The sequence below is a fragment of the Silene latifolia genome, chromosome 6 (assembly GCF_048544455.1).
Source record: "Silene latifolia isolate original U9 population chromosome 6, ASM4854445v1, whole genome shotgun sequence".
Lineage (NCBI taxonomy): Eukaryota > Viridiplantae > Streptophyta > Magnoliopsida > Caryophyllales > Caryophyllaceae > Silene > Silene latifolia.
In genome coordinates, this window is record NC_133531.1 from 55,448,022 (window position 1) to 55,520,110 (window position 72,089).

General features: G+C 38.4%; 2 protein-coding genes across 2 annotated transcripts; both read left to right on the forward strand.

Annotated features, from left to right (window-relative positions):
* Nucleotides 1–26,941: 26,941 nt before the first annotated feature.
* LOC141588102 (uncharacterized) lies at nucleotides 26,942–28,108 on the forward strand. Its single transcript, XM_074409557.1, has 2 exons — nucleotides 26,942–27,698; nucleotides 27,945–28,108. Exons 1-2 carry the CDS (start codon nucleotides 26,942–26,944, stop codon nucleotides 28,106–28,108), a joined length of 921 nt encoding a protein of 306 aa, XP_074265658.1.
* LOC141588103 (uncharacterized) lies at nucleotides 28,105–30,161 on the forward strand. The gene is made up of 4 exons (XM_074409558.1): nucleotides 28,105–28,161; nucleotides 28,473–29,095; nucleotides 29,449–29,564; nucleotides 29,680–30,161. Exons 1-4 carry the CDS (start codon nucleotides 28,105–28,107, stop codon nucleotides 30,159–30,161), a joined length of 1,278 nt encoding a protein of 425 aa, XP_074265659.1.
* The last annotated feature ends 41,928 nt before the right edge of the window (nucleotides 30,162–72,089 follow it).

The window sequence follows — 72,089 nt, forward strand, 5'->3', positions numbered from 1 at the left end:
TAATTGAGAAGTTGAGTCAATCTAAAGTAATTGTATTTACTGGTTGTAAGAAGTCTACGAAATTGTCCGCGGTGGTAAAATTGTATAACTTTAAGGGGCAAATGGGTGGAGTGATAAGAGTTTTACGGATCTTCTAGCTTTGCTATATGACATGCTTCCTGACGGTAATGTTTTTCCGAGTCGGACATATGAGGCTAAAAAAATGATTAGAGAATTGGGCATGGAATATGAGACAATACATGCTTGTCCCAATGACTGCATATTGTACCGTAAAGATTATGAGAAATTATCATATTTTTCGCGCTGCTCTGTATGGCGTTATAAGATTAAGGAAGGGATGCCAGCTAAGGTGTTGTGGTATTTTCCAATATTACCAAGATTCATAAGGATTTATTTGAATGAAGAAGATGCAAGAATGTTTACTTGGCATAATAGTGGAAGGATTGAAGATGGAAAGTTAAGACACCCAGCGGATGGTCAATAGTGGAAAGAGTTTGACGCTAAATATCTTGACTTCGCAAAGAAGCAAGGAACTTGCATCTAGCGCTCTCCACAGATGGAATGAACCCTCATGGAACCATGAGTACCCAACACAGTACTTGGCCAGTTGTGTTGGCCATCTATAATTTGCCCCCATGGGTTTGCATGAAAATGAAGTATCTGATGTTGTCTTTGTTGATATCTGGCCCTCGACAACCTAGAAATGACATAGATGTGTATTTGGAACCACTTTTAGATGATCTGAAGATTCTATGGGAAAGAGGGATACCAGTGTTTGATGGTTATAAGAAGGAAAGTTTCTATCTGAGAGCTCTGTTATTGTGTACAATAACTGACTTTCCGGCGTACGGCGATCTTTCTGGACATAATGTACATTGGAAAGAGGTTTGTCCATTGTGTGTGTTGGGGTGGGGAGGGGGATGTTGAATCAGAATATTTGAAGCATTCTCGCAAGCATGTGTACAGGGGAAATCGTCGATGGTTATGCCCTGATCATCATTATCGTAAGCTTCACAAGGCGTTTAATGGGTGTCCTGAGCAACATGGGAGTCCTCAGATTTTGAATGGTCCTGAAGTGTATGAGAAAGTGAAAGATATTGAGATAACTGTTAGAAATCATATTTTGAATATCACATATTTTGGTTTAAAGTTTTAGTCATAAAAACCTAAAGATCTTATGCATGCAAAACTAGAAAAGAGTAAGGAAAAATCGATTCATACCACATGAATATTTTCGGCCATTTTGGGCACCAACAAGATCTCCTACTTGTTAGTTCTTGAGCTATAATAAATAATAGGATGATCCTCCAAAGACTTCAAGTGTAGAAGCCACTCCTCTTGATTGCACCTAAGATTATCCCTTATCCCCACTAAATAATATTAGCTAGATATTAGTTTAGTAGTTTACCTTAAAATTGATTACTAATACTCATATATTACACTAATAATATTAGTAATTTGATTTGAACAATTTGATTGAATCTTCTCATATTTTAGATGAAGATTAAAGAGAGAAGAGAGAAAAATGCATAACATTTGCATGTCTTTTGAATGGATATTCATCAAAGAATTAGTAGAGTACAAAACTACTCTAATGTAAGAGGGGAGCACGGTTTTGGGGGAGGTGATGGACCAATATATGGTCCTTCCCTTTATGCTTTTGTTCTTATCTAAACCTTAGGCATGTAAGGCTAGGCAAGTAGAGTCATTATGATGTTATTTTAGCTTATTAAAATAAATCACCCACCATCCTCTAGACCCTCTTAATTTCGGTCCATTATGTATAAAATGGACTACCATTTTATTTTGTCAATTTGTCATTTGTCACACAATATGTCATATGTAGTATGATACATGTTATTAATTAATTTAATGCATATTTATCTCATAAATATCATTTCATGAATTAATTAAATTGCATACAACAAATTGACTAGTGATACTTGATCACATAAATGAAATGGGTCACATAATTATAATTCACAACATCTTGTAATTATAATTAACCATTCATTCTTACCTCTATTGTTTCTCAAACAATAAATAATTTTAGTAACAAAGCATTTTATTACTAAAATAAATCTCATTTAATCCTATTACAATAAGATGATAATTCTCTCTCACAAATGAATTGTTCAATTTTAAGGAATTGATCAACTTGTATCGTCATACAATTAATCAACTTTACAGATAAGGGCATCATCCTTTAGGTGTGACCTTAAGGGATCAACTGACCACCACCGTCCCACGACAGTAACGTCAAACTCTAGCAAGCCAATCGTTACCGATTAATGTTGATCAGTTGACTATAAAATGTATCATCCCTTACGTATTCTTAAAATGAGATTTAAACATGTGATCAATATGATCGACAATTGTGATCGCATTATTGTCGGAGGACACATATTCCAACAATCTCCCACTTGTCCTCGACAAGTGTGCGTCACCAATTCTCTTGTCCTATTACTATCTCCCACTCAATGCAAGGTGTCTTTCAGGTCGTACTTGCAAGTGATCATATCGAGAGTGGTTTCCTCGATCTGGAGAATAACTGATTGACCGAAATTTATCTACCATAGATACCTTCCGAGCGTGGCCACGCATTTCCAGTTCATTACTCCTCGAGTGGCCCTGAGATATTGTTTTAACCCTGACAAAGGGGTGGACAATTCCTATCGCACTATTCCCTTCGACTAGCCACAGCCATCATAACGCAAAATATGCCCATTTGACCCCATTTACGAAGGTCGTAGTAACATAAATCAAAGTTAATCTGAAACTGTGCCATCTTAGACGAACAGTCTTTTGTCAAAAGAATCAACTCATTAGAATACTATAGTAGCTCTCGCCACGACCAGGCTATATAAATTTGTCAGAACTCTATAAGCGGTCACTGCCCGACAAAGTGTTCCTAACAGTCTGCCTATGTGATCGACTAGTCATCACACATGACTGTATGGCACTGAACTTGCCATCAATCGCATCACACTCTAGTCACTTCGAGACGTCACCTCATATAAGTGACTATGGGCGAATACTATGTTAATCCGAGTTCACTTTAACGGGGTTCAATTTTGTCTCTACAACCCGTTTGGATGTAACAAAGTATAAAAGGAGTTTTTAGATTTAAAAACTCGAACGACAAATGTGATTATCACATATGAATAGTCAATACCTGATTACTACTTCATAATTTTATAATCCATTTTCATCTTATATGTAGTTGTGTGGGATTTATCTGTATGCATCCCTTTATATTCAAGGATTACAACGAATTTTATGAAGATGATCACTAGTCATAAAATAAAATTACATAAACAAAAGTAAAGGATTAAGAAATAACCTTCGGTCCTAGCAAAAACGGCCTATGAACAATATCGCAATGATATTCTCCTATCAGTTGCACCCAAGATGATATGAGATATGCCCTTTGATTATGCTAGAATCTATCCAAATTTTCTGTAAAAATTTAGGTTATTTATGTTTTTTTGATGAGAGGAGAGATTAGGTTAAAAGAGAATTAGGTTAGAGAAAATGATCTCCCTTCCCCTCTTATTGAAACCGAAAAATGGGAGTGAATAAGGGAGATATTATTTTCCCTAAATTCGGCCCATATCACCGAAAGAAGGAGAGTTAATTTCTCTTTTTTTCGGTTATTCCAAAAATGTATAAAATGTGTAAATTGTCATCTAGTGAGGATTGAACCCATGACCTCTTGGTTTGAGTACCCTCACTATTACCACTATGACACATTCATCTTGTTGATATTAAATATAACCGATTACATTTAATTACGAATTAACAGATTAATTCGTCCAAGCTAACATTACATACATTTAATTAAATATAACTTATTATATTCAATTTACGAATTGACAGTTAATTCGTCTCAACTAATATTATTTAATCTTCATTAAATAATTGTTTCATCAACACATTGACTAACTGTTTAGTCATATAAGGCATCAATGTGATTATATTTCTATAACCACATCTCTCAAACACATCCTATAGGTGTGACCTTTAGGGACCAGTTGATCACCGCCATCTGTATGATAATAACGTCAAACTTTCTAGCAAGCCAACCGTTATTAGGTAATCGTTAATCAACTGATTAAAATACGAAGTATACCCTTGTGAACCTGTAAGATATTTACAAATGTTATCACACTAATTTGTGGAGGACACAAGCTCCAACAAACTCCCACTTGTCCTCACAAGTGTATGTGCGATAACCGATTCTCATATCCCAAAATTTCTCCCACTCAATGTAAAACAATTTGCAAATCCGTATTCACAAAGGTCGTATTTTACAAGCGATCATTATCAAGAGTGGTTTCCCCGACTAGAGAGTAACTTAACTGATAAACGAATCAACATTCGAGCATGGCCATGCATTTCAGTTACAACTCCTCGAGTGGCCCTGAGAAATAACTATACCTGATAAGGGTTGGATATTTTCCTCAACTCGAATCCTGCAGATGTAAGCACAGTATGAAATGACCCAGAAAAAATCTACTTAGCCTACAGTTACGGAAGACCGTGAGAAAGAAACCAAAGTCACCCAAAAACTGCCTTAATCTCAAGAGACAGTCAATAGTCAAAAGAATCGACTCTAGGAACACAATGGATGTTCTATCCACGACCTGGCACCGAATGTTTTTAAACATTTAGGACTCCATTACGTTGTCACAAAAATTTGTCCTACGAGGTATCGTTATAATCTCGCATTTGTGATCGATCAGTCAACAGTTTGACTTATGGCTCGTTGAACCCACCATCAATCGACTGCACAATATAATAGCCGGAGTTATCAGCTCACATTGGCGATTACGGACCAAAAACAAATATAATGTAATTCAGTTCACTTTGTGGCGTTCAATGTTGTCAGTACAATCCACATGAAAAACAAAATATTATAATAAAACGATGAAGTTATAAATAGTATATGAAAAAGATAATGTATCAAATCCACAATCAAGTACTACAACTCAGGAACACGTTTAATTCCCATGGAAATAACGTGCCCTACATGCTTATCATAATTCAATGGTTTAGTGAGAGGATCCGCGATATTATCATCCGTCGCAATCTTGTCAATCACTATCTCTTCTTGCTCTACGTAATCACGGATCAGGTGAGCTTTCCGATGTATATGTCTAGATTTGTTGCTAGACTTAGGCTCCTTAGCCTGGAAGATGGCACCTCTATTGTCACAATAGATGGTGATCGGGTCATTCGAACTAGGAACTACCGAAAGTCCTTGTAAGATTTGACGCATCCATATCGCTTCCTTTGCGCCTCCGAGCGGCATAGTACTCGGATTCGTAGTAGAATCTGCTACAACACTCTGTTTGGAACTCTTCCAGCTGACCGCAGCACCATTAAGAGTGAAGACGAACCCGGACTGAGATTTTGAGTTATCTCGATCCGTTTGGAAGCTAGCATCTGCGTAACCGATTGCGCATAGCTTAGTATCGCCTCCATAAGTCAATACCCAATCCTTAGTCCTCCGTAGGTACTTGAGGATGTTTTTGACAGCTATCCAGTGTGTTTCACCTGGAGTATTTTGGTACCGACTCGTCATACTCAATGCATATGCCACGTCTGGACGTGTGCATCTCATGGCATACATGATCGATCCTATTGCAGATGCATAAGGAACACGACTCATGCGCTCAATCCCTTTAGGCGTCGTGGGTGACTGAGACTTGCTCAACTGCATCCCAATCGTCATTGGAAGGTTCCCCTTCTTGGAGTTGGTCATGCTGAACTTCTTAAGAATATTATCCAAATAAGACTCCTGACTAAGTGATAACGTCCGTCGTGATCTATCTCGGTAGATACTTATTCTCAAAATGCGCTGTGCCTCACCCATATCTTTCATCTGGAAATGGTTCTTCAACCATTCTTTAACCGAAGATAAGAGAGGAATGTCATTCCCAATCAGGAGTATGTCATCGACATACAATATCAAGAATACAATCTTGCTCCCACTCGACTTGATATATAAGCATGGTTCTTCGACCGATCGAGTAAAACTATACTCTTTTATCACCTGGTCGAAACGATGATTCCAACTCCGAGAAGCTTGCTTAAGTCCATAAATGGAACGCTTAAGCTTGCATACTTTCTTAGGATGTTCAGGATCTATGAAACCTTCGGGTTGCACCATGTACAACTCTTCCTCCAAATAACCGTTTAAGAAGGCGGTTTTCACATCCATTTGCCAAATTTCATAATCATGAAAAGCGGCAATCGCTAAGATTATCCGAATGGAACGTACCATGACTACAGGTGCAAAAATCTCATCATAATGCAATCCGTGCACTTGAGTGAAACCTTTTTGTCACTAGTCGTGCCTTATAGGTATCTGGTTGCGCGTCTACAGAACGCTTTATTTTGTAAAGCCATTTGCACTGTAGAGGTTTTACCTTATTAGGTAAATCAACTAGATCCCACACGTCATTCTCATACATGGAGTCCATCTCGGATTGCATGGCTTCGAGCCATAGCTTTTAGTCGGAACAGGTCATAGCACCTTTATAGGTAGCGGGTTCATTACTCTCTAGGAGTAAAACGTCATTCTCCTCGACCATACCAATGTATCTGTCCGGAGGATGAGAGACTCTACCCGACCTCCTAGGTTCCTCAGGAATACTAACCGTATCATTAGTTGGAGGAACGACTTCCTCCATTTGTTCCTCGGTTGTTGGTTCTAGAATCTCCGACAGCTCGAAGGTTCTATTACTCGTCTTGTTCTCGAGAAATTCTTTCTCTAAGAACGTCTCACTAGCCGCAACAAAAACTCGATGTTCGGTAGGCGAATAGAAGTAATGACCAAATGTTCCTTTTAGATAACCTATAAAGTATGTCTTGACCGATCGCGGGCCGAGCTTATCCTCGTGTCTCCACTTAACATAAGCCTCGAAGCCCCAAACCCGAATAAAGGACACGTTAGGGACCGTTCCCTTCCACATTTCATATGGAGTCTTGTCGACAGCTTTAGTCGGACTTCGGTTAAGTATAAGAGCAGCTGGCAAAAGAGCAAAACCCCATAATGAATCAGGCACTACCGTGTGACTCATCATAGATCGAACCATATCAAGTAAGGTTCGATTTCTCCGTTCGGACACACCATTTAATTGAGGTGTTCCAGGTGGAGTTAACTGTAGAACGATTCCACAGTCTTTAAGGTGTTGATCAAACTCATTTGAAAGATATTCGCCACCCCGATCTGAACGGAGTGCTTTAACCTTTCTACCCAGTTGGTTCATGACCTGTTCGGTATTCCTGGAATTTCTTAAAGGACTCACTTTTATGCTTCATTAAGTAGACATATCCGTATCTACTCAAATCGTCCGTGAAAGTGATAAAATATCTATAGCCATCTCTAGCGGTAATTGACATAGGTCCACAAACATCAGTATGTATGAGTCCTAATAGGTCACTAGCGCGCATTCCAACACCTTTGAAGGAAATTCGAGTCATCTTGCCAATGAGACATGATTCACACGTGCCATATGTAGAAAAATCGAATGCGGGAATAGTCCCATTATCGACGAGTTTCTTCACGCGTTTCTCATTTATGTGTCCCATTCGACAATGCCATAGATAGGTTTGATCTTTGTCACCAACCTTTATTTTCTTATTATTCACGTGTAATACTTCCGTGGTTTAGTCTAAGATCTAAATTCCATTCATGGAAACTGCTTTGCCATAAATCATTTCATTGAAAGAGAAAATACAGCTATTATCCTTTATTGAAAATGCAAAACCGTCTTTAGCAAGTACGGAAACTGAAATAATGTTCTTAGACAAACTGGGTACATAGTAACAGTTATTTAAAAATAACTCAAAACCACTACGGAGTTGGATTACATATGTTCCCTTCAAGACAAGAAGAACTCGTGCTCCATTTCGACTCGCAGTCCACATCACCTTTTTCGAGAGGTATGATGTTCTTTAGGCCCGCAAATGATAAACACTGAGATGAGAACCACAACCAAGATTATCAAGTACCCAAGTTCCGAAACTTGCATGGTTAATCTCAATCATATGAATATAAGATGACATACCAACAGGAACGACGCGGCCTGCTTTGATGTCCTCACGGTAGACGGGACAGTTCCTCCTCCAATGTCCAGTCTTGTGACAATGGTGGCACTCAATGTCACCGCCCTTGCTCTTTGCCTTGCCCTGTGAGCCACTAGTCTCACCGGGCCCACTCTTACCGTTTCCTGGCTTTTTAAACTTTGGCTTACCTACAGCTAGGTCGCCATGAGCCTTGCCCTTACCTTTACCCTTGTTGGAAATCGTGAGAACATCCTGCTTCATGCTCCCACTCAATTTCATATCCTTCTCGGTCCGTACGAGAAGGGAGTGTAGCTCATGAGGACTCTTTTTCAAGTCATTCATGTAGTAGTTCGCCCTGAAAAGGGCAAAACCATCGTGAAGAGAATGAAGCATTCGGTCAATGACAATGCTCTCACTGATTTTACAATTCAGTGCCTCCAGCTTCTCGACATTCTCAATCATGTGAAGAATGTGTGGGCTAACCGGTTGGCCCTTCTGGAGTTTCGCATCAAAGAAGCGACAGGTATGCTCATATGTAACGATTCTCGGTGCTTTTGAGAACTCGTTAGTGAGCGTGGTGAAAATCTTGTTTGCACCTTAGGCAATGAAGCGTCTCTGCAAATTGGTTTCCATTGCAAAGATGAGTACGTTCTTTATCGCACCCGCTTCCATAACGAAGTCACTATAGGCGAGTGACTCGTTGACTCCTGCATTGGGGCCTGGGTTTACCGGTATTGGCTCGGTTAAGTACCTGAGCTTACCGTCAGCAATGGCAGCATTCCGTAGTGCTGCCTCCCAGTCCGCAAAGTTGGACCCGTCGTTTTTCAGACGTGTGAACTGATTCATTTGGTCCATGAATATTTTCAGCCAGGACTCGCGTCCAAGTGTGGCACTAGGCATTTGGATTGCGTTATTTCCAGACATTTTGTTGTAACAGTATTATCAAAATAAACGTGTTCTACACTGCGAGAAGAAGAATAAAAAATAAGCATGTGCATCGTTTTTATTTTAAGTCTAATGAACTAATGTCATAACGCGAAGACTCAAGCATTTATACAATTGACCTCCCTCAAGAATTATATAAATGATCCCAAGACTCAATTCTCTGTAAATTGATAAGCTAACCTTTTAGCTAATTCTACCGTTAGAATTCTTGGTCGATAAATTTCTGTAAATTCTATCTTTTAGTCCATCATAATCACGAGAAACTCTTCGGACTATAATGTTGAGATAAACTAAGTCAACACAACTACTTACCCAACGTAGAAGGGGTCATATTATGCCTACCGACGAAGAAGGGATTCATAGTTGTTTGCCCTTATAAAGACTAGTCTCAATTTCCGTTTTAGAGGAAGATCCCATCAACTTTATTTTAATTCATTTTAAGTGAACTAATATCTAGCATGCGAGAATGAATAAACTAAGGTGATGGCTTAATAAGTCTGTGACATCTGTATGTCCATGAAAACTAACATACAACCTATATGAGTCAATTTTCATGTATTTTAGTAGTAGGTGGTTTGGTTTTAGGCGGAATATGATGCATTAACTAGCATGTGAATGAAAAGCAATAGGAATGAAAACGTAAAAACAATAAAAGTCCTAGTGTGGCCTATCCTATCAAAATGAACATTAAATACAAGTTTGGAATCCATCCTTGGACCCGAGAAGCTTGTCTTGATGTTCCATCTTGATCCATGTAGCGGGAGTGAGCTCCAATCTCCATCTTTAGTCTTCTTTGAAAATTACAATAAATAAATTTACCTAATAAACCTATTTATTACATTCTAATTTCAAAACCCAAAACTAAAGGAAAAATAAAGGAGATTCGAGATCTCATAATTACATAAAAAATCATGTTTCCTTCATTACGAAAACATAATTTGACTAAGGCCACACTAAGCATTACAAATTACAACCGATTGCAAAAAAATACGTAAATAAATTCATTCAACGATTCATTCAACAAAAATAAAATGCATCAACTAAAAATAAATTAAACATACATGACACAATTCCTTAATTATGTTGATTAAATTATCCAAACCACCTATTTAAATTAAATTAAGTGACAATTCCTCAATTAATCACATTAATTTCAATCTTAATTCATATTAAACTTGTAATATGAATTTAATCCATCAATATTTTAAACTGCTTTAAAATAATTAGGTATCTTTAAATTGTGAACCGTTTCACAATAAATAATTGGTCAAAAACAAAAAAATTTTTTTTTTTATAAAAGTTCTCGGCATAACCAAGGAAAAACAAAACAAGCCTCCTTTTTTTTCTTCGGCAATATCAGCAAAAACAACAAAAACAGCCCGTTTCTTATTTTATACACGGTTTTATCTGTAAAAACCGAATTTTTTTTTTTTTTTTTTTTTTTTTAAATATGTCCCCTGTGAACAGTAACACGTGAACAGTAACAAGGAAAAAAAAAATTTCTTTTCTCGAATGCTTTTCAAATCGGCATAAACAAAAAACAGCCGCAAAAAAACTTTAATCGGTTTTTCAGGAAAAAACGAAAGAAAAAAAACAGATTTTTTTTTAACTGTTCATCCGTGAACAGTACAGTAACAGCAGAAAAAAAATTCACGGCTAAAAAAAAATTAAAACAGCCCCAAAATATTTTTATCAATTCGGCAAAACCGATTTCCATTTACATCTCGATTTAATAAATCGAAACATCTACAAATTATCATATTATTATCTTAACCGATTAAAAACAACAATATGAGAATCAAATGAAAAAAAACAACAAAAAAACGCAACACTCTGCAAAAAAAATTCCTCTCGGCACAAAATTTTTCAGCCGAACCATTAATATTTTTTTTTCGAAACCCTAATGTTGTTTACAAACGATTTTATGAAAATCATCAAAATTAAAATTCGTGGCCTTGGCTCTGATACCACTTGTGGGATATATCTGTATGCATCCCTTTATATTCAAGAATTATAACGAATTTTATGAAGATGATCACTAGTCATAAAATAAAATTACATAAACAAAAGTAAAGGATTAAGAAATAACCTTCGGTCCTAGCAAAAACGGCCTATGAACAATATCGCAATGATATTCTCCTATCAGTTGCACCCAAGATGATATGGGATATGCCCTTTGATTATGCTAGAATCGATCCAAATGACCTCTTGGTTTGAGTACCCTCACTATTACCACTATGACACATTCATCTTGTTGATATTAAATATAACCGATTACATTTAATTACGAATTAACAGATTAATTCGTCCAAGCTAACATTACATACATTTAATTAAATATAACTTATTATATTCAATTTACTTAATTGATTGATTAATTGTCTCAACTAATATTATTTAATCTTCATTAAATAATTGTCTCATCAACACATTGACTAACTGTTTAGTCATATAAGGCATCAATGTGATTATATTTCTATAACCACATCTCTCAAACACATCCTATAGGTGTGACCTTTAGGCACCAGTTGATTACCGCCATCTGTATGATAATAACGTCAAACTTTCTAGCAAGCCAACCGTTATTAGGTAATCGTTAATCAACTGATTAAAATACGAAGTATACCCTTGTGAACCTGTAAAGGATTTACAAATGTTATCACACTAATTTGTGGAGGATACAAGCTCCAACAAGTTGTTCATCTCAATGCAATTGAAATGACATATGACATGACTTATCATGTTAAGCCTATGAGAAGGCTTTGGTTAGTAGGTTTTATCAACTTCTTGTACCTAACTCAACCTTACTACATTCTCGTTTTCCTTTATAACGTATACATTTGCATTACAAAACTTTCTGAGTACGTGTCTAGATCCAATCTAGACATAAGCTCTCTAGCCTTAGAATAGCTCCCACTGTTTTCACAGTATGCGGGATCCTTTCTCTTGCACATCTCATGATTGCAAGTGTACTCAATTTCCGTTGTAAATATCTCTCATTGTTCTTTATTGCCTAGAACGATTCTAGCAAATCTATTTCTTAAATAACATAGCCACAATGGTATCTTAACCATCCTAATGTGTTTTGATTATGGTTTTGTCGGAAACCATGCACAATCTCAATTGTCAATTGTCATTTGTGTAACACCCTTACACAAAATTGCATCAAAAACACTTTGCTTTACATCCTTAATGCTTCTGCAAGCACTTAAGGGTAATCTTTATGGCTAACTTGGTAACTATTACTTCAATTCGATTTGAAACAATTCATCATACTCAAAGTATATGAAGTGTTATACATCATTTCCTATTTAATTGATCCGGCAGCGGAAGCAAATGGAATCAATCAAATATGTTCAACTTGATTGAACTAGTCATGAATCTTATCAACATAAGACTTCTTATTTGACGCTAATATCATGTGGATTTATCTACATAAATCTGGATATTAAAGATGTATTATATTTCTCCAAATCTTAAATCATTCCCAATGATCAATATGTCATCCACATTTTAGACTAATTAAAATTACCGTAACTCCCACTAAACTCCATGTTAAACACAACTTCTCGACTTATCGAGAAAAGTTTTATAACATGATCAAAACATTGATTCCAACTCATTGATGTCCTACTTAAGACAATCTCTTAAGTTGCACATTATCTTAGGATTGTAAGAATCTATAAAACTCATGACATGTATTGAATACATTCCTTCTAATTGAAGAAGTGGGTTTTAGATTCACTCTCTATATGTATATCATCATAATGAAACACAATCCCTAAGAAGATCCAAATAGACTTAAGCATTTCAACTAGTGCAAAACCCTTTGCAACCAATCAAGCCTATTATTTCGGATTTTCATGGCTCTAAGCCTTGTATTGTGTTGTGACTTAAACATTCTCATGTAAGTCATATGTTCATTACTTTCCAGAAGTAATCAACTTGAATCAAACAATTTCTTTGTAAGTTGCAAGATCTTTACTTTCTAAAAGTAACATGAATTCATCATCTTCAACAAGTGATGACTTTAACCTCCTAGGTTTTGAAGAAACGTCTTACACAAAACGTCTCATGTAGCCAAGAAAGACCAGTTTCTTGCGACATAACATTCGTCTCATGTAGCCAAGAAAGACCAGTTTCTTGCGACATAACATTCTTTGTGGCTCTTGATTAATTTCTCCCACTCTGTCTTCTAGAAATAAACTTGTATTTTAGAAAGACAGCTTCACGAGCCACAAACCCGTTGTACTCGTGATTATAATAAGAAAAAATGAGCATTTGTTTCTTTTGAAAACTTACAAACATGGTACCCTACCAATTCATATCTCATATGATTCGTTTTAGATTTAGTGGAAAAAATAATTTAGACAAAATGATAAAATCCCCAAAAGGATCAAGTAACTCAAAGTAACTTGATTGAAGTCCAAACCATATCGAATAGCGTTTGATTTCTTTATCCAACCACACATTATCTCATAATGCGTGCTAAGAGAGATTAATTTGTGATACTATATCATATTTCCTTTGGCTTATACCAAATTCTTCACTTTGATAATCCCATCACGACTAAATCGTGATTCCTGGAACTCTTTGAACTTCTTTAAAGATTTCTCTATTTACCTTATTAAGTTAACACATTAGCGTCAACTTAAATCGTTGGTAAAAGAAAATGATCAACCTATTTTGGATCAATGATTTACAACCTCGATCTCCTTTTCAACCAAAAGGCACGAGACATCTTGCTTTGAATACAAGATACGCATATACCATAAGATCTAATGGTTTCAAGAGTACTCGATAACTCTTTACGTTCATCATTCTAGAATCTAAGGTTTAATCTTGGGTTACCAATTTGAGTCTTGCATCATCTTCATGATATATCATTCTAGTTTGGTTTAGAATATAATCACCTTGATAATGGGCTAGCCATACATCAAATCATGGTGTATAGGGTCATAAAAGTGAAACCTCTTTTGTATCTTAACTAGTTTATATTCTTATTTGGAGTTTATTCACTTAATAGTCATAATTACGGTCAATAATAAACCCAAAACTAGATTGAGTACACAGTGACTCTATCTCTCGAAATTATGGTTGCTAGTCGTCATATTCTAATCATCCTATGTATCAAACACAATGATGAAAACCACCATTGGTTTCTAATATTGACGAAGTAGTACTAGCAAAACTTATGTTAATCGAATAAACATTTAAAGAAGAAGGTCTCATTAGATGTCCCACAACTAACTTGCTGATTCTTCAATAATTTGCGGTAGTTTCCATTCTAGTGTCCAACATTTAAGACAATGGAAACTTTATCGGTCGGGATTGATAGGTTTAGTACCGTTATTCTCAATAACTTTACTTTTATCATAACCTTGTATCAATTCCATTCTAATTTTACTTCTTTGAACCTCACCCTTTTCTTAACGGTTTAAGAGAATGCTCCCAGTCATTTTAATGAGTCTTTGCTTAGAGAAGCAAAATTGAATTTCATGAAGACTACTCTTCAATTCATTTGTTTAGTCTTAAAACTTTCATTGAAGTGGTTGCGGTATTTTGGTCAATTACGAATTCTGACAAATCTAATTACCAAAACAATTTATCGCTTCAAGGAACTTAATTTAATTAAGTATGTGAAAAACAATCCATTGTAAGTAGATGTGTTAGTCAAGAATCAAAAACCTGTTTGATAATGAATAACTTTTATCTATACTCTTCACATGAGATCCTTCCAATGGATAATTCGAGGTTTTTAGAAGAAAATTCAAATTTTGTCTTTAGTTACGATGTTTTAATGGAGTTTTGAATCGAAATGATATCGTAAAAAATTGTGGTGAAGAAATAGAATAATATGATAACGGAATAGTGGAAAAAACTTAACATTTTTCGTTTTATTAATACTTGTAAACAAGTAAAGCATTTACATAGTGACCTCTACCCAACTATGATAAATGATTCCAAGATCCAAATTCATATTAACTTGGGGCACGGTGTGCCGAAATACCCTTTATTAACATAACTCAGTGGATTAACTCTTTAATCGATTCTACTTTTAGAACTCTTGGTCGATAAAATTACATTAATATTTATCTCTAGCCCGAAACACATCCGGAAATCGTCGTGAATACTTTCGTTGAGTTAAACCCAAATTTCGAATAAATGTGTCCATGATCCAAACTCATATCAACTTAGGGCACGGTGTGCCGAAATACCCTTCATTAACATAAATTCGGTGGATAGACATTTATCACCCACTTCCCCTACGTAACAAGGTTTGTACCCCGGTGTGGCCGAGTGCACTCCCTCACGAAATAGGTTTTCATGGTTTCTACTTTTTGGTAAGGCTAAGTCTCAATTGTTTATTTTAGCGAGAGGTCATGTCAATTTATTATCTATCACGTTTTAAGTGAACTAAAGCGGTGAACTACGATAATTGTAATTGACACGGTCGATAAACACGATTTAATGATAATGCATGTTTTAGTTATGGCGATTTAGCGATGCATGCGACATATAAATAAAATGCAAAGCATAAATTAAATCCTAGTATGGCCTTCCTAGAATAGTAAATCTAATAAACTATTACAAATTCGGAAACCAACTCCTTTGGTCCCTTGAACTTCGGTCTTGGCACGCATTTCAAGGCAACACTTTCTTCAATGGATCGCCTTCTCGAGTGGCACCGTCTTCAAGGAACTCCGGAATAAATAAATTACATAATAAATTACATAATTTCCTATTATAAATTTGCAATTAAAATAAAATAAATCTATTAAATTACAAAACGGTGATACGAGATCACAATAAATTACAACCGAATCGATATTCCCATACATTTCGGGTAATACCAATTAAAACTAAGGCCATACTAAGTAAAATTACATAATTCAAAAATTACATAAAATAAAATTATGACAATCTGATGTGAACATTATTAGCGCACATTTAGTCCCCTAATTGAGCCTATTTTGCATACTATTATAACATTTTATGGCCATTTTATCCGTCAAAACCTTCCTATTTGCTTTTCTATCGCATTTCATATGTTTTGTAGAAAAGGAGAGAATAAGGCGGAAATTCCCGTCTTTCGTGCATATTTGGAAGCTTATTGATGATATTAGATGGACTAGTATGAAGAGGAGGCAAGAATGATGTCCAAGTATGTAGGAATAAAGAGTTTATAGAAGGCTCATAAGGGTTAAAAACAAGGATGACGAGAAGGAAGCCATTTATGAAGAAATTGCTCGGAAACTGAACCAAGGGTTGCTCCTTTGGCTCTGAAAATATGCTAGATGGAACGGCATCGAAAAATCAAGTGATCTAGGCTTTTGAATCACTCCAATAGGAGTCCGGATGAGGAAATAACGTCCGTTTTACAATCCGAGCTCAAGATACTGACTCAACCCGCTCGGGTCAAATTCAACCCGCTCGGGTTGAAGCCCAGGACGCCCATATTTCGCTCGGGACGAGCGGATTCCTCCCTTGCTACAATCCGAGCGTCTTGCCCTACAATCCGCTCGGATTCCCCTGCTACAATCCGCCCGGATTGTCCCCAATCCGCCCGTCTTCCGTTGGGGGAAAACAAGAAATTTGCTGGAAGAGAATCCGCCCCGGATTCCCTACAATCCGCTCGGATTCCCCTCGCCAATCCGAGCGTCTTGCCCAAGGATCCGCTCGGATTCCTCAGCCCAGATCCGACCGTCCCGACTCCCATCCGCACGGATTTCAGCACAGCACATTTTCATTCTTCAAGCAACGATAAGAGAAGCCCTTCTCTCGGAGAATCCCGGAGTCTCCTTGCCCAACTTAAAAAGTGTAATTACTAGTTTAGCCCTTAGTTAACCCTAATGCATCCTCCCTAATTTCCACTATAAATACCCCATTTGTAAATAATCAAAGGGGGGCTCTTTATGTTGTTTTAGAGTAGAAAATCCTTCTTTAGATTAGATTAGGAGTAGATTAGAATAGATTACCCTTTAATCTTTCCACAAATTACACATTAATCTCTCTTTAATTATTATTCAAGTTTATTATTCAAGTTTATTATTGGGTAATTGAAGATTATTGGGTTATTATTGGGAGATTGACAACCTTCCATCAATCATCAAGTTTCTTCTTTTATTCTTGCATTATTATTTGGAATCTCCATAGGTATAATCCTCTTAATCCTTGTTTTAATTATTGTTAATCTTTCTTACTTGTTCATCATCTTTTACCTTGTTAATATGATTGACAACCTTGTTAACATGCTAAATTTGATAATGAGTGAGTAGTTACTTAGCTAGGATTAGTGGGTAATTAGGGGAAACCAACATGGGATTGATTCATGCTTAATCTAATATGTTTTCATAATCAAATTGCTTGCTTGTTGTGATGTCAACTTTATGCACATGTTATGTTTGATGAAATGCTAAGCCTATGAATCCTTGCATTTTTACCATCTCTTATCTACTCAACTTGACTTGTAAGATATAAACCAACTCGAGTCTTGTTAGACCATGCATAGAAGTTGATTAGGAGGAAAGTAAGTCGACTTGTAGGTGTTGTACAATCTAATCGATTCGGCTCCGGGACCCAACTCTTCCTAAGAACCGTAAGATATAACCCAACTCGGTTTCTCCACAACATTAATTGCTTGCAACCTTGTAAACATGTTTGTATGATCAACACCATGAATCCCCTATGACCCCATGATATCCTAGCACTTTTAATCATTTGTTTACATCTTTCCCTTTATTGTTTGCTTTACTTTATTGTTCGCATTAGTCTAGACACAACTACAAACCCAAACAAATCGTGACACTAGCATAAATTGAGATAGATAGACTTAGAACCCAAAGCACACCGTCCCATGGATCGACCTCGACTTACCGCTAACTAGTAGTTTGTTGAGTATTATAAATGTGTTTGATTGGATGAGTGACGACATCGTCTCGGATCACAATCATAAATAAAATGCAGCATTATAATATGTATGAACATGCCCAATTTTATGCTAAATCGCCTTTAAGAAGCCAATATCGTATATTAATCGGTTTTTACGGATTTGCGTGATTCAACCTTTTAAAATAACAATAATTACATAAAATCATATTTATGCACAAGTTAATTACCCTAACCAACTTAGGACTCAAAATTAGTATAGACTAACATATTGACAATAATTAACTTATATTTCTTAAAATTGTTCATAAATGGACTCCAAATTACAATAAAATGCCATAAACTTCAAATAAACCATAAAAATTTCAAATAAATTCAAAATTTGAAATTTAAACTCATGAACATTCTGGAAAAATACCATGACACTCATAATGTTCAAAAACATAGGTTAACAATTTAGAAATTTATCGAGAAAAACTATGTTGCGGTTTATCGGATTTATCAAATAAAACCATAAAAATATGAGAAAAATTATTTTTATCAACTTTTCAATTTTATATCTGAAATAGGTGATAAAATGAAACATGTGACATGTTTCCTTAGTCATGAAGTATGTTTTAGCAATTTTTACTAATTAAAGTCACTATTTATGTTATTTTTCATCAAAAATTCATAAATCATGCATTAAGACTTCATTATAGCCAATTATTTTACACACATATTGTAAAATTTCATGTGATAACATACTAAATTTCTATGACTATATTCGAAATATAACTCATATTAACCTATTTTCCATTTAAATTCGATTTTATCTTGAAAAATCCATATTTAGAGCATAAGAACTCATAACATTATGAAAATTTACAGGTAATCTAAATATAATATATGTGAAAACATATCCAAAAACCACTGGAAAAATCGAAGTTTAGCTAATTTTCGTCCAAAAATGACATTTTTATCATAAAAATCACATTTTAATGCCAATAATTATAAAATGAACAATAAAAAATCCATAAATAAACCAAAATGTCCTAAAAATCACTTAGGACCAGAAACTTTCAACATGCAAAATTATTTCAGGATTTATCTTCATAAATCCTAAATAACAAGTTTTATATGTTAATTAAATTAACTCGGAAAAACTAACCCGATTTTGCATGCAACAACCATGATGCTCTGATACCACTTGTTAGAAATCATATTTTGAATATCACATATTTTGGTTTAAAGTTTTAGTCATAAAAACCTAAAGATCTTATGCATGCAAAACAAGAACAGAGTAAGGAAAAATCGCTTCATACCACATGAATATTTTCGGCCATTTTGGGCACCAACAAGATCTCCTACTTGTTAGTTCTTGAGCTATAATAAATAATGGGATGATCCTCCAAAGACTTCAAGTGTAGAAGCCACTCCTCTTGATTGCACCCAAGATTATCCCTTATCCCCACTAAATAATATTACCTAGATATTAGTTTAGTAGTTTACCTTAAAATTGATTACTAATACTCATATATTATACTAATAATATTAGTAATTTGATTTGAACAATTTGATTGAATCTTCTCATATTTTAGATGAAGATTAAAGAGAGAAGAGAGAAAAATGCATAACATTTGCATGTCTTTTGAATGGATATTCATCAAAGAATTAGTAGAGTACAAAACTACTCTAATGTAAGAGGGGAGCACGGTTTTGGGGGAGGTGATGGACCAATATATGGTCCTTACCTTTATGCTTTTGTTCTTATCTAAACCTTAGGCATGTAAGGCTAGGCAAGTAGAGTCATTATGATGTTATTTTAGCTTATTAAAATAAATCACCCACCATCCTCTAGACCCTCTTAATTTCGGTCCATTATGTATAAAATGGACTACCATTTTATTTTGTCAATTTGTCATTTGTCACACAATATGTCACATGTAGTATGATACATGTTATTAATTAATTTAATGCTTATTTATCTCATAAATATCATTTCATGAATTAATTAAATTACATACAACAAATTGACTAGGGATACTTGATCACATAAATAAAATGGGTCACATAATTATTATTCACAACATCTTGTAATTATAATTAACCATTCATTCTTACCTCTATTGTTTCTCAAACAATAAATAATTTTAGTAACAAAGCATTTTATTACTAAAATAAATCTCATTTAATCCCATTACAATAAAATGATAATTCTCTGTCACAAATGAATTGTTCAATTTTAAGGAATTGATCAACTTGTATCGTCATACAATTAATCAACTTTACAGATAAGGGCATCATCCTTTAGGTGTGACCTTAAGGGATCAACTGACCACCACCGTCCCACGACAAGTAACATCAAACTCTAGCAAGCCAATCGTTACCGATTAATGTTGATCATTGACTATAAAATGTATCATCCCTTACGTATTCTTAAAATGAGATTTAAACATGTGATCAATATGATCGACAATTGTGATCGCATTATTGTCGGAGGACACATATTCCAACAATAACGTATGGGAAGAAGGGACCTAAGTTGTCTACTCGTGGTTATAAAAAAACCATATTTTTTTACCAAACTTTCGTCCTGGCGTGACCTCTCGGTTAGACATTACTTAGATTTTATGCACATTGAAAAGAACGTTTCTGATAATATAATCTATACTCTGCGGAATGCTCCTGGTAGGACGAAAGACAACAAGGCAGCTAGGGATGATATTGTTGAGATGGGTATTAGGCTCGATCTGGCAGCTAAAACAAAAGGAAATCGGACTTTTTTGCCGCCTGCAGCTCATACTCTTTCAAAAAAGAAGAAAAAAGATTTTTGCCAATGCTTGCATGGTATTAAGGTGCCAGAGGGCTATTCGTCTAATATTAGAAGCCTTGTTTCGTTGCAGGACCTAAAACTTACTGGTTTAAACTCACGTGACTGTCATACATTGATGCAACAACTACTACCTGTGGCCGTTCGTTCCATTCTACCTCCAAAGGTTGGACATGCTATAATTATATTTTGCTATTTCTTCAAATCAATCAACAGTAAAGTCATTGATCCCGATGAAGCGGAAACTTTGCAGGACATCCTTGTCACCAGTCTTTGTCAGTTTGAAATGTATTTTCCTCCCTCATTTTTCACTATCATAGTTCATTTGACTATCCACCTAATCCGGGAGGTTTTGTATCTCGACCCAGTGTATTTGAGATATCAATACCCATTCAAATGATTGATGAAAGTTTATAAGGATTACACATCTAATAGGTATCGTCCAGAAGGGTGTATTGCTGAACGAGCAATTATCGATGAAGCTCTTTCATATTGTTACGCGTACCTCTCCTTGGATGAGTTAATTGGAGCTCCTATGAATCGTCATAGTAACTGGATGAATGGAAAAGGTGTAAGGGGTCGTGTTTCCAAGGATATGTCATCTGACTTGCGACATAGAGCTCATACATACGTTCTTTTAACGATGATCATGTCCAGCCTTACAGTATGGAACACCAGAGTTACCTTAAGGGAAAACACCCTTATAAGAACGAAAGGTGGTATGCAAATGAGCATTATAAGCAATTTAGTGACTGGTTTAAGGATAATATTTACGATGATGACAACCCAATTGATGATTGCAAAACTAGCCTACGACGTCTCGCTTTTGGTCCTGATGCTCGTGCAACTTTTTATAGCGGGTATGCGATCAATGAGTACTCTTTCTACACCCGCATTCAAGATGAGGCAAGCACAATGCAAAACAGTGGAGTTTGCGTAGATTCTAAGGCAATATACTTTGCTAGTTCAAAGGATAAAAATCTTATTTTGGGTACAATGCAATATTATGGAGTTATTCAAGAGATATTGGTTTTAGACTACATGGATTTTGAGATACCTCTATTTTGGTGCAAGTGGGTTGGCAACAACAATGATGTTAGAAAGGATGATTTAGGATTCACATTAGTAAATTTTGATAAGGTTGGAAACAAGGACGATCCTTTTATATTAGCGTCACAAGCAAAACAAGTGTTTTATGTTTCCGATCCTATGGATAAGAAGTGATCAGTTGTTCTATCTTGCCATCGCCGAATTCCAGATGATGAAGACGTCGAATTTGAAGGACTTGATCACAGTGCTATATCGCAATTTGGTAATGATGTTGAAAATGTTAAAATTCCAAACATATATACACGGGATGATCATGATAAAGGTATTTGGGTTAATGAAGAGACTAGCAGTGTTTGACATAGGTACTAAAGTCAAGGAATCGTCCCTCTTTAGCATCCTATCTCTAGAATGACTCTCGTACGCCCTGGATAAGGTCCTCCACTATCCAAAGTTTCTGAGTAAGAGGTGAAGGTACATATTGGGAAGCCCTTTAATCAGACACCCAATCCCGCCCGTGGTAGCGGCCTCTACTTATCGATCTTGGTTGGTTGAATGCAAAAGTTGATAAAACGGTTTAAATGCATGAATGCGCATCCAATAGTTTAAACCTAACATGTGAGAGCTTTCTAAGTTGGTTGATTTAATCCAAGTATCAAGTATAAGATGTCGAGTTGGATTTATGGTTGATTTGCATGCAAGACGGAAATTAAACATCCATTTACCGGATTCGGGATCATCCTAGACCAATGCTGGAAGGGGAACAGACCCTGCATTAGGCAGCCAGAACAGGCGCGAGCCTATTGGCGATGTAAGGGGGTCTCTTCTGGTTTGAAAATAGGAAAAGAAGTGGCCTGTTTAGGCGCTGGTCAGTCAACGGGATATGGCGTGTTATGACCATTGAAAAACGTTTATAAAACGTGTTGAAATATGGGTATTTGAAAATGGTTTGAAAATACTTGAAATGGTAAAAACCGATTACAAATATGAAAATGAAAATAGGGGAAAAGAAGAGACCAAACACGGATTGGACTTAAGGCTGGGCATGGTGCTTTAGGCGCGAGCCTATGTGCTACGTAAGTAGCCTCTGCCTCAACCAAAAAGTTCGGTTTTGGCTCATTCTTCCCATGTTTTGGACCATGTTATGCTGATTTAGCATGTTATAAAATGAAACAAGTAAAGACATGATAAAAAAGGATTTTTACACCCTCATACTTACATGCTTGGCTTATGGCGAGAAACCGACGTAAGTGTATCAACTCGTTTGGTCGGAAAAGACTCGGTTTTAACCGTTTTAGTAAGTAAAAAGAGTGTTTTGTTAAGTTTAGTGATGATATAGTGGTCGAAATGGTCGGTCAAGTGATTTAATGCACGATGACGGTACCAAACAATGTGTAAGGCTTGTGTTTACGATCGGTAGGTCGTAAACACGTGTCGGATTGTGACTTAGGAAGTCGAGTCTAGAATTTTAAGGGAGAAAAGAGGGGATGGACACTCGCGTAACCTTCAAATGGTTGCATTTATGGGGTATTTATAGGAAAATGAGTGGTTGTGGGTGTTTTGAGCGACGTGGCCACCTAAGCTGCTCAAAGAGGTCCGAGCCACGCCGCACGTCTTCGAGGTGTCTTGTCGCTTTCACACAAATGCAATCATGATTTGTTCTATCCTAGGATTTGTATGCACATGTTTTGTACTTGACCATGCATGATCCCGGGAAATCTTAACATGGAAGCATTTGAATGGTTTTTTTGTGTGTTTGACTCGGTTTGACTCGTTGTTGGAGTCGGGATTTGAATTTTTGAGTCGGTTTTTGGTCCGGTGTCGGTTTTGACTCTAGTTAGTGTCATTGCGACCCCGTCGTCATGCATTAAATACTCCAGGTACTTTTGAAAAGTTTTGTAATGTTTTATTTTCGAAATTGTTTTAAGTTTTCCGACGTAAAGTTGTACACAAACTGTCGATCAAACGCCGCGGTTCCAAAGCATGTTGTAGTCCGATAATCATCGGGTGTTTGTTGGAGTCTCATCAGATACTGGGTATCTACAGCCGCGTATTAGTGAACTGCGTAAAATACGGAACACCATGCTAATAAACAGAATAAAGGTATGTAAATACAATAATAAATGTTTTAGCTGAAATTAAGTTACTACTTGATATGTATTAGCCGAAACACTTGTACCAACTATGCTCATCATATATGCAGTTAGCTTACGTTATCCCCGAAATGTATGAAAAGTACCTAAAAAAAAGACAGGAGAAACCCTCTGATTTTGGAAGTTAAAGATTGCTGAGAACCACTTGTTCAACAAGGAAACCGGGGAGATGAACAAGAAACCACCAAAAATGAAGTATCCGTATGTCAGTCATGACCATTGGGATAGCTATATCGCTTATAGACAGTCTGACAAGTTTAAGGTAACTTAATAATAATAAGTAAAGAAGTATACTTAGTTTAGTGTTTGGTCATGGGTACGTTTCTTGATACAATTTATTTGATGAAGGCTATGAGTGAGAGGAACAAGGCGAACATTTCAAAGAAAAAGACCATCTTTTACGGCTCCCGAGGTGGTTATAGATTTACTAAGACGAAACTTGTAAGTACATAATTCTTATAGTATTAGACTATTAGGTGTTTTAGTCGGATGATATATATGTTCATAGTAATTATACATATTTGAGAGGATATCAGTGTGATAAATGAATTGTAGGCAGAGCTTGGAAAATTCAGTCTTCACGACGCTTTGGTCGAAGGTCACACTCCTAAGAATGGAAAGACGGAAACTGAATATGATAAGGACAACAAAGAGAAAATTGTAAGTTTGAATAAATATGTCACTCCTACCACTGGTGGTCGGAGTTATATAATTGTGAGTTGCTTAATGATTTTATGTGTATGTAGAAGATCTGTGGGAAAGAGGTACATGAAGGAAAATGGAAGCCTGAAGGACGTGATGACATTCTTGCTAGGGCAATCGGAAAAGCAGAGCATCCAGGTCGTGTGAGAGGGGATATCGACACATGTTGGTATCACTAAGTATTTTGGGAAAACTACTCGAAGGAAATTGAGTGGTGATGATTCCAAGAAGGTAAACATATAAATACTGTATTTGAACTAACGTAATTTATAATTATATATGCTGACATTAATTTCTACTACACAGCTACAGAAAATAGCCAGGTTGATGCTGAAAATGTTGGAAACTGGGAAAAGCCATCAGAAAAAGTGTTGGATATGGTTCAAGAAGTCATAAAGGAAGCAGAGGAGGAGGAGGAGGAGGAGGAGGAGGAGGAGGAAAAATAGGTAATAATATTTATGTCTTATATACAATGTGTTATATCATTTGGAAAATTAGTACGTGTTATATGGACAAGTGTTAATGTACAGAAGGAAGCCAAGGATGACATGGCAAGGGAGAAGGAAATGGCAAAGGAGACTGAGGTGGGAGGCGAGGATCGATATCAGGATGTTGAAGAGGAAGCCAGGAAGGCCGTGACACAGGATGAGGTGGAGGTAGTTGATGATCAGATGTTCTTCTCAACACCGAAAAAGGTAATAGCTGCTAGTTTATAATTATTCATATCATACACGTTTTTTACTTATGAAATTTATTAAAGGTAGTGAATGTATGTGTACTAATTGATTAAAGCTGACGTGAAGGGCGATTTCAAGGTGGCTTGTCGTCTGTTCCATTTACAGGGGAAACAGAAAGTTGTTGTTGCCAGAGGATACGTGTTCAATTACGACCGGCTTCAACAAGTTAAGGTTCATGGTATACCCCTTTGTGACAAATACAGGAAAGTGGAAGTGTCCCAATTATATAAAGACGAGTATGGAGAAGTAAAAGTACCATTTCCTAATGAGGAGGTCACTTATTTGAAAGAAGCCCTAAACTCTTATGTGTAATGGCCTGACAACCTTATCAATGTTGTCATCCCCGAGGTACATATATGCAGACGTTAATTATTACTTGATCTTTAAATATTTTAGGGTACGAATATTAACATATCGTCAGTACTTTAATCTTTACATTTGCAGAAGTTAAGTAAAGCTATGATGGCAGCTAAAACAATTACTACTACGTCAACGAAAGTTGTTGCAGTCAAGCCTGCTTATGATTCTTATTATGAATCGTGTGAATATAAGAAAAAAATGAAAACTGCTTCGCTGAAGGCTTTGCACAACCTAGCTGTAAAAAGGTCACCTAGAGGGGATGTAGTCATGATTAACATTGAAAAGGAAATTATTGGTGCAGCTGATATAGCCGTACTGGACCCAAAGCAACTGATGGAATTTGTCGACCTTAACAATTTAGATGTTGTTCACATTTTGATTTAAATGAAGTAAGTTTTATTAATAAAACTATTTTGTCATTTCTATTTACGAATAATGATGTTTGTTTGTTTGTTGTTAGTAAAACTCCTATTGTAAACTTTTTTCTCTCTCTCTAAAATTTTTTCCCTCTTTTTTCTCAACAAACTTTTCAACAAACTTCTTTCGTGAAAACCGTTTTCATCTCTGCTTTTCTCCAATAAACTTTCTTCTCCATGGCGCGTACTCCAGCACGGATTGAAAAAGCAAAGTCAGCTATTGCCTCACCGGTGGATAAGGTCTCTGTCGAAGGTTCAATTGTGGACAATGGAAGTAATTTGGGGGAGCATCTTTCAACCCAGCCGCGAATTTCGGGGACGGTGAATGATCTTATTGCTTCTGCCATAGCTGTAGCTGGTATTTCTTCGTCTTCTTCTGTTATAGTTCATACTGTTAATAATCGTGTAGTTACCGGTTCTAAAACTTGGAATTTGGAAGTTGCCGCTCCGATGTGTGATTCTTCTATTCTTGTGGATAATTATGTACCTTTGGTTTTGGAAGTTCTAATTTCTGACACTGATGTGAACAATATTGTTTATCAATCACAATCTGTTGTTAATAATACTGATTTTGAGGGAATTTTGCTTAAGGAACCCGTTAATGCTGTAAATGTTCCGGATAATCTGGTACCAAAAGTTTTGCACAAAGATTCTGTAAAACCTAAAAATTGAGCTTCCATTGTTACTAATCAAAAGCAACAGAAAATGAATCCGTTCTTTTGTGAAAATATTGTGAATTCAAAGACCATTGATTTAGAAGAATAAGATTTTGCGCTTGAACTGAAACTGTGGGAGAATACTTTGATGGGGCATATTGGGGGTTCTAAACCTTCTGTTGCAGTAGTTCAAGGATTTGTCTCTAAATATTGGGGGAAATTTGCGGCTCCTGTAGTACAGTATTTTAGGAAGGGGTGGTTCTCTTTTCGATTTTCTAGCCATGAGGAGATGAATGTTGTTCTAAAGAAAGGGCCATGGAAGATTGGGGGTAATTCTTTGGTGCTAAAGCACTGGTCTCCAATGTTCTCTTTTGAAATGGAGAAAGTATCCAGGGTGCCAGTTTGTGTTCTATTTTCGGGATTAGACCCTTTCTTGTGGTCAGATGTAGTGTTAAGTAAGATTTCTAGTAAACTTGGCAGGCCATTGTTTGCGGATCCAACAACCACTACCAAAGCTAAGCTCTCTTTTGCCAGGGTTTTGATTGGAATGGACGTTTCTAAGAATATGCCTAATCAGGTGGTTCTTAACATACCTTACTTAGGTCAGGTAACCCAAAAGGTTGTCTATGAATGGTATCCTTACTTTTGTAAGGGGTGTGGTAGGTTGGGTTATACTTTGGATTCCTGTAAATGGGAGAAAATTAAGGAGTTGTTAGCTCGGGTTAACAGGGAGGAGCTTGTTGTTGAGGATGATAATAATGCTCCTGTTCAATCTGATTTAGGGAAATCTCTATCTCCTAACCAAGACCTTGGGTTAAGTGGTAAAGAGCTAGGTGGTATCTCAGAAGTTTCCTTGGTGGCTTCTCCAGAAAAGGTGAGGAATGTAGACTCAGGCAAAAGGCAAGGTTAGAGATCCTCATCTTCAAGTGGTAAGTCACCTAAGAGGAGTTCTGTAAAGCACTCAGGAAGCTCTAGTGTTTCTGTCAAGAAGTCTGTTAGGATATCCTCTCATTCTGAAGTTGGTTTGGATCCAGGCTCTATTCCTTCCTCTCCCAACTAGTTCTCTCTTCTTGCTGACCAGGACTTGTTGATGCTAGAGGAGACTATGGAGGTTCATGATGAATTAGGTGGTACTTGAGTGGTTAATTCAGCAAAGCCAGGAGTTTTTCAAGAGAATGTAGGCTCAATTGGCCAGAGATCTCTTGAGAATAGTCCCGACTCTGTTGGGATTACTGTTGTAATGCACTCAGTAAGTTCAGAAATGACTCTTGTGGATAATCAGGAAGTTGTGGTTCCTTCTGACAAAGATAAATGAAAGTTGCAGCTTGGAATGTAAGAGGATTCAATAATCCTCTTAAGCATAGTGAGGTGAGGAACTATATGTATGAAAATAGATTGGATCTGATTGCTCTCTTGGAAACAAGGGTTAAGCAACTAAGGCTATGAATATTCTTAAGAAATCTTTTGGTAATTGGAATAGTATTTGTAACTATGATAAACATTACAATGGGAGGATTTGGGTACTGTTTAATCCTCGAACAGTATCCATTAGCAATACTCAAGTTGAGGCCTAAGTAATAAGTTGTATTGTTCACCATTTTGAGACTAATAATGATATCAGTATCAGTTTTTTTTATGGGAGTAATGATGCTGTTCAGAGAGAAGCTTTGTGGAATTAGCTTCGTTCTACTGCTTCATCAATCCCTTGGATGGTGTTAGGTGACTTTAAGGTAGTCAGGTGCCCTGAGGAGAAGCTTAGTTTTAATCCTCCCCTTTTAAATGAGATGCTAGAGTTGAACTCTTGTATTTCAGACTGTCAGTTGGATGATCTTAGTAGCTCTGAGTGTGATATGACCTGGACCAATAAGCAGGAACCTGGTGCTAGGGTTTGGTCTAAGCTTGATAGGGTGCTTGTCAATGCTTCTTGGACTTCTTCCTTTCCTGGTTCTCATGCTATCTTTCAGGAAGCTGGTATTTCTGATCATTCTCCAGTTTTAGTGTTTATTTCTGAGGACAAGAAGGTTTTGAAGAGATTTAGTCTTCTAAATAGTTGGGTGGAGCACCCTGATTACCTCACCACTGTTCAAAATTCTTGGTTCTCTTCCAATGCTGGTAGTCCTATGTTCTGTTTGTTTGAGAAGCTTAAGTCAGTCAAACATGCTTTTTCCAACTTGCATAGTAAGGAGTATAGTAACATCTCTCTCAGAGCTAAAGAAGCAAAAACCCATTTGCTTCACTGCCAACAACATCTTCAGTCTGATCCTTTCTCTGCAGCCTTGATTCGGGAAGAAAAGAAATGGATGTAGGAGTATACAAAATTTAAAAGTGTTGAACTAAATATTTTACAACAACGGGAAAAACTTAAGAATGTACAACTTTCAGATAGTGGCACCAAGTATTTTTTTGCAAAAATTTCTGAAAGACAAAACCAGTAGGTAATTGGTGTATTACAAGACCATACTGGAGTAATGACACATGGTATAGATAAAGTGGGGGTGGCTTTCCAGAACTACTATCAGGGTTTGTTAGGGGAGGTCAAACTAGTTGATGGATTAGCTAATGTTCTATTCCTAGTGGTCCAAATATTACTGAGGAGGACACTTAAGGCCTGATTCAGAATGTTTTTATTGAGGAAATTCGAGCTGCTGTTTTCAGTATCGACTCTAACAGTAGTCCTGAGGTGGATGGTTTCTCTGCTGGTTTTTTCAAATCAGCTTGGAGTATAGTTGGGGGTGATTTTTGTAGGGATGTTCAGAGTTTCTTTAGAACTGGCAAGATGACTAAGCAAGCAAACTCGACAATCATTTCTCTTATTCCAAAAAAGGACATTCCTAACACTGTGTTGGATTTCAGACCTATATCCTGTTGTATAGTTTTTTTATAAAGCTGTTAGTAAGATACTTGCTAATAGGCTTCAGAGGGTGCTTCCATTAATTGTAGGAGATGAGAAGGCAACATTTGTCAAAGGTAAGAGTATTCATGAGAACATTTTGTTATCTCAAGCTTTGGTTAAGGGCTACAATAAGAAATTCATCTCTCCTAGGTGTCTCATTAAAGTAGATATCAAGAAAGCTTTTGATTCTTTGCAATGGAGCTTTGTTACTAACATGTTACAAGAGTTTGGGTTTCCTCAACAGTTCATCAAATGGGTCCTTGGTTGTATCACTGGTACTTGGTATTCTTTGAAGCTTAATGGTGGTCTTTTTGGTTTTTTCTCTGGTAAAGGTGGGATCAGACAAGGGGACCCTCTTTCCCCATATCTCTTTGTATTCAGCATAGAGATATTGTCCAGATCTTTAAGACTCCTTTGCCAGAAGCCTTTGGTCTCTTTCCATCCTAAATGTAGTAAATTGAACTTGACTTATTAGTCTTTGCAGACGACTTGATGGTGTTTGTTCGAGGGGATGTCCTTTATGTACGAGCAGTTCAACATGTGATAAGATGGTCAACAAAGGGACTAGGAGTAGATCCCTCTACCATTGACTTTATCACAAGTTATATGATAAAACTGGGAGTATCTTCCAAGTATAAGAGCTCAAGTCTAGTAAGAAGGAAATAGCAATTCATAAAGTTTGAATGTATGGATACATGGTATATCCACTTTCCAAGCTTTTATTGCATTTTAACTAGTGTGTAAGGACACAATAGATTATAAGATATGAAGTAGTAATAGTGTATTGACTATTCATATATGATAATCGCATTTATTTTTTTTTTTTTTTTTTTTTTTTTTTTTTTTTTTTTTGGTGAAAATGTGAATATCATTGAAATCAAATAGAACCACCATACATCATTCCAACCTACACGCAAACTAATCTTCTTAATCTATTACATTAATTTTGTGTAACCAAGCCAAACATTTCGATCTCCCCTTACCAAAGTCTCCTCTTGTCACTCTCCAATCGACCAGCTTCAGACATTCTTAACAACCAAGCTGGTCGCAAAATGTACATCTCCACTCTACTCTTATTCCCGCATTCCCAAATGTGGTAAATAAGCCCTGAAATCGCCGCCATAACCACCGCTTTTTCAACAGGAACGACATCTCCACCGAATAAGCCAAGCCACCACATCTCCCTGCCACTGAATCTGTAACCATGCCTGCAGTAGCAGCACGCACTGCAAGCTAAATGGGCATTCAAAAAACAAGTGCCTATGAGTTTCCATCTGCATCCCACATAAGTAACACAGACCAGCAGTACAAATACCAAACGTATTCATCCTATCTTGAGTTAAGAACCTTTGTTGAACAAAAATCCATGTACTGAAATTATGCTTGGGCACACAAACTCTATTCCAAACTATAGGAGCCCAATCTTTCTTCTGACATGGACCAAGAAGCCAAGTATAACCCTTCTGAATAGTGTAGTTGCCATCCCACGCACCATTCAAAAAACCAGGCTTAAGCAGCTCCTTAATCTTACAGATTTGTCTCCATGCCCAGTGGAATTCGAGAAGGCTCATATAACCACCAATCACACTGCTTTATATATATATGATGAACCCACTGAACCCAGAGACTCTCCTTTTTACTGTGAATCCACCACGCATATTTGCCAAGAAGAGCAGCATTCCACAGAGAACAATTAACTATGCCCAAGCCACCATGCTCCTTTGGTAAGCAGCAGGTCTCCCAAGCCACAGGAGGAGAATGCTTGTACTCTGCAGTCCCTGCCCATAAATAATTCCTGCAGATGCTCTCCACCTTATGAATCACTCCTTTTGGTAACAGAAAGATCCTAGCCCAATACACATGCAACTGAGTAAGGACAGCTTTAACCAACACTAGCCTCCCGGCATAGCTAAGATGCTTAGCTCCCCAACCTCGAATCCTTGCTACAATCTTATCCACCACCCTACTACAATCTGCAACACTCAATCTTTTATAAGAGATTGGCACCCCCAAATAACGAAATGGGAATTGTCCCAACTTAAACCCTGCAAGCCTAACAAGATCAGTAGCAAGACTGTCATTAACACCATTCAGATAAACATCAGACTTGGTCTTATTCATGCATAACCCAGACGCCTCAGAGAAGGTTATAAAAGCCCTCAACAAAATAGTGACAGATGGAATATCAGCTCTGCAGAATAATAAGAGATCATCTGCAAAAGCTAGGTGACTAAGCTTTAACCCCCTACACAGAGAATGATACCTAAACTCAGGTTTCTCTGTGACAACTTTCAGAGTCCTAGAAAAATACTCCAGGCAAAGAGTGAAGAGCAATGGGGACATAGGATCCCCTTGCCTCAATCCTCGTTTACCCTTAAAATACCCAAACTGTGACCCATTCAAAGAAATAGTGAAAGAAGGTGTGGATACACACACCATAATCCACTGGACCATCTTCTCAGGGAACTCCAAGGCAACCAACATGTCTCTAAGAAAAGCCCATTCTATAGAATCATAGGCTTTTTTGAGATCAATTTTAAGCATTGCCCTAGGGGTACAAGTTTTCCTCCCATAAAGTCTCACTAAATCTTGACAAATGAGAATATTGTCAACAATCTCTCTATCTTTAATAAAGGCACTTTGATTCATGCTAACCACATCCATCAGAGCTCCAGAGAGCCTACTACAAATGATTTTGGAAATGCATTTGTATAAGACATTACAACAAGCAATGGGACGAAAATCATGGACTGAGGAAGGGCAATCCATTTTTGGGATAAGAGTGAGCACTGTGGCATTAACTTGCTGTAACAGTCTACCTGTGGTAAAAAATTCTTGAACAGCATTAATCACATCACCTCCAATAATGTCATAAGCATCCCTGAAAAACCCAGCAGAATACCCGTCTGGACCAGGAGCTTTCTCCACTGGAATAGAGAATAGAGCTTCCCTAATCTCATCAGCAGTAACCTGCTTAACCATTCCCCTGGCATGCTCAGAACTCACAACCTTGCCAAGTTTAACTACAGCTCTACAAACAGGAGTAACCTTCGTGGAACTACCTAGCAAAGCCTGATAATACTCAACAAAAGCATGTTCAATGGCATTAACCTCAGTACAGTTCACCCCATTCATATCATGAATCCTGAGGACCTTGTTTTGGGCACGTCTAGCTTTAATGGTGCTGTGAAAGTACCTAGTGTTATCATCAGCATAATTGACCCACTGAGTTTTGGCCTTTTGAACTAAGAAAAGAAGCCTGGCATCATCAAGCTGCTTATAAGAATCAGCAGCTATTCTCTCCTCATTTTGAAGTTGCACATTCCTGGGATCATTATGTAACTGCTTCTGAATATTTTCCAGCAGCATTTTAGCAACCAAGGCAGAATTCTCAATATCCCCATACCTACTATTATTCAATTTTTTCAAAGGATGTTTCAGATTCTTAAGTTTTTTGACCACCTGAAACATACAACATCCAGAAATAGATTGTCTCCAAACATCATTGACAATACTTTTAAACTCAGTATGCTTCCCCCACATATTAAAATACTTGAAATTACCCTTTCTTCTTTCAATATCAGCACCTAGCTCAATCAAACAAGGGCTATGATCATAAAGTCCCTCAGGTAAAAAAGTAACAGACCCAGTAGGACCAGTTAGAATCCACTCATCATTGGCCAAAACCCTATCAATCCTACTAAATACCCTAGCATCACCTTGTTGTTTATTGTTCCAGGTGAAGTAGGCACCAGTAGAGACTAAATCATACAATCCACACACATCCACACAATTCTGAAAGCCCTTAACCTCAGCATCAGTCACCTGAGACCCAATGCGTTCATCCATAAACAAAACATTATTGAAATCTCCCATTACCAGCCAAGGACCAGTGATATTACTTTTCATATTTATCAGAGAATCCCAAAGAGCCACTCTATCAGAGTCTGCATTACACCCATACACCAACGAGCAGGTCCATACAAATCCAGACACCAAATTAGTAACCTGAGCATGTATGACCTGCAAATCCTTCTTAATGCAATGAACCAAAACCTGAGTAGTATCCCACAACAACCAGATTCTCCCACTATCTCTAATCTCACTATTATCAATTATTTGCCAGGGCCTACCAAACCCATCCTGAATTCTAGCTTTATTCTTTATTTTGACCCTAGTTTCTACCAAACCAAACAGGCCAATTTTATTAATATGCAAGAAACGTCTTATATCACCTTGCTTATTCCATTTATTAATACCTCTAACATTCCAAAATCCTGTATTAACCATTTTGAATAATTGGTGTTCTCCCCTTCCCCATACTGTTTAGTAGACTTTGCCTCAGAGATTGCTGAACAACTTCTAACACTGTAGGGCCTCCCTGGCTGTTCCCCCTCCCAAATCTAGACAGGCGATGGACCAAACTAGCTGGTGAAGCCATTTCCTTGCTTTTGAAAGGGATGGGGGTAATCATCTCAGGAGGAGTAACCTGTGGCAACACCACTGGTTCCTGCACAGACTCAACAACCTGCACAGGAACTACTGCTGGTTGCACAACTGGTTTCACAGTTGGTTGCACAGGAGCCTGAACTTTAGGCCTCCAAACTTTCTGAACAGGCTTCTTACGAACCTCAGCAGCACGCTTCCTACACATATCTGCATCATGACCAATGCCAGTACATTGAGAGCACACAAGGGGCTTCCATTCATAAGAAACCTCCTGCTTCTGTATCACATCTTTATCATCAATGAATTCAATCATATCAGGCAATTGATGTCCCATTCTCACTTCCACCATGAATCTAGCATATTCCAAGTATTCCTTCTTCTCAGTAGCACGATCAGGATTGATAGGAGTACCTATCATGCTAACAATCTTAGGTAAAGCTTTCCCCCAAAATTTAAGATCCAAGTTATACAATCTCACCCAAATTCGCACCAAATCAGGCTTATCCTTCACACACTTCACATCCGGTTGCCAATCTCTAATAATAAAAGGTTTATTATCAAAAAACAACTGCTCAGATTGAAGTACCTTATCCTTATCCTCTTGTTTAGCAAACCTAACAATACATACACCATTGTATTGAAAAGCGACTTTATCAATTGATAAATCCTTCCATACTCGTCTTACATATCCATCCATAACATGATTCGGCGGATTAGCACCCAAAACAAAGCAGAATACAGACGAAGACCAGAATTCAAGCTCACCTTGGACATCCCCTGTTTCAATTTTAACGCGAGGTTGTTCCAATGGTGTTCCTGTTTTCGCGCCAACTGTTTCCCACTCCGTTTCAGGCGTAACATTGATTTCCGGAACCTCGTTCACCTCCTTGCTCAGATTGAACGAACGAAGTTCCGCTGCCTTAGAACTTTCAGCTGCACTCGCAGTAGCAACAATCTCTCGTAACTCTGTAATATGTAGCGTATTACTATTATTTTTGTGTTTATTAGTTGATGTACTATTATTTTTGTGTTTTTGTGGAGTATTAGTATTATTTACATTTCGACGATTTCTCGCCATTGCTGAAGAAACTGCGAAAATGTAAGCTTTCTCTCTCTACTCGCTTTCTCTCTCTATAACCGTCCTTTTTTTCTTCGGTGCATATTATGCATTTATCGTTTGAGTTTCTTTAAACTCATCCATTACTTTGTTGTATCCAAATGGGTTGTTAAGACAATATTGAACCCCATTGAAGTGAACTGGATTAACATAGTATTTGCCCCTGGTTACTTATAAGAGGTGACATCTCGAAGTGACTAAAGTGTGATGCGATTGATGGCAAGTTCAAGTGCCATAGAGTCATATGGGATGACTAGTCGATCACACAGACAGACTGTATGGGACAGTCTGTCGGGCAGTAACCGCTTATAAAGTTCTGGTAATTCATAAAGCCTGGTCGTGGCAAGAGCTACTATAGTATTCTTATGAGTCAATTCTTTTGACTAGATACTATTCGCCCAAGTTGGCACAAATTTCTGATTGGGTTTGATTTATGCTCTACGATTGTCATAACTGAGGTCAAATGAGTATATTTTGGGTTATGATGAATTGTGGCTATACGAAGGGAATAGTGAGATAGGAATTGTCCACCCCCTTGTCAGGGTTGTTTGAAATCTCAAGGCCACTCGAGGAGTAGTGAAATGAAAATGCGTGGCCACGCTCGGAAGGTATCTACGGTAGATAATTCCGGTCAGACAGTTACTCTCCAGATCGAGGAAACCACTCAAGATATGATCAAATGCAAATACGACCTGCAATACACCTTGCATTGAGTGGGAGATTGTAATAGGACAAGAGAATTGGTGACGCACACTTGTCTCGGACAAGTGTGAGATTGTTGGAGTATGTGCCCTCAACAATAGTGCGATCATATGATTTATAATCATAATTAAATCTCATAATAAGAATACATAAGGGATGATTCATTTATATAGTCAACTGATCAACATTAATCAGTAATGATTGGCTAACTAGAGTTTGACATTACTGTCGTTTGACGGTGGTGATCCGTTGATCCCTTAGATCACACCTATAGGACAATTCCCTTAATAGACAAGTTGATTAATTGTATGTTGATACAAGTTAATCAATTTCTTAAAATTGAACAATTCATTTGTGAGAGAGAATATTTATATCTTATTTTAATTAGATTAAATAAGATTTATTTTAGTAATTAAAATATTTTATTACTAAAATTGGTTATTGTTTATGAAACAATTGAGATAAGAATGAATGGTTAATTATAATTACAATATGTTGTTAATTATAATTATATGACCCATTTTATTTAGTGATCAAGAATCACTAGACAATTTGTTATATTTAATTTAATTAATGTATAAAATAAAATGATATTTATTTGATAAATATGCATTAAATTAATTAATAACATGTTACATATTACATGTGACATATTGTGTGACAAGTAACAAATTGACAAAATAAAATGGAAGTCCATTTTACATGATGCGTGTCTTTTATATAAGGTTTTCACCTCATCTTTACACGCATTTCTGTGCTTTTTATGTAGCATCTGGCTACAAATGCCCCGAATATTCTACTTTGGTCCGTTTATTGTAATTTGCAGGAATTGACTGAAGAGAAGCTAAATCGAGCCTTAATTGTCCCAATTGTATGCATTCATGGAAAATAAGGAGCTGGAGCTTGGAAATCTAACACTTGGAAGACGCGTGAGCTAAGTTTGGGAAGCAATTCAAGGTCTAACGTGCCTACGTAGCTCGATCGAGTGGTTGATCGCTTCGATCGAATGCTTTATACACGCAAGATTACTCGATCGAGCTGTCTAAGGAGTCGATCGAGGAGTTTCTACAAGCAGTCTTCGATCGAGTGGTTGTTCTTACTCGATCGAATGATTTGGTGACGAACTTGTTCGATCGAGTAGATTGCTCCTACTCGATCGAGAGGTTTCGTGTGGTTTAGCTATTTTCCGCCTAATCTCATTATGGGCTTTTGTAATTAGTCCATAGATTAGGTTTTAGGATGTTTTTCCAGTATAAGACTGAAGGAGTGAACTACGTTACTCCTCTCGGCTCTCTCTCACGTTTTATTCAACATTTTGTCACATTGTTCTCGGATTATCCTTCTTTTGCATTCTACTACTCGGATTGGGAATTTTGTAATCGGTATTATCAGTCTATTCTTATTCTAATCTTACTTATTGCTTAGTTTCTTCTCTATTTATCGTTGTCATAATAATTGCTTGTTGAATCTTGTTTAATTGTTATGATGTTTAATCTCAATCCCTTATTTATCGTTATTGTTAATTCTATGGGAATGAGTAGCTAAATTCCCTTGACTAAGACTATAGGGGATCCATAATCATGAAGGAACGGTAATCGATTTACTAGATTAATGCTAATATAATCTTTGTTGGTTAAATGCTACAATTAACTGTATCTTTCTAATTGAGTCGACGCAATTAGACCTATAATTCCTAGTGACCCTTGACCTGGACCGAAAGGTTGGAAAAGGTAGACTAGTAGCGAACAATAGAGTATTGCAGTGAAGGCGAAAGTTAAGCTGTTTACACTTTAGGGTGAATTAAGGACCGAAAGGTGACGTTCGCTACCCCTTAGACCGTATTTGCATTGACCTGAGACCTGGATTACTCGACCGGATGATTATGGTGAACCGTTGTCTTAGCTGCTTTTCTCTATCTGCTATTTCCTCTCCTTTAATTCTCTTATCCTTATTCTCTTAGTTTAGAAATCATTTTATAAACCCCCAATTTGGTTACCTTGACGAACCTAGTTTTAGCCGACAATTTCCTACCTCTCTGTGGATTCGACCCGACTTCCCTAGCTATATTAGTTAGAGCCAGTTGGTATTTTTGACAGGTACGCGACAGACGTGTCAAATTTTGGCGCCGTTGCCGGGGAGGTGGCGCATACTTGTTGCTTTAATTAAGTTTGTCTCTCGTCTCAGGGAATTTATTCCTTGAGACCGATCTCATTTCTGCAAAGCTTTGATTGGTTTTGCAGGTTAGTTGTTGCTTTGAAGGTTTAATTGCCAAAATGCCTACGATTACAGAGCGTATAGAGCCATGTGGTAGATGTGGCGAGGAAGGGCACGACCTTTATGAATGTATGGCAAGTGTAGAGCGCGCCCTTGCTTATAAGAAGTACAAGCAAGGGGTCCCTTTCTCTCAGCTTTATGAAGAGATAAAGAGCGTCTCGCCCCTCCACGCCAGACTCCGCTACCGATTCCTCCCTCTGCAAACGAAGAAATTGCCGAGTTAAAATCCATCATGTTGAGTATGTCAAAGATGTCACAGCAATCTGAAACAGTTATATCGGAATTGAAAGAACAAGTCGCGCAGTTGACATTCGCGACAAACCAAGCCAAGCTTCTTCCAATTTGCGATCCAGTCAGTGCAATAAATTTTCAAAACGACCTTACTCATGAAGAAGACGAGGTTTTGACAGCTGACGATAACTCGGATGAGGAATTAGACGAGTTTTTGAAGGAAATACTCGCTGCGTGTGCTGTAACCACTCGATCGAGTGACTCTTCTGCTCGATCGAGCAGTTCAACCCATCCCTTCACTCGATCGAGTAAAGACAGTGGTCGATCGAGAAATGTAGAATTTAATGTTGGTCGATCGAGTGATAACCTTACTCGATCGAGTGACTATGCTGAGGAAATCACTCGATCGAGTGATGCACATGGTCGATCGAGTGAAACAGAAGAAGAAAGTGTTCGACCGAATGATAAAAGTACTCGATCCAGTACTTTAAGTGGCAGGGACCCTAAATTACTATCTAATAAAGCCACCGTGTCATCTTCCCCTGCTGTGGAGACGTCGCGCATTGATAAAGGTAAAGGAAAGGTTGCGGGTCCACTCGTCGCTACCAGGGTGCCCTTCCCAAGTCGTCTGAAGGACGCAAAGATCGAGCAACAGTACGGTAAGTTCGTGGACATCGTGAAGAACCTCCAGTAATCTGTCCCTTTTTCCGAACTTGTTACTCGGTACCCACTTACGCTAAATTTATGAAGGATATCGTGACGCGTAAGAGAAATTTGAGTGAATTTGAGACGGTTTCATTTATGGAAGAGTCTAGTAATTTACTGTTGAATAAGGCCCCTCCAAAAATGAAAGACCCGGGCAGCTTTTCTATTACTTGTGTCATAGGCAATATGGTTATTGATAAGGCCCTTTGCGATTTAGGTGCCAGTGTTAGTGTCATGCCCCTTCGTCTCGCAAGGCGAAGATGAGTCATTTCAAAGTGACTAACATTACCCTACAGATGGCTGATAGATCTGTTAGGAGACCCTTAGGTGTCTTGGAGGATGTGCCTGTGAAAATAGGCGAGCTTTACATCCCAGTAGATTTCATTGTTTTGGATATAGCCGAGGACACCCGGACCCAAATTATCTTAGGAAGACCATTCCTTTGTACAGCTGGGGCCGTTATTGATGTCAGACAAGGGCGTCGACTCTTGCGATGGGGATGACGCCATCACATTCGATTTGCCAGTACTTTAGCCCACCCAATGATAGAGGACACTTGATATTCGGTCGATATCATTGACGAGTCTATTATGACTTCGGTCGGGTTCTTTTATGAAGTACCCCCTAGAAGCTCTTATGCTTTTTGATGAGTGTGCAGGTAGCCCAGACGACGATGACGCTGCGTTGGAATTGCTTGTTGGTGATTTAGATGAGCACGAAGGAGAGCAGGTGGAACAAATGATCAGCACTCTTTGCTCCATTGAGGTAAAGGTACCGGAACGTAAGCCTCTCCCTTCTCATCTTAAATATGCTTTCCTCGACGATACAAAGCAATATCCAGTCATTGTTAGTGCCAAGCTTAGTGATGATCAGCTGACCTCCTTGTTAGCTGTACTTAAGAAAAACAGGAAGGCAATGGGCTATTCACTGGACGATATCACATGGATTAGTCCCGATATTTGTATGCACAGGATAGAGCTGGAGGAGGATCACGAACCTTGCAGACAAGGTCAGCGCCGGCTGAACCAGAAGATGCAGGATGTCGTGATGGCTGAGGTAATGAAGCTGCTGGATGCAGGTATTATTTATTCTGTCGGTAATTCTAGATGGGTGAGTCCAGTACAGGTAGTCCCGAAGAAAGGAGGGACAACTGTAGTTAAGAATGAAAAGAATGAATTAATACCTACCCGAGTAGTGACTGGTTGGCGGATGTGCATAGATTACAGACAGCTGAATGCCGCCACCAAGAAGGATCACTTTCCCCTTCCTTTTATTGATCAAATGGTAGAAAGGTTAGCTTCTCATAAATTTTTCTGCTATTTAGATGGGTATTCAGGGTTCTTTCAGATCCCTATCCACCTGCACGATCGAGGCTAAGACTACATTTACCTGTCCTAAGGGCGTTTTTGCGTATCGCAGAATGCCTTTTGGTTTGTGCAATGCCCCTGCCACCTTCCAAAGGTGTATGATGGGGATATTTTCAGAGTATATTGAGTCTATCATGGAAGTTTTTATGGATGACTTTAGTGTATATGGAAGTGATTTTTAAATTTGTTTGTCTAACCTTGAGAAAGTGTTGCGTATTTGTATTGAGGTTAATCTTGTCTTTGAATCGGGAGAAGTGCCACTTTATGGTCAACGAGGGAGTTGTCTTAGGGCACTTAGTTTCTGATAGGGGAATAGAAGTTGACAAGGCGAAGGTGGAAGTGATTCAGCAATTACCACCTCCTATTAATGTTAAGGGGGTGAGGAGCTTCCTTGGTCACGCCGGCTTTTATCGCCGGTTTATCAAGGATTTCTCCAAAATTGCTAAACCACTTACACAGTTGCTACTTAAGGATGCCCCTTTTGTGTTTACTGATGCTTGTCTTTCTGCTTTTAACAGGTTAAAGCAGGCCTTAGTCTCCGCGCCGATTATACAGCCTCCCAACTGGGACTTGCCGTTTGAGATCATGTGTGACGCGAGTGACTATGCACTAGGAGCGGTGCTTGGCCAGAGGAAAGACAAAGCCTTGAATGCTATTTACTATGCGAGCCGAACTCTGGATGAGGCTCAAGTGAAGTACACTACCACTGAGAAGGAGCTGTTAGCTGTAGTTTATGCCTTAGAGAAGTTTCGTACTTATTTAGTTGGGTCGAAGTCACTTGTTTTTACCGACCATGCAGCTTTGAGGCATCTCCTTGCTAAGAAGGAGGCTAAACCACGGCTACTGAGATGGATACTCCTTCTTCAGGAGTTTGATTTGCAGATTAAGGATAAGAAAGGAGCTGAGAACGTTGTAGCTGATCACTTGTCGCGGCTGATGCGACAAGAAGGGGAAGATTCTCTACCCATTGATGATTCTTTTCCTGACGATACTTTATTTGCTGTTGTATCGTCTATTGTTAACCAAGAACCTTGGTATGCAGATATAGCTAACTTCGTTGTCGGTGGCGAAAGTAGCCGCCCGACCTTTCTCATCGAAAAGAAGCGTTTTCTATATAACGCTAAGCAAAGTATTTACGGGATGATCCTTACTTGTTTAAGGAATGTGCAGACGGTCTCTACAGACGGTGTATTCCGCAGTGGGAGACCAAAATAGTCCTGGAAGGATGTCACTCCTCTTCATATGGTGGTCACCACGGTCCATCGCGCACCGTGGCTAAGGTACTTCAGTCTGGTTTTTACTGGCCTTCTTTGTTTGCTGACGCTAAGTCTTTTGTTTCAGCCTGTGATGCATGCCAACGATCAGGGAACATTTCGAAGAGACATGAGATGCCACAAAACGGCATCCTAGAGGTTGAGGTTTTCGATGTCTGGGGCATTGATTTCCAAGGACCGTTCCCATCCAGTAAAGGTAACAGGTACATCTTAGTAGCTGTAGACTATGTGTCAAAATGGGTTGAGGCAATTGCTTCACCTCATTGTGATGGTAAGACCGTGATAAATATGTTTAAAAAGATCATATTCCCCCGTTTTGGTGTCCCTAGGGTCGTCATTAGTGATGGGGGGATGCATTTTAAGGAAAAGAAACTCACTTCCATACTGTCTAGAGTTGGTGTCCAACACCGGCGTGGTTTGGGGTATCATCCCCAAACTAGTGGTCAGGTAGAGGTCTCTAATCGCGAGTTAAAAGAGATCTTGTCTAAGGTAGTTTCTAAATCACGGAAAGACTAGAGTCTTAAGCTAGATGACACATTATGGGCTTATAGAACTGCCTTTAAGACACCAATTGGTGCATCACCTTATAGGTTAGTTTATGGGAAATCGTGTCACTTACCTGTTGAGTTGGAATGTAAGGCCTGGTGGGCAATTCGTGAGCTTAATTATGATCCTAAGTTATGTGGTCAGAATCGTCTTTTGCAGCTAGATGAATTGGAAGAGTTTAGGCTTAATGCCTATGACAGCTCGCGCATTTACAAGGAAAAGACGAAAAGATGGCATGACAAGAGGATCCTACCTCGGGAGTTCCATGTGGGGCAAAAGGTGTTCTTTGTTCAATGCCCGGTTGAGATTATTTCTGGCAAGTCAAGTCCAGGTGGAGTGGTCCTTATACGGTAATAAATTTGTTACCAAATTTGGATCAGTGGAGCTTGAAGATTCCGAGGGTCATAGATTCAAGGTGAATGGCCAATATGTGAAGCATTACCATGAGGCGAGTGAAGCGGACAATCGCGTTGAAGTCTTACGTTTCGACGAGCTCGACGTGCCAGTTAATTGATGCCAGAAAGGTCGTGCGGGACCTCTTAAACCAGCGCTCTCCGGGAGGCAGCCCGGACTGTTTTATTTGTACTTTTGTTGAACTATTTATTTTCCTTTAGCTTTACGTTGAACTTTAGACGCTGTTTTATGAACCTCCTTTGTATTTTCCCTGTTTTTAATGCGTCTTCTGCAGGTCAAGTACTCGATCGAATGATTTTGTGTTCGATCGAGCACTTTCTGATGCAGCTGTTACTCGATCGAGTGATATGCTCCTCGATCGACCAGATCCAAACCCGTGCTTACTCGATCGAGTAGTTCTTCACTCGATCGAGCTCTTACAATACACTGGTTCACTCGATCGAGCTGTTCCAAGTGCTCGATCGAGTAGTTTTGACTCCCAGCTGCTGTTTTACGTCTATGGAGCTACTACTTGACTTTCTTCGACCTCCCATGTTCATGGTCGGTTTGGGGAGGTCCCCTCCTTACGACATTTTGTAAGTCTTCCGACTCCGCTTCTCCTTTTCCTTTCAGTTTGCATTTCTTTCTCTATTTTTAGTACAATGAGGGCATTGTACGGTTTGGTTTGGGGAGGTATGCATCCATATCTGTGTCTGCATGTCTTCTTGCATTTGTGCTTCCATATTTATTATTTCCGCATGCATCGTTGTTTGTTTCATAAAATCCAAAAATTTTCAAAAATTTCATGTTTAATTTGAGTCGGAACGTTTGAACATTGACGCTACATTGAATCCTTATTTGAGCCCTGCATATCCTTGACATCTAGTTGGCGTGATTATGTGCATAATCTACGAGTTTTTGTTTCTCCCTTATCTGAACGAATAGACTTGATTCATTATGTCGGCAAGCTACATTACATTCTGAGGTTAGAGCTTTATAAACTGGTGACATTCATGACCAGTTTCATTTAGGATGTGAGTATTACTCTCTCTAAGACATGTAACATCAATTTGCATAAGCATGAGTCTAGTCTTCTTAATACCTGTATGCATTCGGTCTGTGGATGGTGACACGTGTTAGGAGAGGCAGTCCCCTTATTTCATTCTACCCATGAGCCTCACATAGCCAAATTGCCTTTTTTGTCCTGTCAGCTACTTTCTATAATACTTCCTACCCTAGCTGAGCTAGTAACGAGTAGTTCTTGGAATGTTTATTGCAATATGGCTATATTATCTGATTTCCGAAGATGGTGGAAGAATTGAAGGGAAAGAAAGAAAGAAGGAATTGTCGAATTGTTGAAGAAAAAAAAATGAAAAAAAAAAAGAAAGAACGAAAAATTGCGAAAGAAAAGAAAAAAAAGAGACAGAAAAGTTACATATGAAAAAGAATCAGAATTGCACAATGATTCACACTCCCATGCCTTATCTATATTTTATGGGGAGTTGACAGTATTTGGTGTTTTGTGAGTTAGTGCATAATATTGCACCGTTTTATCTTGACGTCATAAGTACGAAGTTGGGATGCAGTTACTATTTGGATCCGATGTTACTAGCCTGGCTACTAACCCCACACATCCAAATTCATTTTAGCCCCTTCTTACCCATTACCTCACTTACCCAAATGTAAGTCCTCGGCACGTGTCTTGGTCATTAGTATGGTTGGAATGCATATGTACGGTTGTAGAGACTTTAATCATGTTAACTGCATGCATGCTCTTATAGGTCGAGTTAGGTGAGTGTCTTACTTCTTTCTATCTTTCACATTATATACTCACCTTGTGCCTGATTTTGAGTGACGAGCGACCCGTGAGAGTCCGATATCCTTTGAGTCTTGCAAGGTCGACGGTTCAGTAAGTTTGAAACATTAATTTAACTCGTTTGCACTTTTCACTGCCATTTTGTCATGTTGTCGCATTAAATTGGTTCTAGTGGATGATTTGTAGCTGATGTGTTGGTCCCGTTCCATAGGTTATCCTTAGTTGCATTCATATTTGCTTGGGGACAAGCAAAGGTTTGGTTTGGGGAGATTTGATGCGTGTCTTTTATATAAGGTTTTCACCTCATCTTTACACGCATTTCTGTGCTTTTTATGTAGCATCTGGCTACAAATGCCCCGAATATTCTACTTTGGTCCGTTTATTGTAATTTGCAGGAATTGACTGAAGAGAAGCTAAATCGAGCCTTAATTGTCCCAATTGTATGCATTCATGGAAAATAAGGAGCTGGAGCTTGGAAATCTAACACTTGGAAGACGCGTGAGCTAAGTTTGGGAAGCAATTCAAGGTCTAACGTGCCTACGTAGCTCGATCGAGTGGTTGACTGCTCGATCGAATGCTTTATACACGCAAGATTACTCGATCGAGCTGTCTAAGGAGTCGATCGAGGAGTTTCTACAAGCAGTCTTCGATCGAGTGGTTGTTCTTACTCGATCGAATGATTTGGTGACGAACTTGTTCGATCGAGTAGATTGCTCCTACTCGATCGAGAGGTTTCGTGTGGTTTAGCTATTTTCCGCCTAATCTCATTATGGGCTTCTGTAATTAGTCCATAGATTAGGTTTTAGGATGTTTTTCCAGTATAAGACTGAAGGAGTGAACTACGTTACTCCTCTCGGCTCTCTCTCATGTTTTATTCAACATTTTGTCACTGTTCTCTGGATTATCCTTCTTTTGCATTCTACTACTCGGATTGGGAATTTTGTAATCGGTATTATCAGTCTATTCTTATTCTAATCTTACTTATTGCTTAGTTTCTTCTCTATTTATCGTTGTCATAATAATTGCTTGTTGAATCTTGTTTAATTGTTATGATGTTTAATCTCAATCCCTTATTTATCGTTATTGTTAATTATATGGGAATGAGTAGCTAAATTCCCTTGACTAAGACTATAGGGGATCCATAATCATGAAGGAACGGTAATCGATTTACTAGATTAATGCTAATATAATCTTTGTTGGTTAAATGCTACAATTAACTGTATCTTTCTAATTGAGTCGACGCAATTAGACCTATAATTCCTAGTGACCCTTGACCTGGACCGAAAGGTTGGAAAAGTTAGACTAGTAGCGAACAATAGAGTATTGCAGTGAGGGCGAAAGTTAAGCTGTTTACACTTTAGGGTGAATTAAGGACCGAAAGGTGACGTTCGCTACCCCTTAGACCGTATTTGCATTGACCTGAGACCTGGATTACTCGACCGGATGATTATGGTGAACCGTTGTCTTAGCTGCTTTTCTCTATCTGCTATTTCCTCTCCTTTAATTCTCTTATCCTTATTCTCTTAGTTTAGAAATCATTTTATAAACCCCCAATTTGGTTACCTTGACGAACCTAGTTTTAGCCGACAATTTCCTACCTCTCTGTGGATTCGACCCGACTTCCCTAGCTATATTAGTTAGAGCCAGTTGGTATTTTTGACAGGTACGCGACAGACGTGTCATTACATATGGACCGAAAAAAATGGAGGATGAAGGTGTTAGTGGGTGATTTATTTTATGAGATAAAATAACTTAATCATGCGTAGCCTTACATGCCTACTATTTGGAGAAGAACAAAAGTAAAAGGAGATGCCTTGGTTTGGCATTTTTCTATCACCCTACCATGCCCTCTTCTCCTTTTATGATGAGAATTTTGTTCTTATTTTGTACACTTCTCTACATTCATAATTCACTTGCATGCATTCTTGCTATTCTCTCCCACTTTTCTTTAAACTTGTTTTAGAAAATACATCAAATTGTTCATCCAATATTATCATAAATATTAGATTACTAGTGTAGTAATAGTGATAATATTAGAATCTATTTTAAGGCATAATAATACACTAATCTAGTTAATTAGTATATTATTTTGAGGGATTTGGTTTGGGTGCAATCAAAGGAGGATCTCTACATTTGGGATTTTGGAGGATCATCCATCACATCTAAGCTCAAGAACAAATAAAGAAGGTGACCTTATTTGTGCCCATTATTTGGAGCCACTTAACAATGTAAGGGACATTGTTTTTCTTATTTAATCTCTTAATTAGTTATGCATGCACTAGATCTTAATGAACTAGAGTTAATTTGTTAATTAGTTCACTATTAGAAGAGTCTAATAATAGGTATATGAACCTAACATTTTATATACATGTAATTGTGAATTACTTGTTAATTTGTTATTTGTAATTTATTTAATACATAATGATATTTAATTAGTTAAATATACATTATTATGCCTAATGACATTACATGTCACATGTCACATATATTACAAATAACAAATTACAAAGATAAAATGGAGGTCCATTTTAAGTGTCAAAAACCGGTTGATGTAAGGGGTTAGTGGGTGATTATTTTATACTAATTGGAACATAATGAAGACATCTACTACTAGCCCTTACACACCTAACTTTTCTTGTGAAGAACAAAAGCAAAATTGGGAAGAAAAATTGGACTACCCCATGCTTCAAAACCGGTCCCTCCATTCCCATTAAGAACATGTGATGTTCTCATTTTTCACAAAAAAATCGTTGATGCTTATCTCTCAAAAAATCCTCTCACACATAAAATAGTTTTATGCTAGAATTTGTTCTATAAAATCTAATATACAAATTACATTACTAGAGTAGTAATAACAATAATATTAGAATTAATTTAAGGTAAACTACTTATATTATCTAGTTAATAATATAAGTAGGATTTTGGGATAATCTTGGAGCAATTGAAAGGAGGTTCTCATATTTTTGGGACAAACGGAATCATCCATTTATTTTGAGCTCAAGAACAATTGTAGAAAGGTGTTCTTACTTGTGCCCTAATCCGATTTCTACAAATGTAAGGAACCTTGTTCTTACTTTTATATTTATTTTGTTATGTACGCATAAGATCAACATCTAATGAAAAGAGTAATTTAGATCGAAAATTAAATGAGTTTAATTTGAGGGTTAATGAATCCTTACAGTTCGTGGCTTGTAGAAGGGGTAATTCTCGGCCAAAAGGACGAAGAAAAAGGTGGGGGAGATGCTGCTGTGGGGGTTTAAACCTGGGATCAGTGGGGGGGGGGGTATGGTGAGTCCTATGCCAGTGTTGCTTGCTAGTATTCTTGTCCAAATCACACGCAAAAAAGGCTTTGTATAGGAACAAGCATCCAAAACCACTTTAAATCGATTTTCCCAAATCAACTTTAAAACGACTCGTATTTGAAATGATTTTTCAAATCAAAATAAATTCTCAACAACAAAAATCTATTTTTATCTTCAATAAGATAAATTCGAGAAAATAATTTTAAATTTCATTTAAAATTAAACCGTCGACGACGCCCATTCTACATCGTAAAACGAGCTGCAACCAACGACAATGTCAACTGACGAATACATGTTGTCCTATCATCATCGGGTGTTTGACGGGATTTCCATAGATGCCAATATCGACATATATGGGTATCTACAGAGCCCCCACTTTGACTGAGGGTTGGACAAGGCGCTAGTCAAAGTATACCCTGGGCCCCTCTCGACCTGAAGAATTCCGCGGGTCGTTTAGGGTCCATTAGACCTGCGTATATAAGCTCTCCATGTAATACTACCGTTTTCTATGTCTGGGGGTACTCTATCGAGTGGGACTTACTCTGTCGAGTAAGTATCTTTTTACGCAAAACAGTTATCTGCCTGTTGGGTACTCGATCGAGTAAGTGTGACACTCGATCGAGTAAGGGGCACTCGATCGAGTAAGTCACTTACTCGATCGAGTAAGTGTGTTTTACGGGATTGTTTAGCCGGGTTTTGTTAATAATGCTAGATTAATCGAAAAGGCTTTCGTCATTATTCTTAAACACTTTTAACATTATAAAACCCTTTCAAGAGAAGAACAAGAGTTACGTACATCGCATCGCTCGCGTTATTAGCAAATACCAAGGCTAGGATCGATGGATTGTCTCGTTCGTTATACCGTTGTGATCGTCGTGTCAAGGGTAAGCTTCTTGTATAATTTTTATAATGTTTTGATAAGTTTGGTTAAACCATAACTGGGTAGATTTGGAGGATTTGGGAGTGTTATGATGTTGTGGTAGTAATTGTATGTATATATGTTATAGGAAGAGGATTCGTAGAGGAAAAGTTTTGATTAGCTGCCGAGACGGTCTTGTGTGATTGCTATTCCAGGTAGGGTTTCCCTACTCAGTATTGATTACATGGTTGTGTTGGTGATTAATTGTTTTTGTTGTTGTATATCATATCGGTAATGCGTTTGGAATTGGTGATTATTGATAGTGTAATGTGATTATCGTATAACTGTCTGTGGTTTGCGGGGTGGCGTCCTCGGCTGAGTGGAGTCACTTGCGGGACTGGCTTCATGCCCTTGATTCGCCTTCTGTGGAACCCGCCACAGAAGGGATGTGCACATTTAGGAGTTTGGGTTTATCGCTCGGATGAGATGAGCGGGGCTTAGGTGGGAACGGTTGCGGTCCCGCACTGGCGGTGTGGAATACTTGTTGCGATGAGTATTCTGTCAGGATTACGCACTTTAGTGTGTAGTCAAGGTGTGTGGTGATATGATGGAGTTGGGTTGATTAGATTGATTTGTAGTATTGTTTTATTGCAGCTGTTTGTTTTGTGTAATCAATACTAACCCCCTTTAATTGTTTTAAAAACTGTGGTGATCCATTCGGGGATGGTGAGCAGTTATTGAGCAGGTATGCGTTGATGCGCATGGGATAGCTGGGTTGAGTCATCACGAGTTGTTTAATAGACTTCCGCTGTGTCATGAACTAGTTTATTTATTTTGGATTAGCAGTTTTGAGAACGGTTGTATTTTACTTTAACAGTTTTGGATTTGGTTTTGTATCACTTTAAACTTAATTATTAAAGTATGTTTCTTTATGGTCTATTTGATATTCATTGCCTCGGGTAACCGAGATGGTAACAATCTCATGCATTAAGTGGTCCTGGTAAGGCACTTGGGGTATGGGGGTGTTACAAAGTGGTATCAGAGCGACGATTTTGGAATCTGTAACTAATGAACCCAATGAACTTAGGGAGTCAAAATAAAATGAACACGAGTAGGAGTTTTTAGGAGCTAATGCAAAGACTTGGGAGACGTCCTAAAGTCGCGATCTCGCCCTACAACTTTGAACTGGTCACTATGGGGTGTGTGTCGGGATCGTTATGTGTTTGTTTTGTAAGTTGCATATCTATATAGAAATGTATGGTATGAATCGGTGGATGAATGCATGTGGAGAATAGGAGGTGTTGAAGTGAACGATGATGATAGTGTAAGCATGTATATCGGTTGAATAATGAAATTGTATGATGAATGTTTTATAACGTGGCATTGTTAGAAACATGTGGAGTAGGATGTTTGTCGTTTGTCGTTTTGTATATAAAAATAGTTGGTTGGAAGTGTTGAGATACGCATGCGGGTAGTATACGAGTCAGCATGACTCGATCGAGTGGGGGGCACTCGATCGAGTAGGTGAGTGACTCGATCGAGTGGGTGTGACTCGATCGAGTGAGTTGTTTTCCGTTTTGGGCAGTAGTCTGTTTTTGGGCACTCGATCGAACAGGTTTGGGCACTCGATCGAGTGGGGTCAGCTCGATCGAGTAAGTTTGAGGCTCGATCGAGTACGTTTTTGGATGCTTTCTGGTCAGGTTCTAGAGTCGAGGCACTCGATCGAGTAGGTGGGTAACTCGATCGAGTGGGATGTGGTACTCGATCGAGTAGGTTCTGCACAAGTCATTTTCGTGTTTGAGATATGGGATGTGTGTTTATGTTTACCTTTTCATATATAGTTTCAAGATGTCGCCAAAGAGAAACGTGTTGTATGTCAGGGTTGAGAACATGAGCATAGATGAGATAGTTAAGATGTTGGAGCACCAAGATGCTCTCACTGAGGCTCTAAAGAAGTTTGGAAAAGACAAAGAGGCGGGTGTGGATTTCGCCAAGATGAGTATAAACATAGCGAGGTTTAACCCAAAGGAGTACATGGGCACGGGTGCGCCAATTCTGCTGGATAATTGGCATAGGGAGATGGAAAATCTACTCAATGTGGTTCATTGCCCGGAGGATTTTAGAGTGGAATAAGCTGCATTCTACTTGAGGGAAGCGGCCGGAGAGTGGTGGGACACGGTTAGGGAGAGTGCTCTAGACCTATATGTGAGACAAGGGCTATCTGCCATACCTTAGGTTGAGTTTAAGAAAGCTATGAGGCGAGACTTTATGCCAGAACATGTGCGTAGCAATTTGAGAGAGGAGTTTGATGACTTCAAGATGACTTCTGATATGACAGTTGTTGAGTGTTATCATAAGTTCAACGAGAAGTCTAGGTATACAAAGGATATGGGACTGAACCAAGAGAAATTGGTGCTGAGGTTTGAGAAAGGTTTGACACCTAAGATTATGGAGAAGTAGCCGGTAGGAGTCCTTACTGATGTTAAGGAGGTATATGAGCGTGTCGGGAGAGCTAAGAGGTTAGTTGAGATGGAAAAGGAGAACCGGGAGATAGCTTCTGAAAATAGGAAGGCTGAGAGTAAGGGTGGTGGTCAGTCTAGCTATAAGAGGGGCGGCCATAACCAGGTGAGAGCTTACTCTTCGAGGTCGGGGTTCAGTGGTAGAGCCTCTTATGGGCGTGGGCGTGGTGGTGGTGGTAGCAGCTGAGGTTTATCTTGCTTTAACTGTGGCGGTGTGGGCCACAAGAGATATGAGTGTACCAGTGCTGTTGACAGGGGTTTTCAGAGGTAATCACAAGGGAGTTTCTCTCAGGGTCCATCTCAGAGCTATGCTAGTAACAGGCCAGTTGGGTCGTGGAGTAATCAGGGTGGCCAGAGTAACAACAATGGTGGGACTAACAGCAATGGTGGTAATTCATATCAGAGACCAGCGACGAACAACAACCAGGGGTCGGCTGCTAAGCCGTCTACTTCAGCTAGTACTGTCCATGGAGGTGGACAGAAGACTAGTGGTAAGTTGTTTATGATGGAGAAGAAAGTAGCAGAGGATGATGCTCACGTTATCACGGGTACTTTTCTTGTTAATGGAGTCTTTACCTTTGTTTTGTTTGATTCGGGGACGTCACAGTCTTTTGTATCATCGAGTCATGCTAAGCTTTTGGGTTTGAGAGAATTTGAGTCTGTAAAAGAGGAGGTGTTCATACCGTCGGGTGAGTCTGTATCTTGTGGGAGGCTGTATAGGGGTGTGTCTATGATAGTTGGGCAGGTTGACCTACCAGTGGACTTGTTAGAGTTTCCTTTGGATGGTTTTGAGATGATAGTTGGTATGGACTGGTTGGGTAAGTACAAGGCTAAGATAGAATGTCACCAAAAGAGAGTCTCTTTAAGGGGTCCTAAGGGAGTTAGTGTGTTTTATCGTGGGTTTGTTGTCAAACCCAAAGTCAAGTTAATTGCAGCAGTGACCTTGAAGTCTTATCTAAGGAAGGGGTGTCTGTTGATCTTATGCCATGTGAGGGACCATAGTATGGTGAGTTCGACAATTGATCAGATATCAGTGGTGAGAGAGTTTCCAGATGTCTTTCCGGAGGAGATACCAGGTTTACCACCAAAGAGGGAGATAGATTTCAGTGTGGAGTTGAAACCAGGGACGGGACCAATTTCTAAGGCACCGTACCGCATGGGTCCTAAGGAGTTGGAGGAGCTGAAGAAACAGCTGGATGATTTGATTGAGAAGGGGTACATTAGACCTAGTGTATAACCGTGGGGAGCTCCAGTTCTGTTTGTGAAAAAGAAAGATGGAAGTTTGAGGTTATGCATCGATTATAAAGAGCTAAACAGGGTTACAGTGAAGAACAAGTATCCTTTGCCGAGGATAGATGATTTGTTTGATTAGTTGAACGGAGCAGCGGTCTTTTCTAAGATTGATTTGAGGTTGGGTTACCATCAGGTGAAGATTTGGGATGAGAACATACCGAAGACAGCTTTTACATCGAGGTATGGTCACTATGAGTATGTTGTGATGCCGTTTGGGTTGTCTAACGCACCTGCAGTGTTTATGGATTTGATGAACCAGGTCTTTAGTCAGTTTTTAGATCGGTTTGTTGTGGTCTTCATCGATGATAACTTAGTCTACTCTAAGACTAAGGAGGAGCATCAGGAGCATTTGATGTTGGTGTTGCAGACTTTGTGAGACAATCGGTTGTATGAAAAGTTGTCTAAGTGTGAGTTTTGGCTTGAGGAAGTTGCTTTTCTGGGGTAAGTGATTTCTAAGAAGGGTGTTGCTGTGGATCCTGCAAAGATAGAGGCATTTACTCGGTGGGCAGCACCGAAGAATATAGCAGAGATCAGGAGTTTCTTGGGTTTGGCAGGGTACTATCGTCAATTTGTGAAAGATTTTTCCAAGATAGCAAGACCTATGACATCGTTGATGAGGAAAGAGAATAGGTTTCGTTGAGATGAAAGTTGTGAGACGTTGTTTCAAACATTAAAGGAGAGTTTGACCAAAGCTCCAATCATAGAATTACCTGAAGGGTGTGAGAACTTTGAAGTGTATACAGGTGCTTCAAAGAACGGTTTGGGATGTGTGTTGATGCAGAACGGGAAAGTAATTGCCTATGCTTCTAGGCAATTGAAGCCTTTTGAGGAGAACTATCCGACACATGATCTGGAGTTGGGTGCAGTTGTGTTTGCTCTCAAGATTTGGAGGCATTATCTTTATGGGGCGACCTTTAAGATGTTTTCAGATCACAAGAGTCTTAAGTACATCTTCACTCAAAAGGAGCTAAACATGAGACAGAGGAGATGGATGGAGCTGATTAGGGATTATGACATGGATATTATATACCATGAAGGGAAGGCTAATGTGGTTACAGATTCGTTGAGCAGGAAGAGTGTGCATTCTCTATGCACAACTATGTCTTTCATGAGGTTGATAGATAAGGTGGGGAATATGGGGATACATATGATACAGAGAGGGGATGATAGAGGGGACTTGACAGTGGAGCCAGATCTTTATGATGATATTCGCAGGAAACAGGCTTTGGATCCTAAGATCGAGGAGTGAGGAGCTGGAGTAGAGAAAGGGACAGTGTCCCGGTTCTCTATTCATACAGATGGTAGTGTGGGATTCGATGGTAGGTGGTGTGTACCCAATGATGAGGAATTGAAAAAAGATGATCATGACAGAGGCTCATTGCACACCATATTCGGTACATCCAGGCGGTGACAAGTTATATAAAGATTTGAAGAAGACTTTCTGGTGGCCTGGGATGAAGAAGGAAACAGTTGAGTTTGTGGCTCGATGTTTGACATATCAGAGGGTTAAGGGAGAGCAGGGACGACCACAAGGTAAAATTCAGTCTCTTGAGGTACCTCAGTGGAAATGGGAATCCATCTTTATGGATTTTATAGTGGGTTTGCCGAGGAGTCAACAGGGTAATAACATGATATGGGTTATAGTTGATCGGTTGACCAAGTCAGCTTACTTTGTGCTGATGAAAGATAATTGGACCAAGATACAGTTAGCTTTAGCTTATAGGAAGCATGTGGTTCGTTTGCATGGGGTGCCTAAGGTTATAGTGTCAGGTAGAGATGCAAGGTTCATATCACGGTTTTGGAAAGAGTTGCAGGAGATGATGGGAACTACTTTGAAGATGAGTACTGCATTTCATCCTGCGACAGATGGACAGACAGAGAGGACCATCAAGATTTTGGAGGATATGTTGCGAGCTTGTGTTATGGATTTTGGTGGTAACTGGGAGGAGAGATTGGATTTGATTGAGTTTTCTTATAACAACAACTATCACACGAGTATTGGCATGGCACCATTTGAGGCTTTGTATGGGAGGAGATGTAGGAGTCCAATTTGCTGGGATGATAGAACTGAGGCAGTGGTTTTAGGACCATAGATGGTACAGGAGATGGTATAACAGGTTTTGCTGATCAGACAAAAGATGAAAGCGGCCCAGGATCAACAAAAGAGTGATGCGGATTTACACCGTCGTGACATAGAGTTTCAGGTTGGGGACAAGGTTCTTTTGAAATTGTCTCCTATGCGTGGAGTCATGTGATTTTGTAAGAAAGGGAAGTTGAGCCAGATGTTTATCACACCGTATGAGATTTTGGATCGCGTGGGTGAGGTTGCTTACCGGTTAGCTTTGCCAGCAGCTTTGGATATAGTGCATAATGTGTTTCATGTGTCTCAGTTACGGAAGTATGTGAGTGAGCCTTCACATGTGTTAGAGGAAGAGAACATAGAGTTGGATGAGTTCTTGTCTTATCTTGAGGTGCCAAAACAGATTCTTAATCGCAAGGTTCAGAAAACTAGACATGGGGAAACAGTGTTGCTTAAGGTTCTTTGGTCTAACCATGAGGTTGAGGAGGCTACTTGGGAGGCGGGGGAGGCTATGAGGGAGCGGTATCCGTCTCTTTTTGATCAGGTATGTGTGGTTACAGGGACGTAACCATGTTTCTTTTAGGGGGTAGGAGATGGTCGCATAAGGTTTTTGTGTTGTTTATGTTGGTTTTAGTATAGTTAGTAGTTGCTTTGGGTCGGTTTGAGTGTTGGTTGGGAGTTTTGTTTTGAGTTTTGTTTTGAGTTTTTGTTATGTTGTTGTGTCGGAGAGTAGATAGTGTGTTTTGTTTTTGTGTATGAGTTGAACATCGAGGACGAAGTTCTTTTTAAGGAGGGAAGACTGTAATACTACGGTTTTATATATCTGGGGGTACTCTATCGAGTGGGACTTACTCTGTCGAGTAAGTATCTTTTTACGCAAAACAGTAGTCTGCCTATTGGGTACTCGATCGAGTAAGTGTGACACTCAATCGAGTAAGGGGCACTCGAACGAGTAAGTCACTTACTCGATTGAGTAAGTGTGTTTTACGGGATTGTTTTGCTGGGTTTTGTTAAAAATGCGAGATTAATATAAAAGGCTTCCGTCATTATTCTTAAACACTTTTAACATTCTAAAAACCTTTCAAGAGAAGAACAAGAGTTAAGTACATCGCATCTCTCGCATTATTAGCAAATCAAAAGGCTAGGATCGTTGGATTGTCTCGTTCGTTATACCGTTGTGGTCGTCGTGTCAAGGGTAAGCTTCTTGTATAATTTTTATAATGTTTTGATAAGTTTGGTTAAACCCTAATTGGGTATATTTGGGGGATTTGGGAGTGTTATGATGTTTGATACGGTCGTTTCTGTACCAAAAATAAACCTAAATATACTAACAGAAGCTAGTGATAAGTAGGGTCGATCTCCACAGGGAGGCAAGGTATCTATCTGAAAGTCCGTCTATCTAAGTCATAATATGAGGGGTTTTAATTGATTTTCTAAGCTACAAAAGATTAAAAGAAAGAGAAATTAAGTAGGAGCAGTAAAAGTGAGAAAATATGATAAGAGAGATCAAATAAAGAGAGTATGCCAGGATTTCGGTTCACCATGGTAGTTTATCGACTCAGCTGCAAATAGCCTAGACAATCTACTGTGAGAAGGATAAAGGAAAGGTCCTTCCGGTCCACTTTCTATCCTAGAATTCAACTAATTTAACCTCCGTCCTCATTAGGGTAGTCTACTGTTCATAGCAGGTCTATTTACTCCAATCTTCTGATCTAGGGGTAAAATTAACCAAAGTAATGTAATTTAAAAGCATGCATTCATCTAAATTGGTATTACAGTCATATTGCTACGGGGACAGATTCTCACATATAAATTATCTAGCCTATTCGCGACATCGTCACAATCCTACCATGGATTCCTTAATCCTAACATAAGAGAATTTAGCTATTCATATTACTAATGGCGTCAACAATAATAATAATGAATGTACTAATGAAAGGCATGATGAAATAACAATAATATTGCATAAACTAAATTAGGGCAGAAAGTAATAACGAGAGAAAGCAAGAAATTAACACAACAAATAACAAGATTAAGATTAAGAGAGAAAGGCGTGATTACAATCTCAAGCAATCCGGCGTAAAGATCGTTCCACTAAGCAAAGCAAAGATTAAAGGGAAGAGATTCAGCAGTAAAGTGTATTAAGAGAAGTATTAAAAGGTAAAAGAAGAAGTGTCTATTAACCTAATTACGACTCCCTTATATAGGGAAGAGAAAATTAACAAAACTAAACCTGTCACGGGATAAAAATCCCGAGTATAATAGCTAAATAATCGATCGAGGAATTTTATATCACTCGATCGAACAAATCCAAGCTAAAACCTCTCGATCGAGAACTTTAGGTACTCGATCGAACACTTATTAAAAAGGCACTTTCGATCGAGTAGAAAAAGGAGTCGATCGAACACAATAGTACTCGATCGAGTACTTTTCAGCGCACAATTCCTGCTTCGAGCATTGAAATTTAGACGGCTGCCATTTCTTCGTTACTTGGGCAAACTGAGCGTTTCCAGTGGCGTTGGAAAGCTAAGAGTACAAGCTTTCATGTCCAATTAGAATCTGCTCAAAATCCATTGTAGAACTCGAGATATGGCTCTTCAAATTAGGCACTAGTAATCTGAAGTTTTTCCTTTGCTCGCCTAGCTATCTTACTTCTTTGCGCATCATAATTAGTAGTTTCCAAGCTCCAACTCAACTCATCTCCTAAATGCATGCATAGGGACATGTTTTAGGCTTGATTACGCTCCTTTCCGATTCATAACTGCAAATAATACAAGACTAACCAAAGTAGACTATTCGGGGGACATTTGTAGCCAAACACCACACAAAATGCATTGAAATACATGCAAATGAAGTACAAAATACCTATATAAAATGCACGTATCAATGTTGTGGTAGTAATTGTATGTATAGATGTTATAGGAGGAGGATTCGTTGAGGAAAAGTTTTGATTAGCTGCTGAGACGGTCTCGTGTGATTGCTATTCCAGGTAGGGTTTCCCTACTCAGTATTGATTACATGGTAGTGTTGGTGATTAATTGTTGTTGTTGTATATCATATCGGTAATGGGTTTGGAATTGGTGATTGTTGATAGTGTAATATGATTATCGTATAACTGTTTGTGTTTTGCGAGGTGCGTCCTCGGTTGAGTGGAGTCACTTGCGGGAGTGGCTTCACACCCTTGATTCGCCTTCTGTGGACACAGAAGGAATGTGCACATTTAGGAACTTGGGTTTATGGCTCGGATGAGATGAGCAGGGCTTAGGTGGGAACGGCTGCGGTCCCCCACTGACGGTGTGGAATACTTGTTGCGATGAGTATTCTGGTAGGACTACACACTTTAGTGTGTAGTCAAGGTGTGTGGTGATGTGATGGAGTTGGGTTAATTAGATTGATTTGTAGTATTGTTTTATTGCAGCTGTTTGTTTTGTGTAATCAGTACTGATCCCGTTTAATTGTTTTAAAAACTGTAGTGATCCATTCGGAGATGGTGAGCAGTTATTGAGCAGGTATGAGTTGATGCGCATGGGATAGCTTGGTTGAGTCATCACGAGCTGTTTAATAGACTTCCGTTGTGTCATGAACTATTTTATTTCTTTTTGAATTAGTAGTTTGAAAATGGTTGTATTTTACTTAACAGTTTTGGATTTGGTTTTGTATCACTTTAAACTTAACTATTAAAGTATGTTTCTTTTTGGTCTATTTGATATTCATTGCCTCGGGTAACCGAGATGGTAGCATTCTTATGCCTTAAGTGGTTATAGTAAGGCACTTGGGGTAACCGAGTGGGCCGAGAAATAGGATGACAGACATCTCATTTCAGCGGCGGAGAGCCACTTGTCATACAGGACGACAAGGATGTTGAACCATATAGATATATATGTTTATGTTTTGATGATGTCAAGAGTACTTTATATTATATATACCCGTTGCGCGTAAATGTTTGTTTAAGTCTCTTCAGATTAGACTTATTATTTGCAAAGCTTAAAGAATTGTGATGAAAGTATACAAGAACATATTATGATCAAGCCCTCAATCACGGATCAAGATATTACAAGAGAGTGAAAGAACTATTCAAGTATTCATGAGAAGATGAAGCTCATTTAAAGATTGATCAAGCTTTAATGATGAAGTAGCCTACACTCGAAGATCTCCTAAGAAGATTAGAATAGTGTAGGTGATTATCTCTTAATGGTAACTTTAGAGTGCAATTCTTAAATTGGTAAAGTTATAGCTTCATAGCTATAACATTGCTTATATATGAGCTCAATGTTATAGCTCTTCTACTATAACATTGAGATGTCAAGTTTACATAATACACGACTAAAATATTTTTAAATTGTTTCTGAAAAAATGTTTTTGTCTCTTTTAAATGTTTTAGCAAAAAGTATTTATTTAATAAGGAAGCCCATGTTCATATTAAGTGTAGTTTTATTTTAAGCTTATAATTGGTAATTATATTGAATCAACTTATGAGTTGAGTCATATTACTAACTAGGGTTTCTAATATAATACACTCTTTAATCCTAAATCTAACCTAATGTCAAGCTAGGGTTTTCACGAAAAACGAGGCATATGAGCCGTGTTGGTTTCGTGTAAGCTTAAGAATAAAAGTTGTTATTGTTAAGATTTTATTTTCTAGAATTATCTTAACATATCTTTTATATTTAGCTTGATATGGTTATATATAAAAAGGATATTTTTGTTATGGAAAATCTTATCATGTCTTAAGATTTAAGGAAAAGATAATAGGAGAATAATTAATAAAATTATCTTGTGATTATTCTCTATTATCTCCTAAGATTTAAAGGAAAGAAATAATAAGATATGATTTGTTTACATATCCATTATTTCGGCCTCTAGGGTTTTGTGGAAACCGAGTGCCATGCTTCCTCTTTTGCTATAAATACTCTACTCTTTGCTACATTTGAAAGTAAGACCTTTGAGCAAATTTTGATTTTATCTTAAAAGCAAAAACCGTGTTTTACAAGCAAAAACCGTTTTGTTATTTTCAAAAGGTCGTGTGTCTTATATACTTGTGCATTCATTCTTTTGTTATCGTTATAAGATAATAGTGCTTAATTGATTTCTTACTCGTTCATTAACGTGAACTTTTAGTACAATCATTAATGCTTTCTTATTAGCGTAAGTTAGTCACTCGAGTATTTAACGATACTCACTTCAGTTACAACTAGGGTTAGTTGTACGAGTTGAGTTAGTAAATTTGTAATCCGTAGAAAGGTACTAAATTTATTAATCGAGAATAGTGGACGTAGGTTTCGATTTGTGAAACTGAACCACTTTTTCGTGTGTCTCTCTTACTATTTCGTTTATTTGCTTTGTTTTAATTTGATAATTGATTGATTAGTTAGAGTTTAATCAATAAACTTTAAATAATTAATTATACTCATACAATCAAAAACGTAGGCTAAAGTTTTTAATCCTCAATTAACCCCCCCCCCCCCCTCTTGAGTATTTCGGATCGATAGACTCTTCAATTAATATCAGTGCCTCGTGCTCTTGATTGCCTAACCGCAAAGAAGCTGATCTGTCTATCGTTATTTATCTTATCGTTTTATATTCCGCTGCCTATCACGTGATAAATGGATTCCAAATACCTCAAGTGTCTCGCTTTTTATGGGAAGAATTATGGGTTATGGAAGAACATGATGACTCACTATGTGAAAGGTCATGATTGGGAGTGCTGGAGGATTATCCAAAACGGGCTGCATAACATTTTGGTTGCATCAGCTGAAGACACTACCTACGAGAAAAAGGAAGAGGATTATGTGGAGGCTGACTACAAGAAGGCTGAAAAGAATTCTAAAGCTATAAGTCTATTGCAAAACCGCATGACTACTACAGAATTCGATCGCTTCTCTGTATGCTCAACGGCCAAGGAAATATGGGACGGCCTTGAACTAGCTTATGAAGGTACTTCCATTGTTAGGAAACATCGCACAGATCAGTTAATGCAGAAATATGAGCTATTCAGTATGGAGCCAAATGAGTCCTTGGATAGTATGTTCGCACGTTTTTTTAAGCATCATAAACGAATTGAAAAACCTAGGAAGAAAGTTCAACACCGAGGACATTACAAGAAAGGTTCATAGGAGCCTAACTAATAAGTGGCGTGTCAAGGTCACAACAATGGAGGAATCAAGAGATCTTGAGAACCTATCCTATTGAGAACTCATTGGTGCTCTCATGGCCCATGAAATGACTCTAAATGCTGATGAAGCAGAACCGAGTAGAGGTAAAAATATGGCCTTGAAAAGCGAAGATGTTAGCTCTGACATAGAAGATGAGACCGTATTGTTTGCTCGTCGTTTTAAAAATAGAATCTTTCGAAATAAGCAAGCAAAATCTTCTGGTAATAACAACAAGTCCTTTAACAAGAAAGCAACATAATTAAAATCGTCATTTGCTAACAGAGGTTGCTTCAAGTGTGGAGAATCTGATCACATGATCAAGGATTGTCCAACATGGGAGAAAATTAAAGACAAGGCAAAACACGAGAAGACAAAGAAGGAGTTCAAACAAGTAATGATGGCTTCGTGTTGGGGAGATCTTGAATCAGAAGATGATGAAGGATCTGAAGATGACGAAGTAGCAAATCTTTGTCTCAGCAGCGTCAGTCTTGACCTAATCTCTGTGGTCGGACTATATTTTTCGGTTACTTATTGTTAGGAGCACCTAGACCAAAACAATATTTATAACTTCACAAACCACTCTACTATTAGTAAAGAGGTAAGTAAAGGTCGGATCCCAAGGGACAGGTATTGATGTAGGATTTTCGATTGCAAGTAGTGGTGTCTAAGGGTGTCACAATTTGGGTTGAGATAAGAAGATCACTAAACTAAATAACAATGTAAATGAACAAGCAAGATGATTAAGATGAGATGCAAACAATTGATTAAAAGCACTAGGGTGTCATGGGTTCATAGGGGATTCATGGGATTTGATCATAGAAACATGTTTTCAACTAGATGCAAGAAATTATTGTTGTGATGGGATCGAGTTAGTGTATATCTTACAATCCCTAGGAAGGTTTGGGTCCCGGAGCCGAATCGATTAGATTGTAAAACACCTACAAGTCGACTTAATCCTCCCTATCCAACAATATACATGGTCTAATGAGACTCGAGTTGGTTTATGTCTTACAAGTGTCATTTAAAAGATAAGTGATGGGTAAAAAATGCAAGGATTCATAGGCTCGCATTTCATCAAACATAACATGTGCATAAGTTGAAATCACAACAAGCAAGCAAATTAATTATGAAAACATATTAGATTAAGCATGAATCATTCCCCATGTTTGTTTCCCCTAATTACCCATTAACCCTAGTTAAGGAAACTACTCACTCATTATCAAGTTTAACATGCTAACAAGGTTGTCAATCATATTAACAAAGCAAAACATGATGAATAAATGAAGATGATTAACAATAATTAAAAAGGGATTAAGAGAATTATACCTAATGATGATTCCAAAATAATAAGCAAAGAATAATAGAAGTACTTGATGAATGATTGGAAGGTTGTCAATCCTCCAAATAAACCCCAAATAATCTTCAATTACCCAAAATAAATGATGAACAATAGAGAAATTAAGGAAATGAGATTTCTATTAATGCCTAATTAAAAGTTGATTACAAGATTAAAGAGAGATTAGAACAACATAAATTATATTAAGGATTGATGATAATCTAATTAGTACAATGGGGTATTTATATTGGGGATTAGGTACATAAATTAGGGTTACTAAGGGCTTAAATGACGATTAAGACCCTTAAGAAAAGTTGAGGAAATGCTCCTCTCGAAAAACGATGCGAGTCTTCTTTTTGCTAGTCTTTCAGAAATATGCGCATCCCGAGTAGAACAAGGAGAAGGCGTGCTGTACTGGATGACAATCCGAGCGGCCAAGGGGTCGGGACGAGCGGATTGTGGGGGTTGGACGAGCGGACTGGAAGGTGGGACGCTCGGATTGTGGAGGTTGGACGAGCATCCCGCTGCTGCGACGGGCGGATTCTAGTTCAGCAAGCTTTTTCTTCTTTTCTTCTTTTCTTCTTCCAACAATCCTAAAGGATCTTGTCGGAGATGCAAGGATCGTCTTCATCATTGCCCATTATTTACAAACGCCTTCTAGTCTTGTCTTCACTTTGATGCTTGGTCATTAGATTCGATCAATTTAGCTCCATTTTGCCATTAAAATGCAAGGTTTGCACTCCTCTCCTACCAAGGAAACAAAACCTCAAAGAATATGCAAAACAAAGGACTAAAGATAGTAAATGACCCAATTATGCACTAAAAAGCATAGGAACGAGGCTAATTCGGGGACTAAATATGCTCAAATATTGGTCACATCAAATATCCCCAAACCGAACCTTTGCTCGTCCCGAGTAAAGAGGTGACAAAAACTAGGACCCTTATTTAAACTATCCTACTAATGTGACCGATATGAGACAATTAGCGGGTCTCACTCCGCCCCTTCAACTCACAACAAGACAACCATGAGGTTGGATGTCTTCTTGCAAGGCAAGGTAGGTCTTGCCAAAATGGCGACACATCCAAGCATTAAAGCACACAAAATCAAGTAATGGATGCATCTACAAAAGAATAGCCACTTTCCTCATCTAAGTGGCGGAAATTATCTAAAGGGGAAGCAATTCAAGGGTACACACTCCATTACAAATATGGTTTCTTCAAACTACTAAGCCTAGAAGGATACCAATAAATCACCTCCAAGTTGTGTCAAGCTAGGGTACCTTTGTCCTCAATCGTTAAATGCTTTCGTCAAGAGTAGACTCCCTATGGTGTTAGAAACACTGGAGGATCGCGGAATTCCCCTTCTTGCCTAGACAAGAAGAAGGGTCGTCCCCTCTCTACCATGCACAAAAGTGGATACGATGGAAAAGGGATCAATAGTATTTGAGTTTCATATGGGAATTTGCTTTGTTGTTGTTTTTCGCCCCAATTTCTTGTGGCATATAACATTTGAGAACACTTTCTTTTTGCCATTTTTTTTGTTTGGCATTTCAACACTTGACAACTTTCAACTTTTCTTTGCATTTCTTTTTGAACATTTTCAAAGCTACCCCATTTGTAGGGAGGGTGCTTATATTTGAAGCATTAGGAGACCATTTTTGCTCCGCTTTTTTCTTTTGATGTAATTGCAAACTTTTTCTTTTCATTTCAATTCTTGAACTCAAATTTTGAACAATTTTTGTGCCCATTCCCTTTGATGAAAAAATGTGGTAGAACATGGATGATGGTTGCATGGTTTCAAGGGTCACGTTGAAATAAACGGTAGGCAAGGAGTTGTCACACCACAAGTTACTCTTGACTAGGCCTTAATCCATGGGTCAAATGATACTAGTATGACACATCCTAGGGTATTTTATAAGTATTCTAACAAGCAAAGTCTTAAGAAGAAAAAGCATCTACAAGAGCCTATATACACTTGTCAAGCTTCCCAAATAGACGGTTCCACAAAATTTTTTCCTAAGTGAAACTATATGCCATGACGCAACTAACATTTATACAATCTAATGCATATGCTTCTACCAACTAGTGTGCCAAATAATCTAAATGCAAGTCCTAAATTCACATTGTTTATACCGCATTAATCAAAATAAAGCCACATAGTCATTAACATAAAGAGGAAAAAGGAGATTGGAACGATCATACCATGCGGTCTTCAATATCCTCATATCTCGGATGTGGCGTAGTCAATCAATGTGAAAAAGGATGAACAAACACAATATATGCAATATGTACAAGACTACACTATAAAGGAAATGAACTTGTTTTTAGATTTTTAAATTTTTCAAATTTTTTGTTTTTTTTGGATTTTGTATAAAAGTCAAGTTAGAACTTCCCGTCCCAACACTAGTATGGGCATTGTCCTCAATGGCAAATACGATAGGAAATTATGCAATTTACATGAATATGTATGATTTCTAAACTTAATGCAAACTACACTAAACTACACTACATGATGCATGTGTTTTGTTATGGTGGAGAGCATAATTTAGATTAGCTCCCAATGCATATGCATAAACTTCCCCAAACCATAATAGACACTATTTCTAATGTCAAAATTTTTGGGGGAGTTCATGCACATAAAATGCAATGCATGAAACTACAAATTGTCATTTTGGATTTTCAAAGTTGGGAACAATAAAAATGAACACCTTAATGAAGCCAAGGTGTTAGTCCTCTAATGTTTCTAGGACTCCACAAAATGAAACAAGTATTATACAACAAGTTATCAAAACACAAAATTCTTTTCATGAAAATTAAAGAGAGGAGATAAAGGAAACTTCACTTAAGCTTTGATGGGTGCCTCTTGCCCGCTCCATCTAGCTATGAAGTGATCGCTAAATATCGCCATCATCCCCCTCCAAGTCGCTATCCCAAGCTCATTTTAATGCATCGCTTCCATTGAAGTCCATGAATTCATCACCCTCACTATCAAGCTCCACCGTATCTCCACCACAAGACTTGTCGCTCCCTTCACCTTCTTGACCATTTGCTCCTTCATTAGCCCTTGCCGAGTTTGGGAAGAGAATATTCATTTGAGCCCAAGAGGGAAACATTCCCTCTTCACTAATAATCCCTTGTTGAGCCAAACGGTGAAATTGTGGATATATATAAAGCATAGTAGTTATCCGCATTGGCCTTATATTGGCGGAGGTGCATGTCTTGAAGGATCCCCGTCACAAAATCATCTCGAGGAAAGATGAAGGGATTAGGGTGATTGTATGGTTAAAATTGGAAGGGATATGGCGGTATCATAATCTTTTCATTTTCATTTCTTTGTGGCTCTTGTTGTTGTTGTGTTGGAGGTGGTGCTTGATTGGTTTGATTTGGGTTTGTGGGGACGAGATAAGATGGGATTGGGGAAAGGGGGCCTCTTCTTTGTGAAATTCTCGGCAAACCATTCATTGGTAAGTAAATAGAGTTGCTCCCCTTGGTGATCCATTTGATTCTGTTTTCAAAACCCTCATGGGTTATCCAATGATGTTGTACAAGAATTAGCTCCTCATTGATTCTTGTATTTCCCGGAAGTGGAGTATACTCATTGTTTTCATTGAACCTCGGATTGAAGTGCATTGCAAGTCTTGTGATGAGTCCTCCATTGACAATATGCTTCATACCATCATCGTCCCCATTTCGAAATTTTGCCCATTTCTCAAGGAGAACAAGAGGTGCATTGAAATGATATCCACTTCTCCCTTGGATCTCAAGATATGATTCCATGAATACGAGATGAAGCTCATTCACAATCGCCAGATCACGGCGTGCAAGAATAGTTCCGGATAAGAATCGGTAAGTGAGCCTTAGAATGGGGTTTTGGATGTGAAAGGCCAAACATTCCTTGATATATAAAAAATCTCGACCGGTCATGGCTCTCCACAATGGTGCTACACTATACTTCTTTGGTCTTGATGTTCGGGTAGGCGAAACATCTAAACCGAGCATAGTTGCTGTAACACCCCCTCATACCATGGTAACTTACCAAGGACTACCCTAGAATGAAAGGCTGTTTCCATCTCGGTTTCCCGAGGTTAGTATATCAAAGTTACCAATTCCAAACAACCTTTATTAAAGTATAAAGAATTAGTGATTACATGCTTTCAAAATCAACCAAACATTAACTATGAAAGGTCTAACAACTACAGAGAATGTAAGCAAAGTCTTTTGACGGCGGAAGCTAGACTCGAGTGGTGACTCCCCATGATTATCCCATAGCTAAACATCTGCATTACCTGTCACAATCTGCTCACCATCCCCGAATGGATCACCGCAGGTTTTACAAAACAACAACCGGGGTCAGTTACTGTTCAATCAAGATAAGAAAAATAAACCATGTAACCGGCTGATCATCCTCCATCCCCGGTCTCCCGATCTCACACAGTAACCGACTACACACCGAAGTGTGTAGCCCTGCCAGATTACCCATCGCAACAGGTAATCCTCGCCGCCAGTGGGTGACCTCAGCCCATCCCCACCTAGTCCAGCTCATCAACGAGCGACTAACAACCCCTGTCCATTAATGTGCACATCCCCTCCTGTGACGTGTTCCACGGAGGGCGAACTAGGGTGTGAAGCCACTCCCGCAAGTGACTCCACCACAATCACACACACAGCATCACAGCTGTCACAACACCACAACCGTCACAACACAACCACATCACCACCGCCATCACAACACCCATACTCCGATGATCAGCAGATAACAACAATTACAACACAATCACAGTCTTAAATCAATTAACAATAACTGAGTAGCGAAATCCTACCTTTTCGCAATCCGCTTACGCTGTAATCAACCATACAAATGCATAACAAATATCACGTCGTCACCTACAACAACAATCACATAATTCCAATCACTAACTGCAAAACCCCATTTCCCCCAATTCATGAATAAAGACAAACCCTAGAATTAATCATAAACAACATAGGGATAAAGACATACTGGCTAAAGAATGAAATATTGAATGCGATAGTTACAATGTCCACACACAGCGAGGAGAGATTTGGGAGTGATTAGAGTGTCGTAGGTTTGATTAGGTTTGCAAATGACGTTTTAGAAACTGATTATCGAATATATAATCCCTAATTACTCCCGAATCAAACCGCTGAAATATTACTCGCCAGACTAGATACTCGACCGAGTATAGAGTATACTTAGCCGAGTATCCTCTATTCGGTCGAGTACTCATCATACTCAACCGAGTATTCCTCAGTAGTAGCCAAACAGACTACACAATCTACACTATTCGGTCGAGTAGGCCCTACTCGGTCGAGTACTAGCCTAAGAAATCCGTAGTATTACTGTCTTCCCTTCTTAAAAAGAACTTCGTCCCCAAAGTTCCAACCCAACCTATAAAACATGGACACCTAACACTAACTCCACCAACACTCTTCCTTCCACAACATGGCTCATGATATCATCTCAACTATAGTATAGCCTCCCAATACTAACTCTCTAATACTATCGGATACCCACAACCTAAATGTTTCCAACTCTATCTTAGTTCATAACGCTCACTAACATCCTCAATTACCAAGACAATCCACCAAACAAGATCAACCATCAAAACGGAATGTTACATTCTACCATCCTTAAAATGAACGTCGTCCTCGAAGTTTACTTCACACACATACACATCCTTACAGAAACCGTTAACACTATCAAAGTTTACTCACACTCCTAAACATCATACTACTACCACCATTACCTGTAATAAAATAAACCCCAACATAAATCCATCCTTTACTCTACACCAACACTCAAACTTCCAATGGCAACTTGTATGACCATCAAACTCTCTTGTCGTATCCTACTCCTCTTAAGATAAATGTTACGTCCTCGTAACTCACTAATACTAGGTCCTTTGCTATACCTTCCATAATCATCATTACTACTGCATGACAACGATAACCCACTATAACCTCAACATCTACAACCATTCCTATATCCAGGACTCTCTTTCTTTAACAGTTCTCGTGCCTCCAATTATTCTGCATTCCCATAACATATATCATAAAATCCTTACTATAACCACTACTCCATCTCTTCTACATTACCACAACACGACATACTTCTATATACATATACACTCATCTCCACAATCTTATCTCACAATCCTCAAGTGTTACACACACTTACATTAGCTTTTCAAGTTCATCTTCTTTATTACCACTACTCCCTTAACTTGACACGATACTAAGTCCTAAAACTCCATACTCCCTGTCCCAAGGAAAGGTGCTAAACCACTTGTAATTTCAAGTTCAATACCACACATGTTCCGCAATTTCTTTTCACAACTATGTCCACCAATGCCTTATCTAACACAAGATCAAAAGCACTCCAACAGCCTCTCACAAACGGTGTCCCATTAACAGAATATTACTAGGCCATGACATCAACAGCACCATACCCAACTCTCTCTCATACCATACTCTATTTTTACTCCTAAGCTGACACTGGTAAGAAACATCGGGAAACAACACAACGGTCTATATGCCCCGACCGACACTGACAAGAAATAGCAGTAAACAAACAATGATCGATGACAACACAAAAATACTCGTATCACAACACGAATTACCATGCCCAGTGCACAACACCACATCGTTAGTCATTGTAACTCTTAAAATCTCATAATACAGACTTAGTACAACTTCCTTGACCACAAGACTGTCATAAAACTGCTCTACCAGATCACGACGCAACACATTAGACGGGATCACAAATACCAGCCTTATGAATATTATCCATACCATGACTCTTGAGGCCGGAACCTCACACCATTACTTACAGATATCATACATACATATATAAATATAACATATGACGCGGGGCACACATATAACGACTCGTAACTATCACGCCACACCATTACTCGTGAGGCCAGGACCTCACACAAAGTTTTACACACTTCATGGACCCATAATCGAATCTAACTAACCAATCCTGATCACGTAAGTTACCACTTGACAATGAATATCTCTCATCCGGACTTAACTCAGATGCCTTTCATAACATATCCTCTCATACACATAATTATCACCCCTCCGGCAAATGTAGCCATAACATCAGTACCCAACTTCCAGCGAACACCTCATATATCTACATCTTATACTCCCTCACAACCAAACATATTAATCACCTCCACAAACTCAACCTCATTAGAACAACTAACTTCCCTAAAGTAACATCATCTTCAACCACTCTTTGGTTATCATCCCAAATAACGAACATCCAATCCATCAACAAAATTTTCCTCAGCATTATTCCCAATTCTATCCTTTATCGGATCGTCACCTGACCCTCCACCAAAATCTCAGACCGTGCAAACATTCTACAAGCCTCATACTCCCTTAATACCTCGAAACTCACGGTTAACAAGTCGTCCTGCTCTTCTATATAACCATTAACTCACACCCTCTAGTGAGGCTATCGTACATATCCATAATTTCCTACCTTCATGCTCCTTAACTCCGGTCAACGTTCTCTCAACTTATTTCCATCTCTCTTTTCCCCTTTTTACTCAATAATACCAATTAATAATTCATCTCCTTTCTCTTTCTACCTAACACTTTAGTAATCCGATTACCTTCTTGTTACTCCATAACTCAAATTCCAGTAATTCATATCGATATCTTCTCTTTATTTCTTATCGCTTATCTCCTCCCATCATACTATTCACTCGCACTTGTTACCACCAAGTCTACACACTAACGGTTATTCTTCAATAAGCCGTATCTCCCTGTCGTATCTCTAGGAAACCAAAAATTCATCTCATACCGTTAATTGCCCAAAGAATTACACACTAGGCTCACCCCTTGATATTCCAAATTCCCAAACTCAGTCACTATCTACAAATCCACGTCGCGACATAACTCCATCTAAGTTCACTACATACCCTACTTCTCTATCCCTCTACCACAACCTTTCATTACATATATCCTGAAGCAACTCAATCCCAACCGTCTCCCTCCATAAATCCTTACACATCCCAATATGTCACAATTCGTATCCCTCATCTCAATCTTTCATTCTCACGTTTTTTTTTTTTCACTTACACCACCCTTGCCCATAAACACTGACTTTTATATTACTCAACACACGACGATATCACTCACCATATCTCACCAACATGTTCTTTACCTTGATTAGCTCATCATTCCTCCGTTTCCTTTTTCCATTATCCCTCACAACCATATATAACTTATGTCCTTTATATCCAACACCTATCCCTCATAAGCCAGCATTGTCCCTATCATAGCATTTGGTAACTTACGTATCAAGACCGTCACATATATAAAAGAATGCTTTAAGACCCAAAACATATATGTATACATACCCTACGACTCAAAACAACCGTAAGAACATAACCACCGACTCAAAATGACCGCCCATCGAAGTACTCGATCGCGTACATAGCATACTAGGTCGAGTATAGGGTACTCGGTCGAGTAACTATATTACTCGGCAGAGTTTTCGACTCCAAAAGCGAACGTAGTTATCACAGAGGATTACTCGGTCGAGTAGTGGGAATACTCGGCCGAGTAGCCCTTACTCGAACGAGTATTACTTTACTCGGTGGAGTACCAACACAATTCTCAGCATCGTCAAGTTTTAATAAAGCAGTCATATATCACTCGTTGCTTGGTCTTTTTAGGCGTGTGACCTATCGTTAGAATCGTAAGAAGACAAGCTATCACCTCAACTTGGAATCACAACTATATCATTTCTAGAACTCGACTTATGACAGTTTTAAGACAACCCTTCCGTAATCGGTTTTCATACAAATCAAATTTTCTCAACCAAAACAATTTGAACATGCCTAAGGCAACAACAACAACTCAATACTTCAAGAAACCAGTACATAGATGCACTTTTATCATACCCACATGAAAATTAAACACGACATAAACTTACGATAACATAATTAAGCATGCAATTCTATATACTATGCATCGCTACCCAAAGTTAAGCATATTACAACATAAATCTGAAAGCCACATAGTAAACACGTAACATGCCAATACTTTTCATGCCAAAACCGTTTCAACTGATTTCACACATCAATTCCATCATGCCTTTCTACCACTTTCACAATGTCCTTCACAGATTTTCACACATTACACCTTGTACCACATGTTCCAAGCATTCAATTTGGACACACCACACGCATGAATCAGATAAACACATAACACGTCCCCCCCCGTGACCGGCTTGAGATCATAAGGGCCTTAATGCGACTTCGAGACGTCTCCCAAGTCTTTGCGGTAGCTCCAAACAACTCTCACCGGGTTCATTTTATTTAGACTCCCTAAGTTCATTGGGTTCATTTGTTTCAGGTGCCGGAATCGTCGGCTCTGATACCACTTTATAACACCCCCTCATACCAAGGTACCTTACCAAGGACCACCCTAGCATAAAAGGCTGTTACCATCTCGGTTTCCCGAGGTTAGTATATCAAAGTTACCAATTCCAAACAACCTTTATTAAAGTATAAAGACTTAGTGATTACATGCTTTCAAAATTAACCAAACATTAACTATGAAAGGTCTAACAACTACAGAGAATATAAGCAAAGTCTTTTGACGGCGGAAGCTAGACTCGAGTGGTGACTCCCCATCACTGTCCCATAGCTAAACATCTGCATTACCTGTCACAATCTGCTCACCATCCCCGAATGGATCACCGCAGGTTTTACAAAACAACAACCGGGGTCAGTTACCGTTCAATCAAGATAAGACAAATAAACCATGTAACCGGCTGATCATCCTCCATCCCCGGTCTCCCGATCTCACACAGTAACCGACTACACACCAAAGTGTGTAGCCCTGCCAGATTACCCATCGCAACAGGTAATCCTCGCCGCCAGTGGGTGACCTCAGCCCATCCCCACCTAGTCCAGCTCATCAACGAGTGACTAACAATCCCTGT

Coding starts and splice junctions, on each gene's coding strand:
- LOC141588102 (XM_074409557.1), top strand. CDS start 26,942: ATGGGGCATATTGGGGGTTCTAAACCTTCTGTTGCAGTAGTTCAAGGA. Junction 27,699..27,944: donor AGACTCAGGCAAAAGGCAAG/GTTAGAGATCCT, acceptor TGGTTAATTCAG/CAAAGCCAGGAGTTTTTCAA.
- LOC141588103 (XM_074409558.1), top strand. CDS start 28,105: ATGAAAGTTGCAGCTTGGAATGTAAGAGGATTCAATAATCCTCTTAAG. Junction 28,162..28,472: donor ATCCTCTTAAGCATAGTGAG/GTGAGGAACTAT, acceptor TTGTGGAATTAG/CTTCGTTCTACTGCTTCATC. Junction 29,565..29,679: donor TCAGAGTTTCTTTAGAACTG/GCAAGATGACTA, acceptor TTTTTTATAAAG/CTGTTAGTAAGATACTTGCT.